The 60,748-nt window shown below is 29.0% G+C and overlaps 12 protein-coding genes across 12 annotated transcripts; 6 read left to right on the top strand and 6 right to left on the bottom strand.

Moving 5' to 3' along the window:
• Positions 1 to 1,800: 1,800 nt before the first annotated feature.
• On the top strand, positions 1,801 to 3,579 carry PGO_134060 (hypothetical protein; the record flags this gene model as incomplete). The annotated part of the gene is made up of 4 exons (XM_028689922.1): positions 1,801 to 2,056; positions 2,318 to 2,486; positions 2,687 to 2,798; positions 3,526 to 3,579. The coding sequence occupies 4 exons, from the start codon at positions 1,801 to 1,803 to the stop codon at positions 3,577 to 3,579; spliced, it is 591 nt and encodes a 196-aa protein (XP_028545723.1).
• Positions 3,580 to 4,017: 438 nt separating this feature from the next.
• Positions 4,018 to 7,410, bottom strand: PGO_134050 (DNA repair helicase; the record flags this gene model as incomplete). Its single annotated transcript, XM_028689921.1, has 1 exon — positions 4,018 to 7,410. One exon carries the CDS (start codon positions 7,408 to 7,410, stop codon positions 4,018 to 4,020), a length of 3,393 nt encoding a protein of 1,130 aa, XP_028545722.1.
• A 2,416-nt stretch (positions 7,411 to 9,826) lies between these two features.
• Positions 9,827 to 10,345, top strand: PGO_134040 (conserved Plasmodium protein, unknown function; the record flags this gene model as incomplete). The annotated part of the gene is made up of 1 exon (XM_028689920.1): positions 9,827 to 10,345. The coding sequence occupies one exon, from the start codon at positions 9,827 to 9,829 to the stop codon at positions 10,343 to 10,345; it is 519 nt and encodes a 172-aa protein (XP_028545721.1).
• A 2,861-nt stretch (positions 10,346 to 13,206) lies between these two features.
• PGO_134030 (40S ribosomal protein S8e) lies at positions 13,207 to 14,237 on the top strand (the record flags this gene model as incomplete). Its single annotated transcript, XM_028689919.1, has 2 exons — positions 13,207 to 13,541; positions 13,901 to 14,237. 2 exons carry the CDS (start codon positions 13,207 to 13,209, stop codon positions 14,235 to 14,237), a joined length of 672 nt encoding a protein of 223 aa, XP_028545720.1.
• A 1,108-nt stretch (positions 14,238 to 15,345) lies between these two features.
• Positions 15,346 to 36,225, bottom strand: PGO_134020 (hypothetical protein, conserved; the record flags this gene model as incomplete). The annotated part of the gene is made up of 2 exons (XM_028689918.1): positions 15,346 to 15,536; positions 15,735 to 36,225. The coding sequence occupies 2 exons, from the start codon at positions 36,223 to 36,225 to the stop codon at positions 15,346 to 15,348; spliced, it is 20,682 nt and encodes a 6,893-aa protein (XP_028545719.1).
• A 3,585-nt stretch (positions 36,226 to 39,810) lies between these two features.
• On the top strand, positions 39,811 to 40,901 carry PGO_134010 (hypothetical protein, conserved; the record flags this gene model as incomplete). Its single annotated transcript, XM_028689917.1, has 2 exons — positions 39,811 to 40,677; positions 40,842 to 40,901. 2 exons carry the CDS (start codon positions 39,811 to 39,813, stop codon positions 40,899 to 40,901), a joined length of 927 nt encoding a protein of 308 aa, XP_028545718.1.
• A 682-nt stretch (positions 40,902 to 41,583) lies between these two features.
• On the bottom strand, positions 41,584 to 42,606 carry PGO_134000 (tRNA-dihydrouridine synthase; the record flags this gene model as incomplete). The annotated part of the gene is made up of 1 exon (XM_028689916.1): positions 41,584 to 42,606. One exon carries the CDS (start codon positions 42,604 to 42,606, stop codon positions 41,584 to 41,586), a length of 1,023 nt encoding a protein of 340 aa, XP_028545717.1.
• A 1,657-nt stretch (positions 42,607 to 44,263) lies between these two features.
• Positions 44,264 to 46,067, bottom strand: PGO_133990 (hypothetical protein, conserved; the record flags this gene model as incomplete). Its single annotated transcript, XM_028689915.1, has 2 exons — positions 44,264 to 44,319; positions 44,555 to 46,067. The coding sequence occupies 2 exons, from the start codon at positions 46,065 to 46,067 to the stop codon at positions 44,264 to 44,266; spliced, it is 1,569 nt and encodes a 522-aa protein (XP_028545716.1).
• A 1,394-nt stretch (positions 46,068 to 47,461) lies between these two features.
• On the top strand, positions 47,462 to 50,788 carry PGO_133980 (oxidoreductase, aldo/keto reductase domain containing protein; the record flags this gene model as incomplete). Its single annotated transcript, XM_028689914.1, has 1 exon — positions 47,462 to 50,788. The coding sequence occupies one exon, from the start codon at positions 47,462 to 47,464 to the stop codon at positions 50,786 to 50,788; it is 3,327 nt and encodes a 1,108-aa protein (XP_028545715.1).
• A 657-nt stretch (positions 50,789 to 51,445) lies between these two features.
• PGO_133970 (hypothetical protein, conserved) lies at positions 51,446 to 52,496 on the bottom strand (the record flags this gene model as incomplete). Its single annotated transcript, XM_028689913.1, has 3 exons — positions 51,446 to 51,593; positions 51,774 to 52,230; positions 52,442 to 52,496. 3 exons carry the CDS (start codon positions 52,494 to 52,496, stop codon positions 51,446 to 51,448), a joined length of 660 nt encoding a protein of 219 aa, XP_028545714.1.
• A 2,389-nt stretch (positions 52,497 to 54,885) lies between these two features.
• PGO_133960 (DNA damage-inducible protein 1) lies at positions 54,886 to 56,079 on the top strand (the record flags this gene model as incomplete). The annotated part of the gene is made up of 1 exon (XM_028689912.1): positions 54,886 to 56,079. The coding sequence occupies one exon, from the start codon at positions 54,886 to 54,888 to the stop codon at positions 56,077 to 56,079; it is 1,194 nt and encodes a 397-aa protein (XP_028545713.1).
• Positions 56,080 to 57,067: 988 nt separating this feature from the next.
• On the bottom strand, positions 57,068 to 58,662 carry PGO_133950 (hypothetical protein, conserved; the record flags this gene model as incomplete). The annotated part of the gene is made up of 4 exons (XM_028689911.1): positions 57,068 to 57,471; positions 57,635 to 57,771; positions 58,095 to 58,332; positions 58,653 to 58,662. 4 exons carry the CDS (start codon positions 58,660 to 58,662, stop codon positions 57,068 to 57,070), a joined length of 789 nt encoding a protein of 262 aa, XP_028545712.1.
• Positions 58,663 to 60,748: the final 2,086 nt, after the last annotated feature.

Here is a 60,748-nt window from a genome sequence, read left to right as displayed (position 1 = left end):
ATTGGGGACCACTCTTAGAGAAATGTTATATAAATTGTTCTTTTGAAAATATTTATAATTGTAAAAAACCCTACCAAAATCAAAGCTTATGCTTACCTGGCTTGAATTTAAGAAAGTACATTTTTTGCAAGGTAATGAAAATATATATCAACCTACTGGACGAAAATTCAGTTCCTTACATGCATCAAATACAAAAATTGAATGTGAGACATAAAATTGTGTAAAATGAAGTTGTAAACGTTTTTGAAAAGGTATTTGGAGGAAAAATCACTTAATCTCGTATCAAATGGATATACAAACCTATTCTCTGCTTTTTTTAATAATCATCGCCCGCCTTCTTCCTTATGTTCGCCATGTTATGTTATGTTATGTCATGTATTTTTTTTTTTTTTTTTTTTTTTTTTTTTTCTTAACGCTAAACGATTGCAAATGCGATATATTTTTGCAAATTGAGGCTTTTCTCCAACAACCTGCCCCTCTCATGTAACTTTTGTGAGGCTATTTTTGAAAAAAAAAAAAAAAAAAAACGAATTTGCAAGGAAATAAAATGAAGAAGAGACATTATATTCACTAAAATTTCCCATGTTGTTATTTTCTGATTATTGCTATTTTTTAAAACTTCTTACTTGAAAATATATCATTCGTTGTTGCACCTGTCTTGTCCAATTTTGCATGCACTTGTAGAAGCCAATATCTCGTTTCTGTATTTTGACCACTATTGTTTTTATACATCGAGGTAACATGAAAATTTACCTCAAAATTGGGTCAAAATTGGGTCAAAATTAGGTCAAAATTTCGTCAAAATTTCGTCAAAATTTCGTCATAGCTGGGTTAAAGTTTTGTCAGAATTGCCTAAAAAAGGTGCATATGTACTAAGCTACGAACCGAATGAAGTAATCTAAAAAATTTAGCAAAAACATCTACATCCATCCTTCCCCGTGAACTAAAACCTGCGTTGATGCATAAAAAAAAAAATCCCTTTCCATTACATGCATTTTCTTTGTGTGTAGAATTGAAGAACAAATCATAAAAAAGGGAATGGTCCATTATTTTTAAGTGTGTACGAATGTGTTCATGTACTCATCACATCACTCAAGGAAAAAAAAGAAAAAGAAAAAAAAAGAAAAGAAAATGGAATTGAATGTAATGGAAAGAAAAAGAAAAGAAAATAGAAGAAAGTAAAAAACTACATTCTTCATTTTTGATGTAGTCAATGCGTTGTCCCATTTTCCAACTTGTCTAATTGTTTATTTGTGTTCTTATGTCCTTGTCCTCTTACCCATTTGTCCATCTATTCACTCATTTCATTCTCTTTTTTTCTTTTTACTTTTTTTGGATTTTCATTTGATAATTTCTGCATGCAAATGAGATAAATGTGATTTGTGCTGAAAATTTTTTCTCCTTACAAATCATCAAGCTGTGGTTTTTTTTTTTTCTTTTTTTGTGTGTCTGGGGATATCCCAATTTGTTCTTTAATTCGTGCTAACATATGTGCTTTAAAAAGTAGAGAAAAAAGAAAACAAATTGTAAATTTATGATTCCCAGAAATTTTTTTTTTTTCTTTCTGTACTTTTTATTTCGCTTTTAGCATTCTGTCTATTATGCCGATTTACAACTTTTTCAATTTGCAATTTTGCAGTTTTGTCGTTTTTAATTTTTTTTTTTTTTTTTTTTTTGGACTATGCATCCATTAATGAGTTGTCATGTACGTAAGGAAATTATTTTTTTTAGAAAAATCCTAAAGCAGGTTTGTAGAAATTTTACCCATTTCTCATTTCCTTTGTCGCGAAAAGTAAATTAATGGATACAAGAGGCGAAGAAAGTTTTGGTTCACCCGAAATTTTTACATTCTTGGAAAGTTTAGACAACAGGGGGGAAATAAAAGATCCAAAAAATGCAAATAATTTGGAAAGTTTAATCAATCTTGGAAATGTTAGCAATTTTGAGAGTTCTATCGATATAGGGAAGATAGATAATCTGGAAACAAATACCGATTTTAACTTGAGGGAAGAGGAGGAAAAAAAATTCAAATTAAAATATCAAGCAAACAGAGAAGGTAAAATGTGAAAAAAAAAAAAAAAAAAAAAAAAATTCAGATTGGAGTCTCTCCCTTTTTTTTTTTTTTTTTTTTTTTATTCATAATCATTAAAAAACTTTTTGTATGCCATACTTGCAGATTTCGTAAAAAGAAAACTGCATTCCATTCTACTTCGTTCATTTATTTCTCTAGTTATGTTGTTATTTAATTTTGTTTTTTTTACTTTCCACAATTTTTCTCATTTTTTGGCCGCTTTTCCCCACTTTTCCCTCTTTACAGACATCCTAAAAAGAATTATAAAAAGCTTAAGAGAAGACTCATCCAACAGCGAGACAAATTCCACTCTACAAAATCACATATATGAGAAGAAGAAGCACCAAGTTAAATCCATTATTACTGTCGACAACTCCAATGTGGAAATTTTAAAAAATATGAGCACAACATATGGGTACGGGCATATGAGTGAGTGTAGACACAAACACGTGGAAAAATGGGGTTATACACACATTTATACTTGTAGTTATATGCCTATGTATGAACATATTTGCAAATATATGCACTCCTAGGTACATCCAAACAAACGAAAAGCACGATAAATAGTTTTTTTTTTTTTTTTTTTTTTTTTTTTCCTTTTTTCATGCACACTAGCCTTTTAAAGATATTTCTTATAACGTTCTTCGGCGCCCTTCTGTTTTTTGCCTCAATAATTTTAATAAAATATGTGTACAAAAAATGCAAGGCGCATATGGAAAATAGGATGGTAATTAATCTACAAACTGTGATCGAGTTTCCCCTCCTTACACACTTATATATATGTATATATGTGTATACATATGCGCACATTTCTTTCTACATCCACATTCTCTTATGTGTGCTCATGCCCTCCATATCACTTTTCCATCTCGCAGAACAATTACGGCAGTATGGGAAAAACTGTATCATACCTTCCTTATCCTGTCATCATGTCATCAGAATAAAATAAATAAATTCCCTGTCACCAACAATACCTACAAGCAATATGCCATATATACGTACATATACCTTTAAACAGATAACTCATAAATTTTTGTTAAGAGAAAAAAAATGCATCTCTCGGCTTGGATGACATTTTTATACATTCCCCTTGGGAAGCACCTTTGTTAAGATGTTTAACGCTCGTATATGTATATATACATATGCAAGCATTTATATGTAGTCACATAATTTCTTTTATTTGGTTTATTATTTTACTTTAAATTAAATTTCATTATTTTTATTTTTTTGTAATCCATTTTTTACATATTAGGGAAAAATCACCATATGGACGAAACATATTACGAAAAAAAAAAAAAAGAAAAGAAAAGAAAACTAGACTTTTCCAAACCGTTCATACTTTTACACTATTAAAATAAATATTTAAAAAAAATATATATTTAGGTTAATATCACTATAGGTAAAATTTTCCTTTAGGTACACAGAAAAAAAAAAAAAGGAATTCATATAAAAAGACAGTATATATATCAGTAGGGTTAAAAAAAGCTGCATACGAATGGCTTCACTAACTAAAAAACTCTCTACTGGTTATACAGTTCATCCTGATAATAACGACGCAATAAGATCTGAAAAAATATGAGAACACACCTGTTCTTATGCCATGTGAAAGGTTCTCTTTAATATTCATGCTTTTCCATACCAATAAGGCCTTCAAAAGCAACACAGGTGACATGAACATACACATACGCATATTTCTTTCGTTAAAGGGAAAAGCCACTATTTTGTTATAACACGTTTACGTGAATGAATAATTTGAAAAAAAAAAAAAATTAAATAAATAAAAGAACGATAAAAATAATAAAAGAATACATATGATATATATTTGACTCCACCTCTCATTTCAACACAGCTACACATCAACAAGTATCTTCAAAAAGAAATTAAAAATTTTCTCCAGTCTACTTTTTAAACCCTCAAATATTCTTCTCCTTCCAAAGAATAACCCTCTAAATTATTTCAATTTTTTCCATCCTATAATTGTACACATATTTTCCTATCTCGTCAAAATCAGTTGTCATCTGCTTAAACTTCTTCTGAAGAATAAAAAAACACTTTTCCTTTTCTTGAACTGGGAAAAAGTTATTGATCAGGTTAATCAACATTCTCCACACAACTTTTAACTCTTGATTTGTCATTATTTCATTAAAAAATTGAATATCTTTTAAGGTGTTCATTATCCCTTTTGATGAGTCTTCTTTTCCAGAATTGTTTTCCTTATCTAGTTCATTATTTGCACATTTTGTCCCATTTCCTGTTTCCTTCTTTTTGTGCGAAAAATTCTGAACAATCAACTCCAATGTTTTGTTAATCAACAACTCGTATTTATTTTCGTCATTCTTCTTTTTCGTATCCTTGATGAATTCAAAAAGTTTGTCATAAATATCTTTGGATAAAACTTCTCGAAAGGATGATATCAGAGATTTTGCGTTATCCAACTTTGCACTGCTCAACTTCGCTCCACTCATCTTATCACCCCCACTATTACCATCCGCACTATCACGACCTCCAATATTACCATCAGCACTATCATCACCACCAACCTTGTTGCTGTTTTTAAAAATGCTCATCTCCTTATTATCATCGATGAGTATGCTTTTCTCCTGATTTTTCCCTTTGGTAATGTTCTGTATCATGCTAAGAATTTTTGGTTGGTTTTTCATCTTCTTGATCGGGTTAAAAACAAACTTATTTTTCTCCATGTTGTGTTTGTACCTGTTTCCCTTGTTATTGCTGCTCCTGATGTAGCAGTCTTGGAAATTTTTTCCGATTTTTTGAATATGACTATTTTCACTCCCTTCAGCACTGTTATTGTCACTGGTGCTGTTTCCACCCAAATGCCCCTTGTCATTTCCTTCAGCATTTGCATCTAAATTATGCTGTTGTATCCCTTTGAATAATTCAAAAAACTTATCTATGTCACTTTGTATCTGTTCTATATCTCTGTATATGCGAAAATGTGTTCTCACCCATTTGGAGATTTCCTTAATCCTTTGATTGTTAGAAAATCTGGAATCTAAAAAGAAAATAGATCCATAATCATTTTTATGTCGAATAACTCTTCCAATAGACTGGTTGATCGATCTCATGGCTTCTTCATTATACCATTTGTTTCCTTTCGAAACGTTTGACAAAGAAGAACCAGAATTATGTTGAGTAGTGCCTCCTCCATTTCCCCCATTCTTGTTATCGTTACTATTCGATTCGTAACTAAAATTGTCTAAAAATTCTTTTTTAAAAATAATTTTACTATCATATACATTTCCATATGGTAAACCACAAATTATAACCCCTCTACAACAATCATCTTTAAAATCTATACCTTCTGATATTTTTCCTCTACATACTCCCATGAGAATAGCTCCTTTTTTTTTCTTCTTAATAATATTTTCATACTGATCTAGTATATCTTTTAACTCAGCAGCTTTATTTGGTTCTACAAATATCGTTTTATATGAATTTATTTTTTCAAATATTTTAAATTTTTTCCAAGCATTGACAGTTTCAGTCATAGAACTATAGGAAGAAAAAAAAATTAAAACTCCATATGGAATACATGTAATAATATCGAAAATACAATTCCCCAATGCTTTGATATAATTGTCATTACTTCTATTTTCATAGGTAGACAGAAGAATTTGATTATTATAATGCGTCATACATCCTACAAATAATTGATGAGATTTAATCACATGATCATTTTCTAATATATGTTTAAAGGAAAAATAATTTCCACTCAGTTGTTTAGAAAAGGGTTCAATTGGTGATAAGGTCCCAGATGTTACAATAACTGAATTAACTTTTTCTTTTATAATTCCACATAAACTTGCTGTGGCAGAGAAACATAAAAGGCATATATTTTTACTCATAGTGTAATTATACTTATCATACACAATTTTTGTTTTGTTTTTAGAAAATGTTTTCATATTATCATAAACTTTATTTGGATCTGCACATTCAGAATATGCCACTTTTTCTTCATTAATATATAACTGAAAATATTCAATACAGTTGTTTACTGTGTCACTGAAAAGAATACTAAATGCTTTTCTAACATTATCAATAGTAGCAATGTACCTATTGATGTTTTTTACATCCATTTGAGATATCTTAAAATCATTGATATATTTGTTTAACAATTCTACCATGGATGTTAGAAGTGTGTGAAAATTTTCAAAATTGTCTTTAGTTATGTTTATATTATTTTTTTCAAAAATTTCAAAAATTTCTTTTCCTTCATAAGTTTTATGTTTTTCTTTAATTTTATTTCTTTCATTTTTTTCCAACCTTTCATTATCTAACCAAGTAATTAACGCTGTGATACTTCTATTCAATATGAACAATTCATCTACATTTATTTTGTCTTTTGTTTCTTTATCAACATCATTTACTTTTTCTAAAACGGTTAAAGTAGCTTTTATTCCTTCCAAAAAAAGGTTCAAATCGGAGTCTCTTAATTTAAATGACATTGCTTCTTCTGCCACATTTTCTATATTGTGCCCTTCATCAATTATTATGATACTATTTTCTAAATTTAATTTTAGAATTTTTCTTGTACTTTCTTCAAAAAGATAGTTATAAGGCAGAAGAATTACATGACATTCATTTTGAATCTCTCTAGTAGCATAAAAAGGACAAAAATGAATATTCTGACCTACAGAATTCCCTTTTCCTATTTCGCTCAGTGTTTCCACATCCATAGGTGTTGTAAATAAATGTTTTAATTTATAAATATATTTCAACCCATTGTGATACATACACTCGCCCATTTTCCGTGTTCTCTTACACATATTATTTAACATTGTGCCCTTATAATTGTAATTAATATTGTGAACGCATAGTTGATCTCTTGAACCCAAAATAGTTGTTAATAATTTATACTTTTCATTATTTCTAATAAAGTATACATTTTTCAGCTCTTTTATAACTTGTTTCAATTGACTGTGCGTTCTAGATGCATAAATTATTTTCGGAAAATCGCTGGGAGGTACAATTTTTTTTGGACTGCTACTACTATTTTCATTTTCTTTAAAATCGAATGTTATATTTTTCTTATTTTCTGTTATATTTATGTTCTCTGAAAAAGCTCCCTTCTTTTCCAACACATCAACTAAGTAACTTATACTTGCACAAAGTAAACATAGTGTTTTTCCTGTCCCAGTTGGTGATTCTAAAATAGCATTTTCCTTTTTTTTCAGGGCATTCAAAACACTCAACATGTAATTATACTGACAATCGTATAACTCATATGGAAAATACACTTCTACATCATTAATCGTGTATCGATGGTTCACATCTTCCTTTTTCACTACTTTGTACTTTTTATGAATTTTTCCCTCCATGATGTTTTTCACACGTACCTCCTACACATACAAGAGGTAGATATTCATGTGTGTTTTTGTGGAAGTAAGCACACTTTGGCATGTATGTCTACGGACACATGGATCTATGCTATTCTTTTCTTTCTTTCGATTATTTCCTTACAATTCGTTCTATATCCCCATACAAATATACATATAGGCATAAAAAAATATGGACCTCCTCTCCTCCCTTCACTTCAGAGCGAAGGAATAAGCAAAAATGTAGCGAGAGTAGGTACACGGCGTTGGGGAACGCATGCTCCTGCTTATTCGATGCTGTCACATGGGGAATGTTTCTTTAAAACTATCATGAGTATGTCTCAAGTTCGGTGTATTCTGAAAGTTTTCCAAATTTCCAAATCGAATATCACTTCGATGCTATTCAAAACAGTTTTAGAATTCACTTAAAAACATATTAAAAAATTTTGTCTTTATAATTGCACAGAGATGTCTTAAAAAAAAAAAAAAAAAAAAAAAAAAAAAAAAAAAAAAATTAAATAAAACAAAATAAAACAAAATAAAATTCGAATTCTCTGTCTCAATCTCCAAAAATTTATGCACTTGTTATACATCTTATACTTCCTTTGCGTCTTATGCTTTTTTTTTTTTTTTTTCTTTTTTTTCGTGGCACCTTTTCTCTCCACTTTCCCAAAAGTTTAAACAAAAAAGATATCACACGTGATAGTTAACTTGGTAAACTTTTTTTTCTTTAATTTTTTCTATGCATAAAAAAAATAAAACTATTTTGGTTTATTTTTATTTTTTTTTTAAAATCAATGTATGAGTAAGTTTCATTTTTTCTTTCCTCTATATCACTCATTCCACTTTTAAAGTTAAGAGGAAGATTCAATGTCTACTTTCGTGTCTGCTGTAGGGCTGGAATTGTATGATTATCTTATGTAGGAACGCATTTATATTTACTTTTTTGGAAAAATTTCCCTATTACAAGTAATTAAAATATGAGAAAAAAAATTTATTCAAAGAAACCCTCCTCGTTCATGCAATAAAAATTTTTAATAGAAAACGATGGAAAAGCACAAATTGAAGAACAAATTCAGTACAAAGGTTTGACGTCTAAAAATGGCATGATTTTAAAATTATTAATTTTTTTATTTTATTTATTTATTTTTTTTAATATTGTCTACTAGTCATGTACAATAATGTTGCAAAATAAAAATGTAGATCTTTTTAAAGAACACAAATTTTTGCATCTCACGTGTGACAACTTTTTATTCTCATATGAAAATGTCAAAACGGTTGGTGGAAAAAAAAAAAAAAAATGTTTTTATATTTTAAAAGCTAGTGCATAGCTTACTATGGAACATTAAAATGGAGAAATTTCTCCTGGTAATTTTCCACGCTTCTTCAAAAAATACTATAGCAATTGTACAAGGCGGTAAAAATGTATACATGTATACATGCATGAAATGTTACAGCAACATTTGTTTCCGTTGGAATATATAGGAACGTACAATAGTCCACTAATCAGTTCGTCATAAAACTGCTTCCTAAAGTGCAGGGTGAAAAATGTTCACATGTGTATCACCCATAGAGGCGTCGAGATTGTTTGAAAATAAAGAGTACTTACAAAAAAAAAAAAATTACTCATATCTGTGTGTATCAATATAATATTATTTTTACATAATCTAAAAAGTTAAAAATGGTATGAGATCATCATTTGGAGGTGAAACAATGTGCTTTATTTAAAGTGGAAAATAGCACATCACAAATATAACACACGCCTTTTTTTATGACGAAAAAAAATAAAAAATCTATGTATATAATTTTTGCTCTCCTCGCCCCCTAAGTGGGGATTTGAATTTTATGCACCAAAATGAAATCCTTAAAAAAATATTAGGAAATAGGAAAGAAAAACACATTTTTCAAAAATCTAATTTTATTTGAGTCAATAGAATGTATCGAATAAATGGCAACTTTTATTTTTTCAGTGCATGCTTTGTATAAGCGCATGTACATGCGTTTTTTTTTTTTTTTTTTTTTTTTTTACATACATGTAACATATACATACAAGCATATGTATGTATATATATATATATATATATATATATGCACTTTTTTTCTGTTGTTATAATAATACATGCACTTTATTTCAACTTTTCAAATGGAATTTTTTTTTTAAGTTTCTGATCACCCCCCTTGTAGATTAGTTTTTTACTTTTTTTTTTCGCTCTAATAAGCGCGCTTGCATATCGTCGAAGTAGATAGAGCAACACGAAAAATGGATAGGAATCTGCTTAATTTTTAAGGCTATAATGAAAAGGAAAATTTTATTTTTTTTTTTAGCTATACACGAAAAAGAAGAAAAAAGAAAAATATATCCACAACACTATTTCAACTGTAGGATAAAATGAACGACGAAGATAAACAAGAATCTAACATGAACAATGACGAAAGAGATATTTCATTTAACAAAGATACAGAAGAGGTTAAAATTAATAACCATAGAGATGTAACTATGGATGAAAACACACGAGTGTTAAGTAACATTAATATCTTCCCATATGATAACGAATTACAGAACGAAGTAAACAAAATGATTCAAAGGAACAATGTTTACTTTAAAATGAAAAACCAGGAAAATTCTTCAAAAACGGTGAAGAAAAAAAATATGAAAAGTAAAAAAAAGAAACTTCACGAAAGCGCAGCATTGAGGAAATTGATAAAAGCGGGAAAAGACTTGGAGAATAATATGCTCGACGAAATTAGCCAAAGGAGAAAAAAAAATAAAATAAAAAGGGAACAGAAAAAGGCTAAAAAGTTAGAAGGGGAATTAAAGGTCGGAAATATGACTGTCATTAAGGATATATCAAAAATGAGGAAATGTGACAAAAAGGCGAAAAACAAAATATACAAGTTATCATCCGATGTTATACACAAAATTATGAAAAAAAAATAAATGAAAATTGCGAAAAAAGAATGACAATTATTTCTTTCTTTTTCTCGCAGCATTTCGATACCACCAAACAGCTCGTTCACAATGTTTTGCTTATTTTCATGCAAAGGTATTTGCTCACTTATTTGTTTGTTTGTTTTTTTTTTTTTTTTTTTTGTGTAAAAAAATTCTCAGGTCTCCGCTTAAATAAACCTACATAATCTCATATGCTCAACGTGTTCAAACAACTTCTACATGAAACAAATGTATTTAGCATATGTACGAATCAACACCCCCTTTATTTTTATGGTTAAAAAAATGTGTGCATGGAAGTATATAGTGTTAAGTTTGCATTTACCTTTGGGATGCTTCAAAATTTTATGTTATTTTTAACCTTTTTTTTTTTTTTTTTCTATAACTACCATATATTTATTTAATATTAAAAAAAAAAAATCCTATTCGTAAAACAACACCTTAGTTCTTAATTCCTCATTCGAGACATAAAAGAACAAATTATATATGGTACAAAATCGTATGTATGGGAAATCTTAATGGTAATGTATGCATATATATATACATGTACAATTTAGTGCCCATCCACATGTACATGATTCATAGTAAAATGCTAAGTTGTGTGAACGGAGCAGCAAATGTGAATTCCAAATGGTTGAACTTTGTCATACTTATTCACTTTAAACTTATCATATGAATATAAAAACAAGGTCCATGTTAAACTTTTCTTACTTTTTATAGTTATTATCTTTTTTTTATTTTACGGGATATACTACCTTTTTTCTTCTTTATAAAACTGGTCACCACCCACCCTACTTTCGTAACATATATATATTTATTAAAACACAGGATATACTGAATATGTACATATGTAAATGTTAAATAAAAAGGGAAAGAAAAAAAAAGTGCTACGGAAAATTCATTAGAAAGAAGAAGGGGGGAGAGTTAAGCATACATTTTTGTTATAACATACATAATAATAGAAAAAAAAAAAAAAAATAACAAGAAAAAAGAAACACACCATTCTCATTGCGTCGCCTCCTCTTCATTATTATTTTCATTCCTCTTTAAAATACGAAGCAGTAAAATTTAATATATTCAAATATCTACAACACTTACATATACATATACGTGAAATCCATCATATATATGTGTATGCCACGTATATATATAATGTGATTATTATTTTTTTTTTTTTTTTTTTCAAATGGTATTTTAAAAAAAGTGCAGCATGAGGTATAACTCATAAATGAGCTTTTGTGTGAAAAGGTGCTGAATTGCTTTTGTGCACAAATCTAATCTTCTCTTTTTTATATATGACCCCTTAAAATTACAGCTGGGAGCCCCACCACTTCGAGATGAAGGCACTGAAGAAAAATATTAGCCGAAATGTTTTTTTTTTTTTTTTTTTTTTTTTTTTTTCAACGTAAACCAAATTATATTTACTTATTAGTAGTGTAAATTTGAAAAGAGTATAAAAAGCTTTTTTTTCAGGTTACATCATATATACATAAAAAAACGCAATGACGACTTAAGGGGGAGAAGAATTTATCAAAAAGGAAAAAAAAGCAGTAGTGCATTGTCATTATTGATGATCTTCTAAATTGCATTACGCATACCCAACTTTTTATCACTTATTATTGTATGACATCACCCTTACCATAAATGACCATTTACTTCGTAAGGCCAAAAATATTTACTAGTCATATATACATTTTTCCAAATCTCGCAACCCCATATGTAATAATATAAATAATAATATATATATGTTTTTTTTGTATACACCATTTTTCTTCTTCCCTGTTTCCATAAAAATATGCCCGACATTTTTCATACGTGTATCTAATAAATATGCGACGCCAGTTGAAAGAGCTAGCAAAAATATATACACGCATATAATATATATATATATATATATATATAAAATAGTGTTTAATTTTTTTCATTTAAAAAAAAAAAAAAAGAATAAGAAAAAAAAAAATTTACAACATATTTGTAAATTATTTCAGCATCTCTGTTATTTATAAAAAAACATGAATTCATTTCATTTTACAAATTAAAAGAATTTTACAAGAGGCATATTCTTCACTCGTACAAACAGAATTTTAAAATTACACTGTTCAACAGTTTAAAAGGTAATGCCATAGAATAAGTGGAGAGTCAAATATAAATACTAAGTGCGAGTTGTAAAATCTTTATGTTTACGTAGAAACTTACGTAACGAAAGCTTAATGGTGTAATAATGAGAGAATAATTTGTATACATATATATATGTACATATACCACATTGTGCTTTCATAACTGTGTGAAAGCCGTCGACGCACATGATATTATACTATACTTATATTTACATATGCTCGTGCATGTCATACATTCGTGTCAAGGAAGTAACTTCCCACTTAAAATCGTTAACCTTTCATTTGCATGAGGAAGGGTTACACCTTCCAGTGAAGTATTAAATAGCCGTTTGGTATATCCCATATGTATACATATATATATATATATATATTTTTATTTCCATGTGAATTTCTTGCCCCTAGATACGTAACCTTAATTTGTTTTTACGCGTGTGAATCTTTTGCATAATTAGATAAAAATATACTATAAATTAAAATTTATGAGCTTATATGTATATGTGTATAAACACATCTGTGCGAATGAGCCTTTTTTTATGAGTATTTTCTTTCTTTACATTATTGATATTTTAAAAGTAAAATAATTTTGCTTATATATATTTTGCCTGAGAAAGAGAAAATATGAAATTTTACCACTTTTCATCAAAAGGGAAGGAAATATCACACGTTATATATTTTTCTTAATTATTTAGACGAAAATACACTTTTATTTTTTTCACCTTCTTCTTCCCTTCATAGATGGGTATTAGCAGAGACGGAAGGCACAAGCTTCGCCTAACTGGTGGAAAAAAAAAAATTCACAAGAAGAAGAGAAAATATGAATTAGGAAGACCTCCATCGAATACCAAATTGGGTAGTAAACAAGTTCATGTTGTTAGAGGAAGAGGAAGAAATTACAAATATCGTGCAATTAAGCTAGATTCAGGCAGTTTTTCCTGGCCAGCATTTGGAGTATCAAAAATCACAAGAATTATTGATGTTGTTTATAATGCATCAAATAATGAGCTTGTTAGAACGAAAACGTTAGTTAAAAATTGCATTGTTTTGATTGACTCTCACCCATTCACAACATGGTAAGTAGTTAACCAACTGAATTGTGAAAAATGTGAAAACGAAAAAGAAAAAAATAAAAAAAAATTTTAATGCACAATATAAATAGAGGACATTAAAACTGTTAAATATTGACCTTTTTGCAAACTGATCATAAAAGTTGTTTTTTCTTTGATGATGACAAGAATATATATTTTTTAAATTTCCGAAAATAAATTTGAGGAAATTATATATTCATATTATAGCTGGAATTACCGACTGAAAAAAGAAAAAAACAAAAAAAACAAAAAAAATAAAAAAAATAAAAAAAAATGTATAAATAATAGCAACAAACATATACAAGTGTTACATTTGTGCATATTTGATTCCTATCCCATTGTAGGTATGAAAACACATTTGGTGTAACCCTTGGAAAGAAGAAAAAGGCAAAGTCTGAAGAAGATAATAAAGATGAAAACAAAGCTGAAGCTGAAGAAAATGAAGAAAATAATGAAGGAAAAGATGAAAAATTAAAGTCAAAGTCTTCTTATTCAGTAATTAAGAAAATAGGCAAATCCAAACAAATTGACCCAGTATTACTTGAACAGTTTAAACAAGGAAGAGTTCTAGCATGCATTAGCAGCAGACCAGGGCAATGCGGAAAGGCTGATGGTTATATCATTGAGGGTGATGAATTGTTATTTTACAAGCGTAAAATGGACAAGAAAAAGAGGAATTAACAGAAACAATTTTTTATTTTTATTTCATTTAAAATATTATTTTTCGCACGAAAGGAATAGACAAATTGGGAAAAAATGTAAAGATAAATACATTCTTTTTTTTTTTTTTTTTTTTTTTTTTCTTTACACAATCATCACGCACAGTATTATACATATAAGCATATAGTTTATGCATATATACATATGTGCAAAATCTATTTTACAACCTCTTTTCATTTTTATCAACCAACAAATGATAAATAAATGCATTCCCATACAATGTTGTTAAGCTCTTTAATATATCACCAAAATTATAACTCATTTAAATCCAAAAAAAATTCCACAGTTAATTTTCAAAATTGTGTAAAATTTTTACGCAGATAGTCCAAAACGTTTCCCGAAACGGGGAAAAAACGAATAAACACACACTTGTATTGTTTATATTTATATATACATATTTGTCAACAGGATGTAATAATATCCATAAAAAAAAAAAAGAATTTATCGAAAAAATCAAGGTTAATTTAAAAGGGGTTAATAAAAAAAAAAAAAAAAAAAAGCAATCATGGTAAATGAACACTGAACTTAAAAGGATGTGTAAGTATTCCGCAGTATTTATACGTATTTATTACCCCTATGAATTTCTTCATTATATGGTTACGGATTATTTTACTTGCAGTTATTCGCCTACTTTCCCTCATAGCCTTTGAGTATAGGTTGAGAAATTAAAATACTAAAGTTAAAGCAGCGTTTTTTATGTGCTCTATATATACACTTTTTTTTTTTTTTTTTTTTTTTTTTTTTGGAGATAATAATTTTAAAATATCACTAATATCGAGGTTTCTTTAAAAATGTAACACCAACATTCAGGGGACAAAATGTGTTAGTATATATGTCTACACAAATACTGCACAATATATGTTAATGTTTTTTGTTTTTTGTTTTTCTGATGTAATATGGACATGAAAATGTAACAACGATTTTCCCTTAAGACAAACGATATAAGAGGGTTATATATATATATATATATATATATATATATATATATATAAGCATGTAGGTAAAATTATTTATTCACTGTGCAGAAAAAATATGAATAATTTTTCTTTAATTCTTTTTTAAGGATGAACTATGAACATTGGGGAATAATTTCCCACTCAGAGGTGGGGTCGTCATCTTCCTCAGGTTCCTGCGCTTTTTTTTCTCCCCATAAATTAAAAATATCCTCATTTACAGATTTGATTTTTTTAATTTTGGCAACAATATTAAGGGAGAAATTCCTGAAGAGAAATTCTTCGTAGTTATTAACATCCAGGCCATCTAAGAAGTGGGTTAAAAAGGTAAAAATGTGTGTTTGCAGTAGATGGGGAAATAAAGATGCAAGGGGAACAAACTAGTGACTATCATTTGTTTGGTCAACGTGTTAATGCAAAGGTGGTTATAATGGCTGTAGTAACTATAGACGTTATAGCCCCCATAGACACAATAGCTGCCATAACTGCTGCCCTCGAGACTTACTGAAAAAGTGAATGTTAAGCGAGTTGAACAAGCCCGAGTTGTCAATGGAGAAGCTGTTGTCCGAGTAAAAGGTTGAGAATTTTTTATTTTGAACAATTTTGACTAAGGATTTTGGCAAGGCTCTGATTTTATTTAATGGGGGTTGCTGTGGACCAACTGTTGCCACAAAACCTAAGAATGTTGTTCCTGAAAAATGGGAAGACGACAGGACAGGCTTCCATATATGCAGACATTCATCGACACTCTTTATTGAATAATCTTCATGCCATAATAACAAGTATTTTTTTGGATGTGGAAATAATAAATTTAGAATTTCCTGAGCTGAGGCACTTGTATACATACTATTGATTGATATATCTGTCATTTCAAGTATGCGAAAATTATTATCCGTAACCTTATTTGATGCATAATGACCAAACAGAATTTTATGTTTATTTTTACTCATCATTCCTCTATCCTTGGGATCTATATTTTCTGCCTCGTAGATGTAAAACTGTTCTGAATTACTCACTGGATGGTTCATGTGTTCTACATAAATGGGATCCTGTTCATTTCTTTGCGAATTATTAAATCCAAAAATATCATTTAGTAAACCATTCGTTCCTGATTTATGGTTTATATCTCTATCATTCAGGGGGGTCCTGATACAACTACTACTCTGGATGCCTCCAGATGGCCCAGTCAATGAATTTCCCAAAAGATTATTGCCCAAAGAACCAGCCATAACATAATCGTTGTATATACTACCATCCTGAAATGTCGTCTTCCTTTTTGCACTTTCCTCTGTACCCAGTTCTCTATTTTCTATAACTTCCTGAACAATTCTCTGGTTGGAAATTTTTCCTGACCATATTAACTTAAAATACGTGTGATCTGTTACCGTGAACTTAAAAATTTTAAGGTATTTTTCAACTTCTTTTAGAAAGTCATCAGCATATTTTTTCCTGTCATTTATATATAAGTCCTGAAATTCGGATTTTTTAATATTTTCCACTGGGTTCAGAGTGAAACATAATTCTTGCAAAGAAATGGTAGAACCCAAAATATCAAACAGAACATTAACAAATTTTTTGTCATGTATATTTAAAAAATCAAAAAGAATACTAATATCTTGTTTACTACAGATATAATCTAAATCATCTTTATCAAAAATTTCTTGTAACGTTAATTGTTTTATTCTTAAACTTTGTCTAACTGTTTGCTGCATTATTTTAAAAGCATATATATCTCCATTTCCTTCAAATAATTTCTTTTCCATCATTTCTAATTCGATATTTTTTTTTATGAGAAGATTTTTTTTTTCCGTACTTTTGTTATAATTCTTGTTTAAATGTTCTTTCATAATTCGTCTCAATAAATATAATTCATTAAAATAGGTATATCGATGTTTTGGAGAATTAAAATTCAAATACTGTAATAATAAATTCACATGAGCATCAATAAATTTTCTATCTGAATTAAAAAATTTACATACACTGTATACTATTTGTATTTGCCTGGACAAATATTTCCTCAAATTATTTCTATCCGTAATTTCAATAGGAGTAAACCAGAAATGGTAATTATACAAATTTATGTGTACCTCTGAGAATAAATTTCCTTCCTTCACTTTTTCCTTCTCATATATGTTTAGCAAATCTAAATTTATCTCATCCTTTTTACATTGCTCATTTTTGTTCATCCAGCTGTTCATATTATTTATATTAGGTCTCCTTTCAATAATACCTTTGTTCATGTCATTCGTAAAAAATTTGTCCATATCATGTTCTTCATCACCTTCTTCTAAAGCTATGCTAGAAAAGTTATTGTTTAATCCCCATCCGTCGCTTATTAATTTGTCTTCATATATTTCTTCCTCTATAAAATTTTCTATTTCCTTGTCAAAACCAGGAGTTTCTCCTGTTTGCTTATCCTTATTCTTTCCTCCACTCATGGTATCAATAAGGTTGATATTTTTAGGATCACTATGTTCGTTATTATAGAAAGAATCATGTGAAAGTAAACTCGTGCTTTTCTCCCCCATGTGCATACTTTCATTTGTGTATATTTTGTTCAAATTATCATTTCTATTTCCAGCACTTGTGGAATTTTTTCCGTTTTGCATATTTTCACTTCTCATTTGTGTGTCATTTTTTGTCCTCCTAGATGTGTTATTGAAGTTATAAACATTGAATAAATTATCTGAATATTTCATGGATTGGGCATTGATAATTTTTTGCCTACAATACTTCTTATGAATGTAATATCGCAAGGTTTCTGCTTCCTGCAAGCTTATAATAATATACTTTTTATTTTTACTACTAAAGTATAATTCCATACTATTTAATAAGGAAAGGAAGCTATCAAAATTGGTATTGTCAAATCTATTTTTCTGAATATGATCAACCATAACTTTTGCTAAATCGTATGAATATTTAAAAGGATTAATATCTAATATGTTTAATATTTCTTGTATATTATCTTCCTTTAATATATTCCATAAATTCTGTAAAATTTCTTTTTCTGCATATTCATCATAATTGTTATGCATCTGTTCATTAAGGGGTGTAACTTGTTCCTCTGCATTATGCACACATTCGATAACAACCAATACATTCATTAGCTTCTTCACCTTTTTCGTGTTAATCGAATCTGAGTTTATAAAATTTTTAGAAACATACACATAGGAAGGAAAATTCATATATATATCATTCACTGCTATTTTATTCAGAGGAACAAACAGAGGATCATTATTTCTCATTTGAGAAATTTCTGAAATCTTGTTATTAATAAATGATAAGGGATTATTATTTCCATTTTGCTTTATTTGATCTCCTCCTCTTTTTTTCTTTACTCCAAATAAATCTGAATTAATATCATCCATGGTCCACCTATACAATTTATATTCATCTTTTTTACATTTAACATTTTTTTTCTTTTGATCTTCAGTAATTTTTTCTTCTTCTTTTTCTTTTTCCTTTTCTTTTTCTTTTTCTTTCTCTTTTTCTTTCTCTTTTTCCTTTTCTTTTTCCTTTTCTTGTTCATTTTCCAAACTGAACAAATGGTTGTCTATCGAATTGTCATCCTCTGCATTGTATTCATTATTGGTGTTCCTCCTCGCGAAACACTTTTTATATGACAAAATGGAATTATCTTTTTTTATTTTCTTCAATTTTTCAAACAAATCTAAAATTATTTGTGGCAAATTCATTTTCATAAAATCTTTTCGGGGAAAAAAAGCATCAAAATACATTAGAATAGTTTTATTAGAAATATCATAGTGTAAACAAAAGTATCGATATATAATGTCTTGCAAAAACAATTCATCTTCTTTCGTGAATATATTTTGAAACTTTTCAATAAGTTGAACTATACATAATAATGAGCTGCTCTTCGATGGTACTTGCGTTTGTATGTCAAAATCGATGCTTGTATTAAATATACCTAAATAATCTCTATAATTTAGTACCCCTATGTTTATGTAATTATCAATCAGCATCTTAATACTCTTCCTCTTAATAATATTAACTATTCCGTGCACACACAACAATTCACACTGTTTTATATTGTTGTTAATATTGTTTAGTATTAGATAGTATGTTAATTCTTTTAAAACATTCTCTTTTTCTTTTTCATTCAAATGGATACTATTATAACAATCAATAACAAACATACATTCTTCCCTGGGATTGAGTAAATATGGAGAATTCTTCTCTTCCTCTTCATTAATGAGATCTGTACTAAGATTTTTCACATGTACTTTTTCATCCAGATTATGCCTATTAATATTGGGAATATTTTCTCCATTCTGGAGTGGACTAACATCTCCTCTTCCAATCTCTTCACATTCACCACCTGTGGTACTGGTGATGTGGGACACTCCTTTCGTATCGTTTTCAGATTCTTTTTCTCTACCTTTGCTACCTTCTCTACCTTCGCTATCTTCACTATCTTTGCTATCTTCACTATCTTTGCTATCTTCACTATCTTTGCTATCTTCACTATCTTCACTGTAGTTCTTATTACATTCATGAAGAATTGGCTTTTTTTTTTCTGAAAAGTTCTTCAAAATTAGCTTACAATTGTATCTCGAGATGTTTTCATATTTCCTACCCCATTGATCAGGACACTTGCGAAAAGAATTTCCATTATGTCCATTTCTTTTCATCAAAATAACGTCCTTAAATAAATTGGTATTTATATTCATCAATTTAACTAGACACATGGGAATAAGGAAAAATATTTTCTGGTTCATACCTATCGATCTCAATCGAAAAACTCCTTGACTGAAGGATGAAATATCATTTCCTATATTTACAGTAACTAAGCTGTTTGCATTTATATACTGTTTTATATCCTGCCCAAATGTGTTGATATGATCAAAATAAATAAATCTTTTCTTAATTGGGACATAACAATCTTGCAATGGAATAATTTCAACATTAAGATGAAGATTATTATCTATTCTGTTGCTCTTCTGCTTATTACTTCCTTTTTTTTTTTTTTTTTTTTTTTTCTTTTTTTCCATCTGTTCATGCATTCTGGTTTTGTTATTTATCAATTTAGAATTCTTATTACATTTCTGTCCATCAAATGCACTTGTATACATCTCGTTGACGTACGTTAAGTCCCCCTTCACTTTTGTGGAATGCATCACATGATCATTACCCCTTGGTGCATTAAGATTGTGCTTTGTTACATCCTTCACATACGATGTATCTCTATTCTTACTTTGTCTCCCGCTTCGTCTTCTTTCTCTTCTTCTTCTCTCCAGGGGTAGCATGCACATGTGCTTTCCATTGTCGATGTATACACAACAATCGATATAATCTAAGAATTGTAAAATATAATATGCAACTTTCTTGGGAGAAATATTATTAATTAGGTAACCCGTATCGATTAGACTATTAAATTTGATTTTTGAAAATGCTAAACTTCTTAAAATATCAATGGGGGCAATTTGCGATGGTAGGAAAATAAAATTCACAATTTCAGGATCGTTAATAATGTTAAGTATTGAGCCTATCGTTCTTTTTTCATATTTACATTTGTGAATCTCTTCAGGCAATATATCATTACTGGTACCACTATAACCTACAACATACTTGAATAGAACATTATTTGTTAGGTCTTGTGAATTGGACGACAGTTGTTTTTCTGTATGTTTTATATACTTGTTCAAAATGATGCCCAATAAAAAATAGCTAATTAGTAATGGGTTCTTTTTTGTCAAATTGTACAAATCGTATAGTAACTCTTTATCGTTTAAAGCTATTCTGTCTATATTATCTACGTACTTTTTCCCTAACTTCGTTTTTTGATTCGATTCTCTCCTCCTTTTTATATTATTGTCATATATGAAAAAATTCGTGTTGTTAATGTCTTTCTTCCTTTTCCTTATTTTGGCTCCACTGGTTTCGATGATTTCTCTATACAGTTGGTACATGTTCTTTAACTCTTTCTTCCTTTGTTTTGGGCTTTGTTTGCTCTCATCTGGATGTCTACTTACCTCATTATGACCATCTCTTCCTTTATCCTTTTTTTTTTTTTTCCCACTATCCAAATTTGAAAACGATTTCCATCCCTTCGATTTACCCCGTTGACTTCTTTGGGGCGATTTTCTCTTCTTCTCCACTTCAGCATTATTAAGTTGCGAGCTCTCTTCCTTCACACGATTGGCTCGATTAGCAGATTCTGAATCATTTTTTTTTTTTTTTTTATTCTTCTTCTTCTCCTTAACATGTGATTTCCTCCCCTTGTGATTCTTTATCACATCGTTCCTTTTACCACTCACTTCATCAATATATGATTTTTCCGTTTTAATCAAACTGTTGCTCTGAACACAACTTTCACTTTCTGAGTTGCTCATGGTTGAATACGTGGCATTACTCGTATTATGACTCCCATACGAATTGCCCTTCTCACGGAAATGGCATTTCTTACGAGAGTCACCATTCCTATATTCCTCATCACTGTTTAATTCATCATTGCTTACTTCATTACTGCTTACTTCATCACTACTTACTTCATCACTGCTTAATTCATCACAGCCTACTTCATCACGGCTTCCCTCACCACTTTCGTCAAAAGTAGATCGAATTCTGCTTTCCAAATAAGATGAAGGAGAAGAATTTCGACCCACGGATTCACTTTCGGATGAATTTCCAGTGGGCGATTCCCCATCGGATGAATCGCTATGAACATGTTCATAATCCTTTTCCAAAGAATAGTTATACAAAATATTTTTCATGCTAAGAATAAAATCAAAATATCTCATCCCTTGGTATCGATACGACAAAATAGTTAATGAAACAACAACATCAACATTTGTATATTCAGACATTCCAGATGGAGTATCTTTGCCTATATATGGAATAGCCAAAAAGTACCTACTCTTACTCATTATCATTTGGCACCTATTGATCTGATCAGCTGAAAGGATACCATAGTGCACTGTATTTATTTTTGAAAAAACGAAAGGTAATATACCATTAATATATAGACGGCATAAATTTAAAATTTTACAAATAATGTAATCCAATTCATTTATTTGTTCAAATATTTTAAAATGATAATCACTAGATAATACATATAAATCTTCATTCTTCATATTGCTTGCGTCGACACAAGAATTTTTATTTGTTACTTTTCTTATATTTAATAATCTTCTTATGGTTGAAGTGCTAAAATTATTTTCTTTGCATCTATTTTTTACATTAATATCGTTGTATCCTATACATAATGGAATACATAGATAGGATTCTATCACCTTTTGAGATATCCCAATTATCTTGTAAGATAATATAAAGTAGTAAACATATCGAGCTATAATCCAAATAATATTATCATACCATTTATAATTTATTATGTGAAAATGGGGAATCATGGAAATATCATGATTTTCCACCCCTTTCTCTATCTCTTTATTAAAAGTATTCAACAAATCGTCTATATATTCTGTGTTCGTGTTGAAAATAATATTCATCGGTATTGTCAATTTTTTGCAAACAGGATAGAAAAAAAAATCTATCAAAACCCAACTTAATTTGTATCTGAATAGGGTTAAATCTATGTATGAATATGATGAACCAGTTTCTTCTATCTTATTTGACACCCTCACAGATCCATGCTTTCCTGTTACATTTCTATCGAATCCTCCAAAACCAGAATTCATATTTCTCAACACATTATGGGGCCCATTCACCCCATATTCAGCAATTTCTTCTTTCCTATACAATTGTGTTGACAAAGTGGAATTAAAATTATTTCCCATTCCATTTTTAATTCTAACTTTGTTGTCATGACGACCAATGTCTACATTACAATTGTTCATACTTGAGATAATTCCATAATTTGTAACTTGTATTTCTCCCTTTTTCCTTATTTCATCATCCTCAGAATTTATACGCAAATGTACCAGTTTTTGTGCATTCATATGTTGCTGCTCTTCCTCCCTCAGTTGTCTAATATGGTTAAGTAGACTGGTGCTTACATCTTTCCTATTTGCAACAGGAATTTTAACGTTTCTAATATCCACATCTTCATTTTTTCCATCGTACAGAAATTTCAAATATGGATTGTTCGTAAACACATCAGTAAAATTTCTCACCACGTTCACAAGGTCTATATCTCTGTTTATGCCATAGGGCCAATGTAACTCACTTTTCAGGGGATGCAAAACATTATCTATTTCGTCAATTAATAAAATGCTTTTGTTTAATATATCTAATATTCTTACAGACAAATCCAGCTGTTTTTTTAGCGTGTTATAATCACTAGGTGCAGGCACATGCCCTGGCTTTACTAGATTTCCAGATGTAGCACTACTTGTTATTCTGAATCCACCAGAACTAGTATTATTTATTGAATTTACATCATTTTGAAATCCTAAAAACTTTGTCAAAGCATCCGTAATGTGTGTTTTGGCCTTATGCTTAATCACGTCGAATGTTTTCATATTATTTAATTCTTGAATTGTGTTAATCAATTTCAAAAATAAAGATTTGATGCATGTGGGACTCGTGACTAAAATGTATTTATTCTCCAAGGCACTACATAAACTTATGTATAAATCTGTAGTAATATTATCATATCGACTGAAATTAAAATAGTATATATTCTTCTTTATTATGGAAGAAAATCTTGATCGGAATGTGTTAATTGTGAAATGAATTAACGGCTGGGGACACATATTAAATACTAAAAAATAGTTGGAGAAAATTAAAAAATACAATGGAGACAGAACAGTTGTTTTCCCACCTCCCATAATTATTTGATAACAGTACTGCTTTTTTTTTTTTATAAAATCTCTTTTTAATTTTTTTATCATTTTTACTTGTTTTTTTCTTATAATTAAATTATTCGTGTATTCAAAAATTAACAATCTCGGATCGTACGTGTAGTAACAATTGGTACTTTCTACATTATTTCTTTTGTTCCCCTTTTGTTTCTTATCAGGAACACTATTTTCCTCACCAAAATGTAATAAGAATGGATCCAGTTTAGCACATGAACTGTTCATATTTATATTATGTTCTTCCTTTCTTTCTTCTTTTTGGATGCCCCTTGTGGGAAGAAGTGTGTGTCCTTCCTCGTTCTGATCACTCGAGAAATAGCAAGTGGATACATCGGAAGAATCCGAATTGTGATCCAAAATTTTCTGCGCAATTTTTCGATGCGTAGATTTATTTCTCATTGAAAAGTAATGTCTCTCAGTCAGTGTTAACTGTGTTAAAGTTTTAGTTCCCAATTGGATTGTGTTAATTGCTTTGTTTATAACTTTCTTTTGTTTGTTAATAAGTTTGATTAATAATTTGCTTGAGTGTTTTTTTTTGCTATCATTTTCACCCGTGTTTTCATTCGTACATTTATTATCTGTAGATACCACAGTTTTTAAATTTTTTTCCTTCTGCTTCAAAAACTTCAACTTCAAATTGTATACCTTGAAGATGTTCAAAATGTTTATCACGTTGCTGATACACTCGTGTAAAAATATCTTTCTGTTCATTATTAACATGTAAAGCAAAACTACGTTAATAAATTTTTTGGCGTTTTCTTTTTTCAGATTCGGGTTTATCAGTGTTAAATATTCATATGCATACTTCGACATGAAGCAGCTAATCAAAATTTTTAAATTAATTTCCTTTTCTGCTTTTCCTAATACTCCGAATTTGTACAAAAAGTGGATAATCGTTTTGTCTTTATCAGCAGCATCGTGATCGTCACCCTTCATATGACCATTCTGCATATGGCCATTCTGTGCATGACCATTCTGCGTATGGCCACTCTGCATGTCTATATCCACAAGATCATCATTCCATGGTGTATTCTCAGTTTCAAGAGATATCTTATTTGCGACATTTCCCTCTTCTCTACTTTGGTCTTCTGCACCGTTCATTGCATTCGTTGCATTATTCAGTATATTACCTGTATCATCTATGAACTCATTTATACACTCAAGCAATTTGTTATCTCCAATAAATATTTCGAGCAGTATGTCCTTAATATTTACAAACATATTCACGTATTCCTTCAACTTTTTAATATTGCTAAAGGTCATCTTAATTTCTTCTGCGCTGAACCCGATAAATTCATATTCAACCTTTTTCCTTTCATAATCTAAGTAGGCCTTGTAATCATTTTTCATATTTTGTATAAACGTCTTAGAATAGGTGTTCTGACATGATACATTATTTTCTTCAAAATCAAAATTTAGCATATTTTTTCTTTTCTTTGTTATGTTGTTCAACCTCCCCTCATGGTGATCTAGCACATTCGATCCATTCCATTCTGTTAATTCGTTATTATTACTTGTTTTAGAATTCTGTGTGTTCATTTCTATAGGAAATATATTATTATTGCTAATGTTTGGTTCACAATCTCGCTTAACTCTTCTCAAATATTTATACAACTTCTTAAATGGAGTAAAACACAACTCATTGAGTAACTCAAATCCAACATGCACATTAGGTTTAACATCAAAGGGGTATATAATCCTCTTTTCACACATGTAATCATTGACGTTTATGTTAATAATGAGACGATATTTAATTACATCTGAAATGGAAATAGTAATGTTATTGTCTACTTCCAAAGGTAGAATGTTCTTTTTAATTTTTTTTTTTTTTTCTTTTTGAAAATTTTGAACGAATTTGAAAATGTCATTAAAGAAATTAAAAACAGAATCATTCGTTTTGAAAAAATTTAAATAATTTTTTTTCATTTTCTGATCATCAATCTTGGGAAGCATATTAACAATTTCTTGATGATTAATAATGAAAATAAATATGTATATAATTTTACTATAATGGCTTATATTATAATTGTAAAAATACAAAAACCTTGATAACAGATTGGCATACAGAAATGTGTTCTCCCCTTTTACAATTTTTATATTTAAATTGTTAATAAAAAAATTATAGATAATAAAAAAATTCTGTATACCCAAAGAGTTTATTAATGTATTCAAGTAGTTTAATGCCTCCACATTATTTTTATCATCTACCTTTTTGTAACTCATATTGTTAATTATATTTCCTATATTGTCATAAAGATTTATATTCATAAATATATTTTCATCAATATTGTTAATATATTTTACTGATTCCACCTTAGGGACGTTAATCGAAACAAGTAGATTATTTCCTCTTGTTTCTTTTTCCTTCTTCCCATTAAGACAATTTTTCAGTGATTCAAAATTGCTCTTTATATTTTCAAAATTTATTCCACTGTCCATAGAGGGATCACATTTCATCATCGTCGCGTTATAATTATTTCGCATATGTACATTTATGGATGCTGATCCTAAATGATTCTCCAATTTTTTATCTGGGTGCAAAGTGTCAATTTTGCTTTTCTTCCTATACTGTATTTGATATTTCTTCATTTTGGCTTGATTTTCCAGTTGTTTCTTCCTCAAAATGTTGTAAAAAAATAAGGGATTACAATTGTCCGATGTCAGCTTTGATTCTATGATGCTGTTAAGAATAATATACCTGTTATAGATCAACTTGTATTTATGTATGTTGATGTTACAATTTTGGTATAGAAAAATTTCTTCATCGATTGTTAATTTGCATTTGGCTTTAATGTAAATCAGATTATTAATATAAAATATCATATCTTTAATTATGTCCCAATAAATGTAAATATTCATATTTGAATTATCCTCATAATAAGTATTATTTTCATCATCCTGATTGTTTTTTCGACTTCCATAATTTTGATTTTCTCCTGTCTTACCACTACCATCCGTTCTTCTTCCACCCTTTATTTTATTCATATCCATACTTTTCTTCATATATTTTTTTTTACTATTCATGTCGTCATCTTCTTCTCCATCAATAATTTTTTCCTGAGCATTCAATTCTTTCTTTTTGTTTTCTTTTTCTGATGATAAATAATTACTATCACATGAAGACGAATTATCCGATGCACCAAAAAAGCTTGAAGTGTCAGAATTATGATTCCTTGTATCATTCAATTGATTTTTCCTTTTTCCATTTCGATTGTCCCTTCTGCTAGATATTATATTTCCACTAATTGTTTTATTCTTATTTCCACTTCTACTTGTGGTAAAATAGCTATTATTATTATTATCAATACAAGTGTTATATGGTTCATTGTCACTAGAAGAATTATTATCGTTCGGTCCTGATTTATCAAAATTCCATAAAGATTTTACATAATGAAATATGTTGTAGTACTGATCCGAATTCCATGTCCCTTTCCTAGAACTCATTCTGTGCCTCTTCTTTTGCAATATAATTTTGATTTGTTTTGACAAGGTTATGAATATTTTGAGTCTACATGCACATGAATCTACATCTGCATATATACTGGAATCACAATAATTTAAAATGTTTAAAAGATATTTTATTTCTTTAATATCGTTTTTACATATACTTAAATTATTACAATATTCAATTACCTGCTCATGTTCTTTATTTATATATTTGTATACAATAAAAAAGAAGCAGCTATAAATATTACGAAAATTTATGAACAATTTCGAGCTATGAATAGACAAAACGATGTATTGCAAATTAGATGCTGTATCCGTTTCTGCATTTTGGTTAAACATATCCACATTCTTATTAACATTCATATTTATATTAAAATTGTGGTAATAAATACTTACATACATATAATTCTTGAGAAGTACATTTATATGTTTCTCTAATAAGGTACATAAATGTATATTTTTTTTATTAAATTCTTTATACAAATTTGCAATGTTCAAAAAAAATGGTTTGTTCAAAAGGGAGACCAAAAAGAACAAGTCGTTTTTACTATTCTGCAATAAAACAGTGTTATTCATTTTTTTTATTACGTTGTAAATATATGTATATTTTTGAAGGCTCCCATTGTACAAATACATATTTAATTCCTCAAAATGGTACTTACATGTATTCTTCTTCGACGTCGTATTACTTGAAGTTGTTATATTTGTATTTGCACACATTCCATGGTTCTCATTATTCTCTTCTCTTTCGTTTGAATTCATTTTTATATCTACATTATCCCTCCGTAATGTTAAATTTAATCTTGGTATTTCAATCAAGTCAACGGATATGGGAACATCAGTCATATCGATGGTCTTATTATTAGTACATCCAAAAAGGGATGGCAAATTTAACGAATAAATTAGTAAATATGTTATATGATCAAACTTCATCAATATATTATAAAAATCTTTAAACACTTCATTATTTTCATAGCTCAAAATATTAATAAGTGTCATAGCCCTGTAATCATTATTTACTCTTAAGGAAGTAATTTTACTCGAATTCTTTGGTGTATTAAAAATTTGCAATTTTTGCACAATACTATAATGACGCATACCGCACGAAGATTTTTTCTCCCTTTTAGGAAGTATCAATCCATTCTTCATAAAATTAAAACATTTGTTTTTTTTATCCTTCTGTTCGTTTGAAATCATATCATATGAACCTGGATTAATATCACTCCTGTTTATGGAGGTAATGTCATCATCATCCGCTTCCTCATCCTCCTCAAATAGTCTAATGTATATGATAGAATTTCTGTTTTTTCGATTTTTTTTCGAACTCTTTATCTCTCCTATTACAGTACCATCAGCGTTGTACCAGAAACTGTAATACTGTAACAAAATATTCGGTAAAAATGTGGATAAATGTTCAGGATTCAAGTAAGTCTGCGCATGGATATTGTTGTATAGATTTCTAGATATGCTGACACTGTATTTATCGTACGTTTCCTTGCTGTTATAATAACAAAGACGAACATTATTATTTTCAAAATGGTAAAATAAATTTTTGCATCTATTTATACTTGTAGAGAAATAAATTTTTTTCACATCACTACAGTAGTATAGCTTTTTTATAAATCTATTCAATTTAAAATATATGTTATAAATGTATATACAATTCATATCTTTTCTGTATATTATTTCTCGAAGTCCATATTCTTCTTCATTTTCTTGGCTTCCTTTTCCTACATTCGTATCGTTTTCTTTTTTATTTTTTTTCTTCTTCTTTTCTTCCTTCTCCTTTCTTGTATCTAAATTTTTGACACTACTTTTTAGATTACCTACCCCCCTTGAATTTCTATCCATTGAATTTTTATCCCTTGTCTTTTCATAAATTTCGTTTTTTATTCTCCCACTCATTTGACCCTTATTATGATACTTCAACTCATTTTCTAAATCATAGCTGGAAATATTTCCATCTTCTACAATGGAATCATTCGTGGATGATGTACTAATGCACGCTCCAGTACTGCTGCTTGAAACTGATTTTGTCAGTTCCTTCTCTGCATTATCTGCATTATATGAATTATATGCATTATATGCGTTATCACGATTATTATTACATTCCTGGGTACATTCATTCGAAATAATATTTGTGGTATCACTAAAGGATGACTCTTCTGTGCTATTGATTAAGCTACTATCGTACTGATTCTCCTCATATTTAAAATTGAACAACCCCTCTATATTTTGCGTCTCGTAGTTTATGTTAAACGACTTGAGTTCGAAAAATTCTTTATCCTTTCTTGTCCCATATTGATCATTAACTCCTATGGAATTATCTTTACTCTTTCCATCCTCTGCACTTATTCGAATACTTCTAGAATTATCCCCATCTGTTTTTTTTATTTCATTAATTTTGTATTTCCATATGATACGGACGTACACATCATTATTTTCCTGCTCGTATAGTACACCCGTTTTTACTTCACTCGAAAGGAAATTGTAAAAAGTGGTCATGTTGTAATTTTCAAAATTATCATTCTCAGCACTAGCTGAATCTGTCTTCTTATTACTAAATTTCATATTGCCTAGAAGATTATTATTTTTGATATAAAAAATTCTAGACTTATCATATGGATAACTCATTAAATTTTTTAAGTTGATCTTTTTTGAGTTCCTCCATACCTCTAAATTATGCTTCTTACCAATAATATTAAATGCACAAAAGTTTTGATACGATTGTGTAATTAATACTTTAACATTTTTTTTCATTCTATTGCTACTGTGAGCTTTTTTTTTTTCGCTTTTATCACTAGTTTGATAATTATACTTGTTGTAAAAAAAAACATCTCTGTAATTTTTAAATTTTTTTATATTCTCATTTAAAGTAATAATATTATTATCCTTATAGGAAAATGTAAATAATTGTAAATTTATCAAAATGTTCTTTTCTTTAATTATTCTTTTTATGTACGAAATATATTTGTTATTGCTTAAGATACTATCCCTCTTTGCCTTTGCTTTTGCTTTTTGTCTTCTCATTTTTCTCTTTTCACTACTGTTGTTTACATTTTTGCTAGCATTCTTAAAAAAGGACGGGAAATTTAAAATATTATTTATCGAATTAGAATGTAACGATTCGGTATCATGTAATGGATTTGTTATCATTCCATCTTTCATGTTGTTGTCGTTTTTGTGGGAAAGGAATTTGCTTCGTCTTTTTTCCATCATCTTTATTTTTTTTTTTTTCTTCTTCTTCCTTTTTTTTTTTTTTTTCATTTTTAATTTTAAATATTTTAACTCATTTTCTATATCTTCGATTTTTTTTTTTGTCTTTGTCTTACTTGATAAGTTTTTTTCTTCATTTTGATTCATTTCACTTTTGAGTCCAAATATGCATCTGCTTTCCTGATCCATCGATAATGTACTTTTACATTCAAAATTATCTTTATTTATTTCTCCACTGTTATTTATACTAATTAAACATTGATCAAATGTGGATTTTTCCACTTTTCTTTCAATATTCCCAACGTCTCCTGCATTATTTTTCTGTTCTATTTCTACTCCATCTAGTAGACCCTTTTTACTCAATTGGCTGTTTACTTCTGAATCTTCTACATCTTCGTCATCTTCTGTTGATGTGAATTCATCGTCATAGGATGACATGAAGGATGAAGATTCATCAGACAAACCTGGAGTAGAGGATGAACCAACGGAAGTTGATGAACCCAAGGAATCAGTGGAGCCATATGAGTCTGTAGAGGTAAAAAAATAATTGGATGTGATTGTTTTGCTCCTTCGTCTTCTCCATTTATTATTATTATTCTCTTCATTCTTTTCTTTGAGTGACTGTTTCCCCTTTTCATGCCCCACATTTTCTATTGTGTATATTCCAACATGCTTAAATTTATGTGCTGGCAACCATTTCCGTATGATATTTTGATTGGAATGAAAGTTAAGGAATATATTAGAATTATACCTATTCAATCTTCCGTTATTTGAATACTCATTTTTGTTATTTTCATGAACGCATGCACAAATGTGAATGGTATGTTCAAAAATTATATTTCGCTCCATTTCGTTTCTTTCCAAATATTTCAAAAGCATGTTTCTATGTTTATGTATAGAAATAAATATATCACATTCACATAACGAAAAGGTCTTAATGAGAAGTGAAAATGTATCATTAAGGTGGCTACCAATAGTCGTAGATATTTCTAAAAGTCCCCCTCGTTCATTCTTCTTAACCATTTGGGTATATTCCATTGCCCCATTGTTTAAACCATCATTTGTATTCACAAATAGAGAACCTAGGCCGTATATGTTTTTTAAATCAGCATAATTTGTTTCAGCATTGAACGTGTAATAAGTAAGAATAAAAAAAATAGATGATAATAAATTCTTTACATTATTCCTATTTAATTCTCGAAATTTAATGTCTTTGTAAATTAATAAAATACATCCATGATAAATGCAACATGTCGTTATATCATTCTTTTGAATACATAATCTTGAATATTTTAACAAAATTTCGATAACCTCATCTTCTAATTTTCTTTTTATCTTCTTATAGTAAGTGTCCAAATTTACGTATACCTCATCAGAGCAATACAATTCATTTTTTATTAATTTTTTCTTAAGCTTATTAAAAAGATGAAGTTTTTTTTTTTTTTTTTTTTTTTTTTCCTTTTTCTTATTTTGCCTTGTTTTCTTAAGCTCATCCGGTTTCTGCTTCTTAGTATTGGATGATGAGAGTTTCCCATTGTTCGCTCCCTTTACCAATCCTTCCTTTGCTAATATATTTTCAATGTTGCACAAATTTCTTCGAATTTCTCTATTCGTTTCTACAATTAATCCTATGTAAGAATTGACATATGTACATATCATGATGATGAATACCATAATAACTCTACCATTATTACTATTCTCCTTGTCAAAACTGAAAAATAGTTCCAAAAAAGAATAAATACTACACAAGACATTTTTGGGATTCATAATTAGCTCATTTATTAGTAATCCATATTTTGTAGCAAAGATATTTCTATCCTTGGTTGGGATGAAATTATCTTCCTCTATAGTTCTATATTTATTTTTAAAAGTATATGGTTCAAATAAAATACATAGAATTAACTGCTGTATGTCAAAGGATTCAAAGCTTTTAATTCGATTTTTATCACAGAAAAATTCTAAAATTAGGGGTATTCTAATATATGGAACAGTTAAATATTGAAGCAAAATTTCTACGTCTCGTAAATCCAAAGAGGGATGTAAAAAAGGCAAATCATTCACATACAAAACGTCTAATTCATTTTCAATGTAAGTATCTGTATACATATTCGGATTCGAATATGTTAAAATGCAATTATTCTTCTTATTCTCATTAGATTGCATAAATTGATAAATGAATGAAAAAAAATTCATTTTTGTATTTTTTGGCGGACACATATAGCCACATATGTCAATTTTTCGATTAAAAACTGTAACATTTAATTTGTTTTTATATGTAAATTTCAAATTAATATCATCATATTTGTAATTACGCACTGGTGGTAATTTGTCAATATATGGACACATATAAGATTTAAATAAAAATAGCATATCACGCAAGTGATAAAATTCGGGTATTAACTGTCTAAATAGTGCATTTTCCCCACAATAATATTCTATAATATTATTTTTTTTTCTTTCTAATCCTAAATCTAAGCTAATGTTTTCTAATATTTCTATTTCACTTGTATTTATATCATCACTTTTTTCAAATAAAAAGAGTTGACTATTTTTGTTAATTTTTTTTTCATTAATTTTGTAAAAGTATTCAATAATATCTGATCTCATAATGTTTAACTTTGGATTAATAATGAGGAAATATTTACTAAAACATTCAAGTGCTGATATATCTATACAATATCCTGACAGTTTTATTTCCGTTCCTATCCCTGTATGTAAGTACTCATCCAGAGAGGAATAACTCTCATTTTCCAATATATTTCGAGAAAACTGTTTCATCATTTGGAATCGGCTTATTTTTCTATTTCTCCCTTTGTTTTGCCCTTGTTTCATAATTTCTCCTTCATATTGTCTTCCACAGATGGATTCACTGCAATTACTAAAGCTGCTATTTCCACTACCAAATTTATCAGTCCTCCTGCTTCTACCCCTTTGATAAACAAAATAATTGTTTTCCCCTGTGGAAAATCCATTGTAATGCACAGAGAAAGGAGAATTGACATCATCGCAAGGTATTCTTAGCAAAAAATCGTACAGAAATAAAAGCATCGAGCAGTTAATAATTTTGTACATAACAATCTGCTTATTCTGTACAATGGAACAGGAAATAAAATAGATATTATTATTCATGTGATATATTTGGTTAAAGAGACTAATTTGTAGAGATCTTTTCAATTTTTGAAATTTCGATAAATAAATAAAATGTTTAGGAGATGGTAATATATTATTAAGGACATGCGAGATAAATGAAAAAGCCAACAAATAACAATGTTTAATATAATTTTTCTGATTAATTAATATATTTGTTACAATATTCGTTTGGTATATTATTATGTATAAGTCATTAAAACATTGAATTGTTCTCTTCGAAAGGTAAAAAGATATTGGTATATTCACATCCTTTCTTATTTCTATTTTTCGATAATTCTTGTATAACTCTTCTTCTAACAATATATTCATGGGAAATTTAATACTATTTTTATAATCTTTATTTCTGATTAATTCCCCACCACTGGTTAACGCTACATGTGCGTAAAATTTCGATTCCATCTTACTATACATGTGCTTTACAAATAGAACCTTTTTTAGTATTTCATTCAGGATATCATTTTTTATCATTTTTCTTTTTTCATATATTCCCATTTTCATTTTACAAAAATATAGGTGAAACAGAACACACAATTTTCTTATACTCATGTCAAGAAACACAAAAAATGTGTGATCTATTTTATTTACATTTTTTTTCATTTCATTTTGTCCAAATGTACTATTTGGAGAAATGGTACAATCATTTTGTGTGTACACATATCCCTCTCCCCTTTGGTCGTAATTTCCATTCAAGTGATTGTTACTATCGAATAAAGGAGAAGAAGGAACAGGACTACCACTTCCATATTCCATATTATCAAAAAATGTATCAATCTTATCACTTCTGTAATTTCCTTGATCTTCTTTTGCAATTTTGTTGAACCGAGGGTTCGACTTATCTTGTCTGTTTCTCTCTGCATTGTCATATACAAACAAATCATCACATAATTTCAAAATGATACTATAGTAAAGAAAAATTTTAAAAACTTCAATATCCTCTTCTTGTATATTCAAAACTTTAAGCATATGAATTATGCAATAATATAAACACATAGAAAAGGACGTAAATTTATTTTTATAAATATTAACATATATACCACCTCCATATTTATCATTTTCACTTCTTGTATTTTTATTTCCTCGTCCATCTGAGAAAACATTCTTATCAGAGTATCTTTCATCATACAAATGAGGACTCATTGAATCATTGTGCATGGTATTGACATTATATTCGAAGTTATCCCATTCCTGATGATTCACATTTTGATCAAAATCGAACGAATTGAAATAGTCCAATTTTTTATGTGTACTATTTTCATTTTTGTAAATTTTGTTCTCGTTCTGGAAATCCTTTGTTCTACTGCTTGCTTGGTCAAAATTTATCAAATTACCAGAATGGATGAAATTATTAAAATTTCCCACTGTGCCATTATTAATATTCAAATTTGAATTATCTGAATAGTTATATGAATCGTTAAGGAATTTTTTTGCATTAGACAAGTTCCCAATTTTATTGAATGTATCATTATAATAATCAAAATTTGAAACATCATTTTTTTCCCCACTGATTTTGTTCATAGATGGGTAAAATTTCTTGTTACTTGTAGGACTACTACCACTCATACCATCGAATATATTTTTTTCATCTGCCTGCTGAGCCACCTTAATCGTTTTATTATTAGACAAATTCCAATTGTTTGTTAAAAAAGAATTATTCAAATATGGCAATAATACCTGATATAATATATCAACATTATCAGGATTAGGAAAGATATAAAGTCTATATAAACATAACCAAAATAGAGAATTTGTTAAAAAAATTTTGTTAATATTTCTTATACACAGTGTTACATCTCTTAATAATACTCCTAAGTTTTCCACCTCATCAATTTTAAATGGATGATATTGAATACCATACACAGAATTATTTAAGACTGTGAAACTGTATATATTATTTTTTTTATGTATTATATATAAAATTTTCACTAACATTTTTTCTTTCTGTAAATAAAACCCACCAGGTAAAATCAAAAAATTATTTTCATTTAAATTCTCAATTTTATTGATTATATCTAAAATAAATGTATATAAATTGTTTACATCTAAGTATCCATTTTTTCTATGATTGTACGTGTGGTAGATAGAATATATTCTTAAAAACAAACTATAGTCACAATTATATAATTGATTTTTTACAAAATGAAATACTTCTGAAACTTTTTTATAATTTAATGTATCATTTATTGTGCTATTATTGTAACTTATTTTCCCCAACAAATTATCTAACAACTGAACAAACATGCAAATGTGATTACTTATGTTAATGCTAAGACTCTCTACTTCATTGTCATCTTTTCTTTTTCTCACAATTTCGTATACATTGTCCTTTGTGCTGATATTTAGTTCATAAAAATCTTCGCTCAAAAATTCCAGCGAATATGTATTATTCCAGATATAGTTGCTCATCTTGTATAACCCCACTTCCTTTGCAGGATTGAAAAAATAAAGTGAGGGGCGTCCCTATCTCTCTCTGTGTCTGTCTGTCCGCGCGTGTCTGCTTGTCTCCCTGTGTGCTCAAGTAAAATATGCAGTGATTTATATAAACCCTTTAATTACTTATATGCACATATGGATGGATCTGTTATGTCAAAGGTCGTAGGAAGAACCTACACAAACGAAATGACTCATCGAGGTACACTCTTCACCACAGTACTGCATGTTACAATTTCAACATGCCAAACATGTGTGCACTTGGAAATACTTTTAGCAAAAACATTCCATCTTCCTCCATTCGTTCAGATCTTCGTATGTCCTCACACGCATGCTCACACAATGGTTCATGTATACGCATGTATTGTGTTGCCTTTGGGTGATAAAAAAAAAAATAAAATAAAAAATGCACCTTGGGAATAATAAACAGAAACACAGTCGTTTATGTTCTGTTTCTTTTTCTATTGTATATTAATGTATTCATATGCTGGCCCTTTTTAAATGATCGCACCTTTGTCGAAAGTATTGACTAACTGACAAAGCTATGCACGAACAGACGCCATGTATACTTACACATAATATGAGCACTTATAAATTGTGCTTGTAACATGAAAATAGCATAAGTATTCTTGAAAGCGCCTTATTTTTTCTATGAAAAAATAAGTTTCATCGTAAAAAAGATGAATTCGCAGGAAAAAAAAAATAAATAAATAAATTAAAAGAAAAGAAAAGAAAAGGATAAATAAAAATACGAGAAAAAATGTGAAAAGGTGTTTGAACAAATGTTGAACAAAAAAGTGAACGCCAACTTGAAAGTGAACTTAAATGCAAACTTAAGTACAAGCTTAATGCGAACAAAAATTTGAACAAAAACATGTGCATAATAATATATGAACAGAAATGATAATTTTTAAATTTCCGGGTACTATGAATTGTGACGAAAAAACGACGCAAAAGAGTAAAAAAATTTTGAACTAATCTTTATTTCTCAAAGATTAAAAAGAAAAAAAAAAAAAAAAAAAAAAACATGTCATCCGTCAATATATTTTTTCACATTTATATGCTTATGAGCCCAAGCCATATTGCTTTACATATTTTTTCATTGCTTATATTTTGTCATTTCCTCGTGAAATTACTAAAGGACAATCCTTTATTTGTAAACAATATGGGGAAATGCAAATGTTCAAGTGCTGAACAAATGTTGTAATTTGACATGTTAACAAAATAGGATATTAAATCCTCAACTTCAATAGGAGGAGAAATGTTTTTGCTTGATCAGTGACTCCACAAAAAAAAATTCGTTTCAGGGAACCTGCTACATGGGACTTAATCAGATTGGCAAAAGACTAAATTGTGCATGCACAAATTTCTTCTTTTGTTCATCTTCATTCCAATCAATTAAATGCTCTTTATACTTTATATAATTTCTTCATTTTTTGTTTTTTTTTCCCCAAACTTCATGTATTGCATAAAGGAGTCATGTTAACAATAATTAGTAAAGTATGCCGTATATCAAATATTGTGATCAAATGGGCTAAAAGGGAGAACTAGTTTTTATTTTGGAAAAAAATAAATGGCGTGAGCGGATGTGTTGGAATTGTATAATATATATGTCCATATATACAAATACAGATTTAGGGTAATTAAGTTCGGGAACCCCAATTCATAGTCGCTTTAAGATTTTTCATGGACACCCCAACAATTACACCTTTCCTTTTCTTTTCTTCTCCCTGTGTAATTGTATTGTATATACACCTACACAGACGGCGTTTATCGAGTTTATTCTTTTGAAGAAAAATAAAGAATGCAAACATGTGAGAAAGGGTATATATGTAAATATATTTTTTGTGTATAGGTATTTTTATTATAACTTTTACTAGTGCATTTTATACGCTTGCCTTAAAATAGTTTCCCCACACTTTCTTTTTACACCCATATTTTACAAGGCACCCCTTTTTAACAATAAGATATATAGGAACTTTATTGGATAAAAATTCAAGACAAAAAAAAAAAAAAAAAAAAAAAGTCATATACTGATCAGTCACGAAAAAGGAAAAATAAAAAATTATATTTTTTTACATATGACATTTTAGTAAAAAGTAAAAAATTTTGATGCAATGCTAACAAATATGTACAGCAGTGAAACGATTTTCTATTATAAAGGGGAAAATAGGAAAATGTTTAAAAAGGAAAAGAAAAAATGAGTGTGCAAGGGGAATAAAATAATGCTATAGTTAAAATAAATTTTTCCTATACATATTAAACCAGAAACAGTTGAAAGCAAGCACACAACTGATTTGAGCCATACTTTAAAGTTTAAACGCTCAGGAAAATTGCCTTTATTTATGGGATATTCCTTTTTTTGCTTGAACGAAGCTTCCACTTTAAGTATATAAAAGGGAAGGTAATATTCCTCTCTATTTAAACATATATGCATATATATACACACATACAGATATGTATACTTAAACGCTTTAAAAAAACGGATTAAACATATTTCAAACCTACGGGGTATAACACTGTTCCTTTAACCTGAATATGGCTATTTTAATACTAATAAAAGTATTAATATGTGAAAAAATTTAAACGTCTTTATATATATTTTGATTAACCTATTTAAATCATAGAATATTTTTTTTCTTCCCTCACATTTTTTAAAAAGGCAATGTTTTATAATTTTTTTAATTCACAAACAAAACCAAGGTACTGAAAATGCGAAGCATTTGAATTGTCGAATAATTGTGATTAATGAGGATAATTATTTACGCTTCTATAAATAAATATGTTAAGGTTTACGATCATTTTCTGGTACACTTTTTTTTTTTTTTTTTTTTTTTTACCGCATTGAATCATATGGTGTCGCCATTAGTGCTTCTACACATATATTGCAATTTTTTTTTTTTTTTTCAACTATTATCTGTCTAATGTGCAAAAGGACAGAAGCATCAACCTTTTGCAGAAGTATTATCTAAAGTATTCCCCTTTATCTTTGTACTTTCTTAAAACTTTTACTTTGCTTTTTTGCAATAAAATCTCCTAATTTTGAAAATTCATATAATGCAACGATTGACAATAGATAGGTGTTCACTTGAATAAGCGCAAAATTATCCCCATGTACGTGTTAACTTTTGAAGAACACATAATTTTGAAAGACGTCATTCTTTTTCCTTTTCATGCTTCTTTTGTATAAACACATATATGATAATATTTCCTAATCTCTTGTTATATTAAGTTATAAAATAAGAATAAAATTTCACCCACTTTTTGTGAAATACCGAAAAATATAAAAGTTCAAAATTTCAATTCCAATTTGCAATATTTATATAAATTAATGAAAGTGGAGGTTCGACAATCACACTCATTTTTACTTCATTAAGAATTTGTGCATTGTCATGATTAGGACGTATTAGTACCTGTTCAAATGCATCACGTTTTGCGTCTCATACTTCCTCTACATCTTCCATCACTTTTGATTCTCCATTTATTGTGCACACCCCACTGCGGTTTTCCATATATTTCATTTAAACTAAATCATTTGTGATTTCCAAAAATAGACGCAAGATGAACAAGTATATGAGTTCAAGTAGCTCCATTTTGAATAATAGAAAAAATGTAGAGAATGCCATAAAAACTAATATAATGGCTGAAAAAGGCATGGAGGGGAATAAGAATAAAACCAATGAAGAAATTTATTTCGAAATAAAAAAGAATTTATTAAAATTAGAAAAAGTATTTTTAGAGAATGTGCTTTTACAAGTTAAAAAAAAAAACACTGCTGGGAATAAAAATTCTGTTGAAAAATTAGCCATAAACGAATTAAATAAATACAAGAAAAATATTGAATTGTTAAAGAGCAAAGTAAGCATAGAAGACAATACTGACAAAATAGTTAAACTCGAAAACAAATTAAAAGAAAATGAAGAAATATTACAAAAATTAAATAATGACAAGGAGGGCCTAGAAAACATTTCAAAGCAACAATTAAAAGCGATAGATGAAATTTGTCTAAATGAAACACAATTATCAATACAAACAAAATATGAAGAAATCAGACAGTTAAAGGAAGAATTGATGAAATTAAAAAATACATATATGGAAAATGAAAATATATTAAAAAAAAAGCAAGAACAGCTAGTTAATATAGATAGTCAGCTAAAGAAAAAAATTTTTGCCATTAAGAATGCGAAAAATAGTAGTAACAATAATAGCGGAAATGCTAGTAGTAACAATACCTTAATGGGGAATAATAGTAAAAATCTTTCGAATTACCAAATACAAACATTGAAGGCCCAAATAGATATGATAAATGAGAATATAAATGCCGATACACAATTTTATGAGGAAAAAATATCCGAACTAGAGAACAATATCACGTCATCTCAGAATGACATTGAGTTTTTAAATTCACAAATTGAAGAAATAAGGAAGGTAAAAAAAAAAAAAAAAAAAAAAAAAAAAGAGAACTCGTTTATATTTCCTACGAAATCGAGAGAACAAGATCACGTGTCCCATTGCAAACTTCCGATGCATCTAGAGCATTGCACAGGTATATTTTCACATACTCTACCATTTTCCCCTAACGTTTTTTTCAGAACATTGAAAATGTCACCTTAGATATAAAAAAAATGAGAAAACAAAAAAGCGAAAAGTAGCTCTAGCTGAAAAAAAAAAATTCGTCCTGTATTTCCAGTGAAAAATAAAACAAAAGGGCGCCATCATGCATGCCTTTAAATTTCATTATAAATGGAAAAGCATAAAAAAAATATAAAAGGAGGACATTAAACGAAATCCAAAATTAGAAAGAATGTAAATTGTAACAAATGTTTCACGCATCTCTTCCTCTACTGTTCGAAAATTTTTATTTTATTTTTTTTAACCAACTATCCAAAAAAGCAACGTTTTAATTTTTTTAAATACATGAAAAAAAAAAAAAAAAAAAAAAAAAGACAGGCAGGCAGGCAGACAGAAAGTTATTGGTAAGAAACTTTATCATTTTCGAAAACTAAAAAAAAAAAAAAAAATCTATATAAAAATGTCAAAATTGTAAAAGCGTTAAATCATAAATAATAAGATGTAGAACGAATTTACTAAAAAAACAAAAATATTAAGCAAAAATAAGTAGTTTAAACTAATAATACGGCTAAGACAAACATACGTTAAATTTTGGGTGGGACCTTTTGAATATTTCCATCATAATATGAACTTATAAATAAGCATTGGTATAAGCAAGTTCACAATAGGAATATCACAATAGAACTAATACTCCTGCATGTGTATGCATTTGCTTATATGTACATCTATACATGAAGAACCTCCCACATGGAAATAATTCCCTCACGCAATTTTCCTGTACCTCCTGTACCAACTATGCGTCGATTCTGTAAGGACACCTAAGTTCTTTTTCTCATTCAAAATTGCCTGAAAATTTAAGTAATCATTTAATGAGTGACAATTATTTAGCAAGTCACGCAATTCGGTGTGCACTTGAAAGTATTTATACAACATTTTAAACAAATGTCCTTTTAAATATTTAGTGTTGGACTCATATTTTAAAAACAAATCATAATACTCGTTAACTACATCAACTGTGTTTACATTTTGATTTGAAAAAAAATATGGCTTTTCAAGTAAAATTTCAGCACACATAACTGCATCAGCTTTGGTATAATTTAAGCAATTTTGTATATCTTCAAAATATTCGATGGATCCATTAGCTACTATTGGAATGTCTAATCTTTCTTTAATTATTTTAATAATTTCATAATCGCACTGTTTTATATTTATACCCTTCTCTTCTTTTGTTCTTCCATGAACAGTAATCATTTTCACATTACGACTTTGCAAATCATAACAGAGATTCAAAGTTTTCTGATAATCTTGGTCAATTTTTCGAATTTTACAAGTAATAGGAATATTGCAATTATTGGTTATATCTGACACTAAGTTAACCACTTCATCATGTTTTTGTAATAAGAAAGCTCCATAATTTCCTTTTTTAGCAATTTGCTGTGGACACCCTAAATTCAAATCAACAGCATTTACATCATTTTTAATAAACTCAATTGCATTTAAAATAGTTTTAGAATTATTCCCACAAAACTGAGCAATCAACGGTTCATCTTTATCACAACATTGAAAATAACCTTTTCTGTATTTTTCATGTTCAACAAAATTTTTTGCATGTAACATAGGGGTAAATGTTAAATGACAATTATATTTTCTACATAGTAATCGAAATGCCAATTCACTTAAATCTACCATAGGGGCTAAAATGTGTTTAGGTTTTCCAATTTGTTCCCAAAACGTTTTTTCATATGTTTTTTTCTGTATAAGTTCATATGATTCGTCATTATTCATTTTCCTCTTTTTCGGCTAATCTAAATTATACTTGATCTTGGGAATAATATTTACCTATACAATTTTGATTACCTGATGTTGTACATGTGCCTCTATGTCAAAAATAACTATTAGCTTTTCAATATAGTTTAGATTGTTATGGGAAAAACTTCGTCCCCTTTTTTAATGATAATTAGGGTTTCTTCCTTCTCTTCATATGGTCAATTTTATTACTAATCGTCTCTCTCTCTCGTTTCTCTAAATTTCTCACACTTCTTACAGAACACATTAATGCTCATATTAGTGTTTTTTTTTTTTTTTTTTTTTTTTTTTTTTTTTTTTTACATACATTTTTTGTTTTCTTTTTTAACCATTTTAAATTTAAAATCACAATTTTTTTTGGGTTTTTTTTTTTTTTTTTTTTTTATTTTTTTTTTTTTTTTTTTTTTTTTTTTTTTTTTTTTTTTTTTTTTTTTTTAAAATAATTTTTTTTTTTTTTTTTTTTTTTTTTTTTTTTTTTTTTTTTTTTTTTTTTTTTTTTCACATACATGTGTAGGTTACGCTTTTAACCATGTCAAATATGAACTCACAATTTGTTATGGGTTCGTTTCCTATACTTTTGGTTAAATTTCTTTTTTTTCAACGCAAGTTAACAAAAGTTTATAAGCTGTGTAAAGGTGTAGTTACTTGATTAGATTAATTCACCATTATAATTCCTTCCAATTATCACTACTGACATTACTCACTTATTAATGCTTACATTCGTAAAAAAAAAAAAAAAAAAAATGTATGCGCTTTATAGGGGGGTATCGATGTATTGCTAAGTCAAATGGAGGTTAATGTCATTATGATGTTCTTAAAAATGATATTTTAAATTTTTTTTAAAAATATTAAAAACAAAATAAAATAAACGTTTTCAAAAAATGAACAAACGGATCAATGAAATATGGATAAATTATTTTAAAATGTTGCTAAACTAATATTCGTAATATATTTTAAAATAGTGAGGAGAAGGGAAAAAAAAAAAAATGCATAAACGACTTCATTTGTTGTGTCGAAAAATTTTTTGTTTTTATTTTTTCTCCGAAATTTTTTATGAAAACTTCTACATCTTGCAACTTCTCGATAAGGGAAAAGAAAGTTAATTCGACAATAAACGAACATAGATTGATATGAAAATACAAGTTTGTGAATATTTAAAAAAAAAAAAAAAGAAAGAAATTAAATGATATAATGCTTAAAAAATGGGAAGTACTAATATTAAATACTTAACGCTCACAATGTTATCTGCAAATTGAGACAGTAGAGCGGGGGTAGTATATATGTTATGTTAATTTTATTAATATACACGCTTGGTTTTACTGAGGTCTACTAGAACTCGTGATCTTTTTCCATTCAGCGAATTGGTATAAAATTGTTCCTTACCATTAGACTTAAAGTGAACTTGAGAAAGAAGCAAAGGCTTTAGGTAGTGAAAAAAAAAAAAATAAAAAAATAAGATAAAGACACAAAAGCGAGAAAATTGGGCCACATAAACGACAAAATGTGGACAGAATTATGACAAACCAGATGAAAAACATGCCTAAAATGGAAAAAGGTGTGATTCTGCAAAGGTGAATAAAGTCTTGTCACAAGTGGAGTGTATCTATCACTACACACAAGTTTTATGTGCTCTTCTCTAATAAGCATCATCTTCAATTGTTGTATGTTTCCAATAATTTATTAATCCGATATCTAAAAATGCGGAAAACAATAAAATGTTAGTGTGCGAATGTTAGGGGTAAAAAATAGGAGGCGTGATAACAAGGAGCTTAGCACGATTTAGGAATACAGAAATAGAGAAGCTCAGAAATGGAGAAATGAACAAATAATAATCAAATGCAAATATGCTTGAGGGGGAAAGGTGCATGTAACCAGATATACACACATTTTTTTCGTTTTGTTTTCCGACGTGAACATTTTTTCCTACCTCTCTGTCCCCTGCCTTCAAAGAAGGTATGTTGATCAAGGGTGGTGACCTCATCATGGAACTTTCCATGAGATGTTAATTTTATTTGATGTAAATGTCCCTTACTTCTATCAACGAAAATTACAGAGTCCACATTATTATATGATAGTACTATGAATGATAAAACATCGTAATGAAGGGGAAAAAATGAAACTTCTTCCTTATTAAACTTCACCAACTGTTTTGTAATATTATTTATTGTTAGGGGAATGATTAAAATTCCTTTTAAATTTTCAGCAGTTGCATATATAGTTGAATTGTTTTCATTAAAATTTAATGTATTGATAATAAATTTATACTTGTTCAAGTGACATGAACTCTTAAATGAAACGTTCCCTTTTGCTAACTTTGATAAAAAAGAGAAATCTAAATACAAGGAATCAATAACTTCTTTAGTCTTAATATCCCACATATAGAGATAACAATCCGCGGAAGCAGAACAAAATATTGTGGGGTTGATTAAAACAAGAGATGTAATAAATAGTTTATGTTTTAAATAAAAGTTATATATTTGGTTCATTTTTTTATTTTTTATTATTCTGATTTTTTCATCTCTATCACCTATTATTAAAAATTTATTGTCGTAATATAATGATATTACGGCAGAATTGCACGTAAGGATCGGGTGCATCAATTTTTCATTTTGAAAGTTTTCAAAGTAGTGCCTTTCTAGCTTCTTCTTCATTAGTTCCAGTTTACTCTGTTTCTGCATTAGTGACTCTTGAAGAATAGGTTCTTCTCTAAGCCCTTCCTCATTTTCTACACTTTTCACTTGGCAGATTTCAGCATTAGTGCTATCTAAGTTTTCCACAGTGTCACCTTCAATTTCAGTTCCTGCCTGTCCATCGTGCAACATTTTCTCAAAATTATTCATGAAAAACAAATCTTCGTCCTTTTCCTGAATTTCATTCAGAGAATCGATTAGGTATTTTAATTTTATAGTGTGAATTGTATCCGCGGTTGTAGAATTATTCTCTCGTTTTACAGGATCCCCATGTTCTTTATTCAAACATGCCCCTCCACTTCTTACCATATTGAGATCAAACAAATATACATCACCATATTTATCAATGAATAATATTTCAAACGTGTTGTCTTCTTCCTTTAAACATTTTAGAAAATAAGCTTTTACAATTTTTTTTTTATGTATAATTTTGTAACATACTGACCAATGTTCATCATAAATTACTATTATTTTATCGTCGCCACTTGTTAAGAAATATTTTTTATTTATATTTACATCTAATGATCTTAATGCATTTTCATGTTCATCGATTTTTTTTACACACTTCTTTTCCTTCATAGAATAAAGTATCAAGCTGCTGCCATATCCATAAATTATATATTCATTGTGATGTATTATTGGAGACTTAGCAATACTGGGATAAATATACTTTTTTTCATCTTCGTCTACATTATCATTTATTTCGTTTATGATGGGGATAGGACCCTTTCCAAATTTCCGTTTTCTCATTTAAAGAGCGAGTAAAAAAAAAAAAAAAAGTGTGACAGATGAACTGTAGACAAAAAAAGGGGGTCGCGAGATAGATGTTGTATTATTACTACATCTGCGTGAAGATTTGAATATATAATTTTATTATTTTGGATCATAGGTGAAATTGTCTACTGATTGGAGGTGATATCTACACATGTTTTTCTCCTACAATTTCTACTGATATGGTGATGTGGTGTGGTGTTATGGGCACACAATTAATTCTCTCACCATGTCACGGTGCTAAGGGAACAACTTAATTTTGTTTCGCTTCTTATATACATGAAGCACATAAAAGGAGAAAGTAGAAGGTAGAATATTATTTTAATCTTATCTCTACTCTTCTCTTCTTATGTTCGACACTATATATTAAAACTAGTTTTATTATTAAATTTGCAAAAAATGCGGGAAACAATTACAAACTTTTTCTAAAAAATAAAATGAGAAAAAAAAAAAAAAAAAAAAAAAAAAACATGGGTAATTGTTAACTGAAAAAAGTTCATTAGAAATTGCATTTTTTGCAATACATTTTTGCTATAAAATTGTGGCATAATATCTCCAAATATTTGCATCTATTCCTACAGCACAAATAGATCTAAAGCGTGTTTTTTTTTTTTTTTTTTTTTTTTTTTTTTGCCCTTGCACTCGTTGGCAAAAAAAAAAAAGTCATGTCAAAGGTGCAAACTTGTAGTATTCTCAACTTTCTTTTCCTCTTCTACCTTTTTGGTTGCTATCACCCTATCCTCTAATTTAATAAGCGAACTGAGTTATTTATATTTATGACAAAATTTATTCTTATTGTTTGATACTTTGGCAAATTTTTTCCCAATTTTGCACTTGTCAAAAAAGTGCTACGGCAAGCATAACCAGCTTGTTAAATTGTGTCAAATTATCATGGGGGGAGAGGTGTAGGAAAAAAAAAAAAAAAAAAAAAAAAATTTAGTACATTCTAATTATACATATTAAGAGGAATGGAAGAAGAAAAAAAAAAAGAATAATACATGAAGCATTTTTCTCAAGATAGCCACGTGAACACACTCAAATTTTCAAAATGAAATTAGAGGAAAAGGCCGAAAGGGAATGTACATCTATCGATACATGTTACCTAAGGGTATTCCCAAAACAAGGGGACCAAACTACACATATACAATTGTTCCAGCACGCCAAGGAGTACCAATGTAGGCAATGCGTAAATATACACATTGATGTATAATATATGTATATGTATGAATGTGCAGGCGTGTAGTGTCCCTATCCCCATTATATACACCCTTTTCTCTTTTTCTTTTTTTCTTTTTATCGAAACCCCATTACACACACAGATACGGGAGTCATGAAGCAGTTCTGAAAATGTCACACTGAACCATCTAACAGTTATGAAAACGAAAAAAACTTCGTTCATAGTTATTTGTACACTATTCCTTATCGAGGAATTTTGTTGTGTGCAAAAGAAAAGAATTCCCAACATTCTATTTTACCAAACGAAAAAATGCATACGAAATTGTAACATCCTTAAAAGGAGGAACAACATTGAGAACGTAAATTTTCTGAACAAAGTTTCGTCGTCTCAGCTTAAAAAATTTTACTATCTTTACCTTCACGGAAATGTCATTACTTATTTTCAACCAAGGGTATTACATAGTCGATGTCAATCCTATGGATCAGCATCGTTAAGACATAGTCGCGAGATATGGGCCCCTCATGTGATAAAATTGTACGCAACAAGGGGCAGAAGCGTAGGAAACACTGAAAAAAACATGAAATGCAAAGAAAATGAAAAAGAGATAAAAAGTAAAGTAAAAAGAGAACGGAAACTTAGAAAAGGGAAGAAAACATCCCCCACTGAAATTAAAGGTGGGAATGATGGGGAAGATAGGAAAGAGGTTGAAGCGCTCGAGGACATATCCAATTGTGAAATTTTAGAAGATGAGGACAAAAAATTGAATAATAAGAAGAAGAGGGGTAAAGCGGCCAAAAGGGAAACAATGGGAGAAGTATTAGGGGAAGCCGAAAAGAAAACAAAAGATAAATCCAAAGGGAGTACCAAAAAGAGCACCAAAAGGAGTGCCAAAAAGAGCACCAAAAGGAGTGCCAAAGAGGGAGAAGGCACGGAGGGGGGAACCCCGGCTAGCAGAACGGCACCTGTCAATCGAGCCTCAGAACAAATGGAAATTCCATTTGAAGAACCAAGTGAAGACGAAATTTACAAAGAGACTGATGAATATTTCAGGAACGAGTTTATCATAGAGGATACAAAAGATGATGAAGACATAATAGAGGCAAAAAGGGGAAGTCAAAAGGGGATGAAATCCATAGAAACAAAAGAGGATAAGGAAGGAGACAATGAACCTGCTGGCAAGGAAAATCTCAATCCACAGGAAGAGGAAGAAAAAATGGAAAGAAAGCGAAAAATTGAATTCATTAAAAGAGTAGAATTTCTCCTACAGGAAGACGAGAAAAATGAAAAATTATTTGAAGAAAGGGAAGATATTGAAAAATTGCGATTTGGGGAAAAACCTCCACCTGGAAGTGAAGAATTAATGCAAATGATTTTAAAAAATGTTCATGATGAAAATTTTCGAAAACAGAATGATACATGGGATTTAAAGAAAAAACATCTTTTTTATGAACTGTTCAGAATTAGCAATTCGAATAGTTTCAAGACACATAAAATATACACACATGATGACTTAATACATGGAATGAAGTACAGAAAATTGGGAGAAAGTAATTTATGTGTAAGTGAAATTTGCATAGGGACGAATATGTACGAAAATGAGAATTTTATAAGCGCAGATGATGTTAATGTTTTGTTAAATATGGCTTTTTATGAATATGGAATAAATTTTTTTGATATTTGTGAATATGATCCATTTCCACATGACCCAATTAGCTACAAAAAAGGAAAAAATAAAAATATGAATTTATTTCTCAAAAATAAGAAAAGAGAAAATATCGTCATAAATTTACGAATGTGTTCATCAAGAAATGTGGATAAAATTACCAATGGAGAATATTATTTAAGCTGGATCATGGAAGATCTAAAGGATGATGTACCAAATTTTTACAACATAGAGGAAAGATTAGATAAAATTCTGAAAAATTTAAATACAAATTATGTGGATATTTTAACCATCGATTTACCTGAACGGTATATACCCAATGGTGGAAAAGGGGAAGACACATACATATGGGGTTTTGAAAATTTGAATTCTCAACAAAATGAAGAAAAGAAAGAAAACATATTATCTATAGAAGAACAGTTTGATATATTAGAGAAATTAATTCTTAAAGGAAAAGTTCGACATATTGCTGTTTCGAATGAATCTGTTTGGGGAGTATACCAATGGTGTAATTTGGCAAAAAAAAAAAAAAAAAAATATATGAAAATTGTGTGTACACAAAACTTGTACAATTTATTACATCGAAATGAAGTAGAATCATCAGGACTTGTAGAAATGATATTGAAAGAAAATTATAATGTACCGTTAGTACCTTATGGACTATTAGCTGGAGGAATATTAACAGGGAAATATTTAGATCCAGAGAGATATCACACTATGGGTCCAGATACCGTACTAGGTGATGATCAACTTGATCATGATTTGGATGATTCTAGAGGAAATTTAGCTGAAGATTATGGTTATTTATCATATGGTCCAAGAAATGGTAGATGTAACAAGTATCCCCATTTGTACAAATCACATAGATGTGTATGGGCTCAAGATGCCACTGCAGAATATATGAAATTAGCTAGATCTCACGGCATGTCCCTAGCTCAATTAAGCTTAAGTTTTGTTTATAGTAGACCATTTGTAGCCTCCTCCATTATAGGTCCTAGAACGATAGGACAGTTAAAAGATTCTGTCCTCTGTCTCAACTATCCAATGTATCAACATACAGAATGTGACATACATGAAATATTTTTGCGATATAGAGGGTGCACTATGGATGGTAATACAATTCTTAATAGTCTAGAGGATCCAAACAAAACTAGCCAAACTGCATTTTACAAAAGTGCAAATATACCCATATTAAGTGGAGGAACCCACTGGAATAATTATCCTTTACCCTTCTTAATGAAGAAATATGAGTACACAGATCTGAAAGAAGAACATGATAGAATGAAATCAACTTTTGGATTAAATGACGAACCGAATGATTCAAATTTTATCAGTTCACGTATATGGGTTGAACGAGAAAAAAAAAAGGGAGAATATTTTGCACTCAAAGAGAGTGTATTATTTGAATGGGACAAATATAAGATATACAAGGGAGTAATGACCAAATTAAGTGATAAAGAAAAATATATATACGATACATCTGATTTTCATTTTTATTTCAAAAATAACACCATATCAGTGGTTCCAACTGATGAAGAAATATCGAATTTTTATCAAAACAAAGAAAAAATTAAAAAAATTATTAATCAAACTATAAATGATTGTCAAGAGTTATATCAATATCAAGAACAGTTAGGTCAAGATATGCCAGACATTTTCAACAATCTGAATATTGATTTAATTTATAAGCAGCTTTTAAACAGACACAATATAAATCCCCTTGATAAAAACGAGCTAAATTCCATATATCAATACATCAAGTTAACTCCTTCAGAGATAAAAACTGAGGATTTCTGGTACATCTATAACTATAATCCGTTAGACACATCATTTGCTGTTCGCACGGGTACCGAGCCGTGATAATGCTAGCAGTTCCTTCAGTATCGAACAAAGCATATCCCGATGATACAAAAGATACCACTCCTAATTATGTAAACATACACACCTTAGTCAAAAAAGGAAGATTTCTTATAAGGTTCTAACCTGTAGAGCAGTTTTGATATTAGCATTTTCATCATCATCATCATTACCATCATGGGGAAGAGAAGGTGACCCTTTTTCTTTTCTTTTTCATACGTCCATTTTTAGTAGCAAATTTTGTGCAATTTTTATTTTTTTTTTTTTTTCATGTATCTCTTTATCCGTTAACACATGTATTCTGGTTGTATATTTCTTTTTCGTTTTATTGTTTCATTTTACTGTTTCGTTTTACTATTTCATATTCCTCTTTCATTTTAATATAACGTCTTATTATTTCATCATCACCTTATTATTATTTTTTTGTTCTATTCTATTTCGCTTGTGCTATTCAGTACGAGTATATTGTTGTGATCAAGGGAATTCCAGAGGGATTTTCATGAACAACTTTTCTCAAACTGTGATTTCCGTGATGGGTAAATCTCAATTTACGCTATAACCAAATGATACGTTTCAAAGTTCTATTTCATTAAATTATGTTCGCATTAAAATGCACAAAAAATGATGCATCTTGAAATTGAGAAGTCTTTTTCCACTATCCTATTTGTTCACTCTCTTACTGTAAACAATGGTAGTGGCATATTCACCTAGAGATAAATCATATCCACCCAAATTGATTTGTTCTATTTCCTCTTCGCTTATGTGGCAAGTGCATAGGTCTGATGGTAAATCAATTATGTTATCATATCTGTGTGAAAGGGAAAAAAAAAAAAAAAAAAAAAAAAAAATTCTATGTATACAGGCATATTCGTTTACAGGTTATTATACATTCATAAAAATGTGTTTGTAACCATATGCTCAAACAAAATTGTAGATGCTTCTTCTTTTTCTACATATCCTAGCTTGTCTTTTATATATCTTTACTTACATTACTATGTTATCGGAATAATATTTGTTTTTTTTCCTTAAATGTGTGTTGGAAATATTCGATCCTTTACTACAGCTTTGTGAATGGATCTTCAATTTATTAACTAAATTGGTGTCGTAAATGTTTTCACCATTTTTGCATTCATCCATTTTACTTTTATCGATTAAGCAATTGTTAGTGCTGGTCTTCACTTCTGATATCTCCATTTCATCAGATTCATCATCATCATTATCATTTAAAACTAACATGTCATTGTCTCCATCACTTTGACAACCATTCTCATCGTTTTCTTCCTCTTTTAAGCTTACATAAGTGGAAAAGGTATTCTGTTGTGTGATAAAATTGTTCATATAAGTCTTCATTATCCATTGTTTGTTTACAGGCCTGATCCCCCTTAGGTGCAGAATAAGAGAACAAAATCCCTTTTGCTTAAGAATCTTTGAATTTTCCGCATTGTCTATACGTTAATAAAATGGACATGGATAAGATAAAGATGAAGAAGAAAAGGGGTGTCATGAAATGATTTGTAAAAAGTTGATGGGGAATACATGATATCATAAAGTTGAAAAAGCAAAAGAGAAAAAAAAATACGAAACTGTCACATGCAAAATGTGGATAAGTCGTGATATTCATTTTTCTTTTTTTTCTTTTTTTTTTTTAAGTATAACATGATTTTAGAAAATGTTTCCAAGAAAAGCCCCCCTTTCTATATAGAAATCTCATCTGGGAAGTGTGGTTGAAAAGGTGGGGATTAAAAAGGATTCACATGTGCAGGTACATATGCAAATATATATATATATATTTGTATGCTAGGGGTGATTCGAATGATGCCTCTCTTTTTAAACCTTTATGTCGTGCAAAATGTTCGCTATTTTTATTCTGCTATCTATGGATTTCCCAAATTCTGCTAAATCGGACTTTTTCGAAAAATATTACCAACAAATTTGAAAAAAATGAACAAGCCATAAATATATATATATATATATATATATATATATATATATTTATTTATTTATTTTTTTTTTTTTTTTAAACATATTTTGCCATAACAAAAGGTTTATAAAATACATAGGTATTTTTATTATCCCCTGATTTCCCCCTAATATATGCATTTTTTACCGCATTAGTTCGTCCATGCATATATGCACTTTTGCATTCATACAATTGTGAAGCATAATTATGTAGTGACGTAATTTCCCGCTGTTCATAATATGATCCTTCTTTTTTTTTTTTTTTTATTTATTTCGCTTCTTACAAAGGCTGCATGAGTGTTACAAAAAATATCTTCAGTTGAGGGGGAACATTTTTCATTTTAGTACTTTTTTGTCTATATATTATTAATGTGTTGGAATACATGATAATGAAATGAACTACATGATGTCATTTTTTTATTTTGAAAAAAAGATAACACGTGTTGAAATTAGAAATGGTTGTATGCACATTTCAAATAATCATGTATACATACATGTATATATATTTTTCTCACAATATTTCTCCCAATTTTTTTTTTTTTTTTGTTTTTATCAACACTGGGAGACATGACTTCCCTTTCAAGGGGTCAATTTATATACAAAGGGAAAAATGACTAATTCGTTCTACAGTTGTTTACGTATGCACACAAAGAAGGGAAAGATCAACAGGCAATGGAAAATTTGTCATACAAAAAAAAAAAAAAAAAAAAAAAAAAAAAAAAAAAAAAAAAAAAATAAAAAAAAAAAAAAAAAAAAAAAAAATTTTTAAAAAAAAAAAAAAAAAAAAAAAAAAAAAAAAAAAAAAAAAAAACCAAATTTGCTGATGCTACATACCATGAACACTTGCGTTAAAAACATTTTTATAAATACACTGTGGAAAAAATGTCATGTCATTGGAAAGATAAAGTTAATAAATGGAACATACAATAATCGACAAGGTGTTGTTCCTTAATATCACATGCTAATGCCAAAATTTTGTGTGCATAGAGAAAAACACACAAATTTTGCGAAGGTAAATACATTGCACATAGCAGCACATTAGAACATGAAGACGTTCCACCCTGGATCGACATGCGCAACATCTCTACTTTTAATGAATAGTCGTAAAAACTTGTGGTTTATAATAAAATCTTAAACATTATGGACGTGGGCAAATAAAATTCACTGAGGAGGAACTTTTGCATCTGCACTTGCCCCTCAAAAATTTAAACCGAAATATTTGTTTTTGCACTTGTGATTACACTTTTGGGTCTTCTTTTAAAATATTAGAGAACTCTTCACACATGTCAAGGTCGCAATGTTTGGGTGAAAAAAGAAAGGGGGGGAAAAAAAAAAAAAAAAAAAAAGAGAGTTCACAAAGCAAAATTGGGCAATGTTTATCCATGCTTCGTTGGTTTTTATTTTTTATGTCGCCTTATATTATATGTATATATATATGTATTTTTTTTTACTTTTTTTTTTTTTCATCACCATCTCCATTTTTTTGTTATCACTTTTTGTGTTTTTGTTTATGTAATTACTACCGCTATTGCTATTACTATTGCTACTGTTTTTGTTTTTTGGTTTGCCCCCTCCCATTTCCCTCCCCCTTGTTTTTCTGCGTTTTACATCGTTCATACTTTCCGCTCGACTACTCCCCTCACCTCGATACGTGTGTGCTGCCATCAAACGTTTTCCTTCAGAAGCAAAAAAATTATTTATATTTGCACATGTGAAAAGCACCGAAATACATACTTATAAAAGTTACATTTCCCCCCCTTTTAATTCGTCCATTGCTTACTCTGTCCCCTTTTCCTCTTTTCCTATTCTATTTAATTTTATTAAAACTTACGTCATATTTGTACTTTGTATTTTATATGTCATACTTGTGCAACCAACCCTTCAGATAGCCCAGAATTCAGTTCTAGGGAGGTGACTGAAGCATATATTTTTTTTTTTTTTTTTTTTTTTTTTCCGTTTTCTAAGCACAGATCCAGGTGTTTGATTTGCCTCTTCTCAAGAAGCATCACGATGAATACTCTATAACGTGCACTTTCAACGACACTGCTACAATAGCTTTACAATATCGCTACAATATCGCAACCATATCGCTACAATACCGCTACAATACTGCTACAATACCGCTACAATAGAAGGACAAAATGGTTTTCATCACTATATCCGACGATAGCAAAATCATAACCAGCCTTGATGTGCATGAAGACACGGAAATTTTCACAATAATGAACATCATTGAAAATGACTTCAGCTTAAATATGAACGAAAACGAACTGATACATAACGGGAACCCAGTAAACAAATTTGACACGATAAAGAAGCTGAATATAAATGAAGGAGACCTACTGTTCGTTAGAAAGAAGTTGAATCTTGATCTGATGAACGAAGAATTTAGAAATGCGCAGATGGGATCGACATCAGGAATAGACTCTTCTAGAGGAATAGAAAACACATCAAATAATGGTACGATTTCAACAAGTGGTGGTAACAATGCAAACAGTTTTAACAACTTAGGAAACACAGGAAGAATGAACGATGCTGCACTTAATACTCTAATGGAACATATTCGAACCTTTCAAGAAAATGAGTACATAAAAAAAGAAACTGAAATTTTAATGAATCTAAAAAATGATAGATCTAGAATGGGAGTATTACAATTACAAGACAAGAAACTGTATGACGCTATAAATAGTCAAAATGTAGAAGAAGTTAAAAAAATAGTTAAAGAAAAATTAGAAATTGATAAAAAAGAAAAAGAGAGAGAGCAAAAGATGTATGAGAATGCATTAAAGGATCCATTATCAGAAGATGCACAAAAATTTATTTATGAAAATATATATAAAAATCAAATAAACTCTAATTTGGCATTAGCACAAGAACATTTTCCCGAAGCATTTGGTGTTGTTTATATGTTATATATACCGGTAGAAATAAATAAAAACGTTGTTCATGCATTTATAGATTCAGGTGCTCAGACAAGTATTATGTCAAAACAGTGCGCGGAAAAATGTAACATACTCAGGTTAATGGACAAAAGATTTACAGGAATAGCTAAAGGAGTTGGTACTAAATCCATTTTAGGGAAAATTCATATGGTTGATATTAAAATTGGAAACTGTTTTTATGCTGTTTCTTTAACAATTATTGATGAGTATGACATTGATTTTATATTCGGATTGGATTTGTTAAGGAGACACCAGTGCCTTATTGACTTGAAAAAAAATGCTCTCGTTATTGAAAGTAATGAGATCCCATTCTTACCAGAAAAGGACATCATTGCCAATTCGTCTCGAAGTTTCGATTTTGACGCTACCAAAGAATCCGATGGAAATTCCTGATTGTTCTGGATTCCTTATGGGAACTTTGCTCGATGCGGATTAAGAAGTTTGGTGATTCCCCTGTTTCATCCACAATGCTAATTTGTATTTTCTTTCCTTTTTCTTTTCTTTTTCTTTTCTCCCATTTTAGGGACGTCTAATTATCCATTTGCCCTTATTAACCATAACACCCATTTTTTACGGCAACTAGTATATAAAAAAAAAAAATAATAATAAAATGGTAAAAACAATTAAAATAAAATAAAGTAAAATAAAATAAAAATTTCTGGACAAGATACATTTACAACCAAAAGGTTTGTACATTTTACTTTTAGAAAAACATGGAGTGGCTTTTAAATTGGGAAAATATATAAATATTCGAATAAATGTATTTAAGACCATAACTTTAACCCATCATACGAATTCATACCATACATTGGACATCCCAATACTTTCATTTTCGTTACGACATCGCTATGTGCTAAATCCCCCCCCCCAAAAAAAAAATCAATCATGCTTGCTATATATACAGCATGGAAAAAAGTAAAAAGGTAAAGAAGCAAAAAAAAAAAAAAAAAAAAAAAGAGAGTGTATAGCTCGTAAAGTGTAGATCCGCATGGAAATTGTTTAATTAAGAGTTTGAAAAGAAAAACACATAACTTTTGACAACTTTTCTTTTTTGTTTTTATGTTAAGGTGTTAATAAAAATAAGATGAAAAAAAAAAAAAAAAAAAAAAAAAAAATTGAAATTTATAAAAAATTATTTCATAATTATAAACAAAAACTTAACAGCATACAAAAAAATATTTTTATTAATCAGGTATTCTTTCATAAGCATATAGGGGTAAGGGTTCACATGTAATTATAAGTAAGGTATGTGTTTTTTTTTTTTTTTTTTTTTTTGTTGATGTATTTACATGCTTATACATTTGTTAAGATGTAGTTATGAACATATTGTGTGTAGAGAGAGAAACAGACGCAGGTACTAATGCATAGGTTTTATATATCTTTATAAGTACGTTACGGGACCATTTATCCACTCCAAGAATTCTCTTTCGTTTATAGAACACTTCTGATGCTCATCTAAGGCATTAAAAATAATAAATAAATCCAAAAAATCAAAATATATATAACCATTTGTATGGTCCGAACACATCCTATTAAATTCTTCAAACTGCATTCCGTGGTCTGGATCTGCTACACTGTATTTTCTGTAACAATCAATATATGCTCCCTTTGATACCAACTTTATAGTTTTTTTTAATTTTTCCAATCTTAACGATTTTCTTAATGCTATCAAAAATCCAACAACTGCAACTGCCAATATGAAACTACTAAATAGAAGAACCCAGAAAGATCTAAAGAAGGTAACCTTTTTTGAGTGTGGCCACAGATTCAGGCATGACATAGAACCTGTAAAAGGAAAATTTTGCATATAAACAAATGTGTTTCATAAGTATTCCCTTGGGGAAGAAATGTTTACTAATATTAGATTGCCCAAGACTCTTCGTATGGAAAGCATGAACATGTCCTTCAGCATATATACAGAAAGGAACCTCTTAAAATGCATGCATACCTAAAAAGAAAAACCACACAGCTTTTCCAGTCAATCTTGTTAAAAATTTTATGTATTTCCTTATCATAATTCTATGCTTTGCAGCCCATCTTGGGGTTCCTGGAATATCCAAAATCATCATTATTAGACCCATGGTTCTGTAAAAACGGGGAAATATGTAAACGTATGATAATGTGTAAAATATACACGAACAGTTGGATGTAGACACAAAATATAGTCCACAAAAAATGCACATGTGCAAACATAGGAATTCCTTCAATGGTACGTAATTCAAATAGGAGTAATAAAAGTCATTGTTTTCGAACGGGGATACACACATACAGGTGTGTCCTGAACTCGTTCATATAGAAGGAATGATTTATCTGCACCCGAATCCATGCTGAAAAAATTTGCACACACTTAGACATTAAAAATTCTACATACACACACACACACAGTGAATTTTTATGTGTATACTTACATCAAAAATGTGGAAACCACAAAATTGGTAAAGTAAAAATATCTTAGCGATTCCAATAATGATATTATACCACAAAAAACGGTCATTACCCCGGAGGAAAAAAATAACGTTTGATACCTCACGTTTAATTTCATCAATGTATTTTCAATTGTTTCTCCCCCTTTTTCCACCTTCTCGGCGATGTGTGCTCCATTTGTTTCATCTTCTCTTTCTTTACTGTTCAGTAGACCTTGGTATTCTTTGATTAAGAAGAAAAAAAAAATAAAAGAAAAAAAAAAAAAGATGGATGTGGTAAGTTTTTATAAGTCATAATGTGATACGCAAAATTAACAAACAAAACAATAGAGAAAAGATAAACTTCACACACTGTACCGATACAAAATTGTGTGAAGAAAAAAATTTATTCGCAGTTGTGTTTAACATTTCCCCTCATGCTAGAAGCATATACTATATATAGACATTCTCAGTGAGAAAAAAAAAAAATACACATAAATTTATACATCCATACAGGTATAGGCACAAGCTTTTTTTATGAATATAGCATTTATTTCTTCCTACCTGAATCCATTTTATCCACTTACTCTATTATGTATATATATATATATATATATATATATATATATAATATATATGTTTTTATTTCCCTTTTTGGACCCCTAAATTGTGATTTATATATATTTATATATTTTCTTTTTTCCACCTTTATATGTTATATTTAAACGGTGAAAAATAATATGGAATTACAGAATTGGGAAAATATGCTTGTTCCAATTTTCCATAAACACCTTTTAAAAAAATAACAAGGCGAAGAGGCAAAAATACTGGGATAAAAAAAAAAAAAAAAAAGGCAAGCAGTTAGGAAAAAAAAAAAAAAAAAAAAAAAAGGACAAACAGATAGGAAAAAAAAAAAAAAAAAATTAGCGTAAAATTACAAGAAAAATGGAAAATAAAATAAGCATGAAGTGATCTAGCATATATGATGACTACTGTGTGAAATGTGAAAACGGTAAAGTGAATGCTACATATCCCTAAAGGGGGAGGAACTATGAAAACAGAGAATAGTACAAAATAAATATAGTGGAAGCTCAACTTAATCGCAAATAAGTGTAAACAAACGAAGATAAACACGGGTAAATGAAAAGTGAAATCCTGTTATATTACTGCAGTAGGAGTAACAATGTTTACTAAAAACAAAAATTTTATGTTGTGTAAACACACAATCCTTGTTCTTTTTTATTTCGTTTCCTTTTCTTTCCCTTTTTTTTTTATTTTTTTTTTCATTTTTGTTTCGATTTGTTTTCACGTCCTCGATTTAATTTACGAAAAAAAAAAAAAAAAAAAAATACCAAGCTAAAAAAGATAAATATTTTCTTAAAACTTCTGAAGTGCTGAAAAAAAATTGAAAATTTTTGCTTGATCATTCAATGGGTTTTATTTTATTTTACTTTATTATTTTATTTTTATTTTATTTTTTTTTTTTTAATTACCAAACAAAAGACAGTCATTCATTTACAAAAATTACAGTAAAACCGTTCGAAAGAAAGAGGGATAAAATCGCGCAATATTTTGCGGGAAAAAAAAAAAAAAAAATGTATACATTTATACACAAATTTTTTTTCATCATTTATCTATATGTAAATTTTAAAAAAATTCCTCACTTTTCTACCTACTAAGAAAAAGTTCCATTTGTTTGAATACAAAAATCGCTTACAAAATTCCGCACACAGTTATAAAACAAATGAACAAAATGACACACTGAAAAAATGGGTTGTTCACAAACGTTGAACATGTTGTGTACGTATTAATACGTTTCGAACTTAAGTCCAACGTCGTACTATATATATTTATCGCTTTCAAATGTACGCAAATGTGCGGAACGCTAATTTTTAATTTTTCTTTTAAATTAATGCCACGCTAGATGCATACCATAATTCTCTACATTACTCCACGTGCACGTGTATTTGTAAAATCCGTTCCAATTTCTCATTTTACTGTCGATACAGAAAAATGTTTAAAATGGAGAATTTCGGGCTGTCACTTCAATTACACAGAAATGCGTATCAATTCAAATATATATGTACACACTTCGTTCGGAACGACAACTAAGATAGTGCATTAAAAATTTTGCAGCTGCATTTTTGCAAAATCAAGAATTGCACATCATTGATTGTCTAAATAAACAAAAATTCACCTAAACATTTCATGAGAAATAAATTCCTTTCGAAAAAAAAATGTTGTTACAGAAAAGAAAAAATTTAGCACGAATTATCCAACACTGATGTAATATGTTTCACATATTTTCATGTGTAAAATGAATGTATATGAATTAAACCTGATTGCGTGTATTTAAAACTTGAAAAATTGGGGGGAAAAAAAAAAAAAAAAAAGTTAAATTGAAAGAAAAAGTTATAAAAAATTGGAAAAAATTGGAAAATGTAACTATAAATCTTGGGGTAAAAAAAATTTACCAACCAAAAGTACACTTTTGGGATAAGAAGTAACGAATCACTTTTCATTTTTTGCTTCACAACTTTTTAATTTAGTTGTAAAATTGCAAAATTAAGCTTCTACAAATTTGTTCAGCTGAAATTAAACTTGACCAAAAGTACATTTTGGACATATACATGTTCTTTCACCTCTTGTTTATTTTATTT

This window comes from Plasmodium gonderi (assembly GCF_002157705.1).
Source record: "Plasmodium gonderi DNA, contig: Chr13, whole genome shotgun sequence".
Lineage (NCBI taxonomy): Eukaryota > Apicomplexa > Aconoidasida > Haemosporida > Plasmodiidae > Plasmodium > Plasmodium gonderi.
This window is presented reverse-complemented; position numbering and strand designations above follow the sequence as displayed.